Source organism: Podarcis filfolensis (assembly GCF_964270895.1).
Source record: "Podarcis filfolensis genome assembly, chromosome: Z".
Classification (NCBI taxonomy): domain Eukaryota; kingdom Metazoa; phylum Chordata; class Lepidosauria; order Squamata; family Lacertidae; genus Podarcis; species Podarcis filfolensis.
The window spans coordinates 12,367,552-12,439,640 of record NC_139617.1 but is presented as its reverse complement, the minus strand read 5'-3'; the positions used below and the strand labels follow the sequence as shown (position 1 = coordinate 12,439,640).

The 72,089-nt window shown below is 43.6% G+C and overlaps 3 long non-coding RNA genes across 4 annotated transcripts; all 3 read right to left on the bottom strand.

Annotated features, from left to right (window-relative positions):
• Nucleotides 1-33,919: 33,919 nt before the first annotated feature.
• On the bottom strand, nt 33,920-37,722 carry LOC310753984. Its single transcript, XR_014543536.1, has 3 exons — nt 36,738-37,722; nt 35,362-35,483; nt 33,920-34,387 (listed from the first exon to the last, which is right to left on the bottom strand). It is a non-coding gene; the product is annotated as an uncharacterized lncRNA (long non-coding RNA).
• A 2,326-nt stretch (nt 37,723-40,048) lies between these two features.
• LOC310753983 lies at nt 40,049-44,776 on the bottom strand. 2 transcript variants are annotated; one of them, XR_014543534.1, is made up of 2 exons: nt 44,683-44,776; nt 40,049-40,525 (listed from the first exon to the last, which is right to left on the bottom strand). It is a non-coding gene; the product is annotated as an uncharacterized lncRNA (long non-coding RNA). The 2 variants fall into 2 exon arrangements; XR_014543535.1 differs by lacking the exon at nt 44,683-44,776 and adding an exon at nt 41,471-42,367.
• On the bottom strand, nt 42,933-43,880 carry LOC310753985. The gene is made up of 2 exons (XR_014543537.1): nt 43,492-43,880; nt 42,933-43,252 (listed from the first exon to the last, which is right to left on the bottom strand). It is a non-coding gene; the product is annotated as an uncharacterized lncRNA (long non-coding RNA).
• Nucleotides 44,777-72,089: the final 27,313 nt, after the last annotated feature.

Here is a 72,089-nt window from a genome sequence, read left to right as displayed (position 1 = left end):
TTTCAAAAATGAGTTTTTTGGAACTTTAAACTAATTTATTATGGCATAAGCTTTTGCAGAACATGTTTGAAATGTTATCCTCAGCTGGCACATGGGTATACAGGAAAGAACCGGAAACCATGAGGCCAAGGGGTCGTGAAATGTAAAAGCATGTAAGAACAGGGCATGTATTTATGCAAGACTCATATATACAGTGACCATTCAAGACAGAAATAATAGCTGATAACACAATCTTCCTCTATTGCTATGCCAACTTAATACCTGCAGTTGGATAGGAGTTCTAAATGGATACCACCATACTGATGGATTTTAGTTCAATAATTTCCTGCTAGAGTAATTTCCCTTTTGAAGTTTTTTTTTTTAAGAACATATGAAGAGACTTCCAGAGCAGACCAAAAAACACAGCTAGTCTAGCATCCTGTTTCCCAGCTTACTTGCTTTTAAAAAACGTACATTTGACATGGACATCTCAATAGTAAAAGGAGCCTCCCTGTTGGTGTGTGTTCTAATCTCTCAAAGGCTTTAGAGATTTCCCAGTCTCTTAGACAGCTGCTTATTTTTTATTTTATTTCTGCAGAGGTTTACAGCTCCAGAGTTATATCCCTATCTAGTAAAGTACCCAGGAGATTCTGTAGTCCAGAATATTGTGGCAATAGATCTAGTGGGAAATTCTTAAAATATCAGAGGGGTGTGGGTGGGTGAACACACACACACACACACACACACACACACACACACACACAATGCATTAGTCATTAAGACTGCACTGTTGATTCTGACATTGACATAGCAGGTCAGTATACTGGTGCTAATTATATGTATATCAAGGTTTTTGGGCAAAGTGATTCATAATGTAAAGACACATGTATACAAGGACTATACAGTGCTTAATATGAACAGCGTTTAAATTATTCAAATCCAGGAGACTGAATCAGAGTAGGAGACGTAATTCCACCCAAACTCCATCATGTACTCATTACATAGTAATGATAGCCTAATTCTACCATAACGAATCCTTAATAATATCGTGTCATGTCTGAAAATTTAACAATTGAGTTGGAAGTTGACAAGATCCAGAAGCTTAAGGAAACACATTAAGTGAGGCTTGAATAAATAATCAGCAAAGAATACTGCTGTCTCTTCCAACCACCTTCTTCCTCCGTGAGTAACATTTGCTCTGGTGGTAGGGATGAGGGTGAGTGGCATTTTGATTCAGTTCATATTTAAAGGTGAACTTACCCAGTTTCTGAAACCATACATAAACCAAAACACAGCCGCCCTACACCATTTTAAATTTTCAGAATTCTACAATGCAGAATTACTCCAGCCAAGCAATGTATACCAAGATTTATATAAGGCAAAGTACACATAAAACACATATATTAGTGGTGGGGGACACACACAAAAAAATGCATTCTATTAGAAGAATTGCTTTGCTCAAATGTGTATAATAGGCAAAAATACAAGTATATTAGGGAAAATGTACATTAAGATGCTGATGAAATTTCAAGAGGATATTTTTTTTTTAACCATACAAACAAAGCAACAACCACCCTCCAACTGATATGGAGATATGAAGAACCTAAGACTGGAGAATTGAGAAGCTGAAATTTATAGATTGGCCCATTCCTACTGATGGTGATGATTGCTATGCAGCATACAATTCAGATTTATAAGCTTGGTGTTCTTTTTATTTATTTGGAAAGTTCATAAACCAATGGATCAAAAAAATGTTCTCCAAGAGATGTACAACTAAAATTTCACACAAGACACAGCTAAAATCTACGAACCAAATGGAAATAAATTGTCATAAAGACATCATTGTCATCGTCATTAACAAATATAGGGCACTAAATCATGCGTCTGGCTAAACCAGCTGAAACAAAAAGTTTTCCGCCAGGCGTCTCAAACAATACAGTGAGGGTGTCTACCTAGTGTTAATCTGCAGGGAGTTTCAAAGCACAGGTTTTGCCATACTTAAAGAAAGACCCCTTTAGTGATTATACCAGCCCTATAGCGCTTCCAGTCTGTCGCTATTTGGGGATGGGATTCAATCACATGCAGTGGCGTAGCGTGGGTTGTCAGCACCCGGGGCAAGGCAAGTAATTTGCGCCCCCTAACCCGTGGATTTGCGCCCCCTAACCCGTGGATTTGCGCCCCCTAACCCTAACCCCCAGATGTTGCGCCCGGTGCGGCTGGCCCCCCCGCACCCCCCACGCTACGCCACTGATCACATGCCAGCAAATTCAGGTTGTGCAATCAAAGCTGATTTGGATCCCTTGCACAAAACACCCCCTCCCCTCCCCACACCACCATAAGATTTTGTGCAGTAAGGAAACTTTAAGAGAAATACACTGAGAAGTGTGTGATAATATTTGATTGAAGCAACATTGTTTTATCTTCCCCGCAAACAAATCTGAATAAATGCTCAATAAGTAGCTGATGTTGTCTCGCCTCCCTGTCAAGTTAGAGCTAACAAATCAGGATGAATGCTTAATATTCAGGGCATCTGGGACCAATAGTACTCTGGAAGAGATCACAGTGGCTGATTCTCATGATCCTTTTTCTTCATTCCTACTCCCACTCCCCGTTCCCCTATTTTTTTGCAAACCTGAGATGATTCCTGCAAGTCATCAGCTTCTCTACATAAGTGGAAATTGCACAATAAGAATGAACAATGCAATTGTGAAATTCTAAATTTGTGCAAACGAAACAAAGTGTGCAGAACTTCCCTAGCACCAGCTATCAGCAATATCTCAATTGTCTTTGGTGCCTGTTGAAGACCTTCACTTTTCAACAAGCTTTTTAACTAGAGATCTTTGTCCCTGACCATATCTATATTGAATCTGTAAGTGTTTTATGCATGAAATGGCTTTTAATTGTTTGTATATGTGGGGGTGGTGGGTTTTTTTTAAAGGCATATTTATAATTGTTTCACATGTGGAATTGTGGGGGGGGGGGTGTTGATGCGTTTACTGTGAAATCACTTTGAAAAACCACATTGGAAGTAATTCAGAAATGGAATAAAATAAATTAATCTGTTACTGGTAACTGTTGGCACTTGGGAAATGAACCATAGTATCTGCAAATCCCTTTTTGTGTAAGCACTGCTTTTACATGATGCATATATGGCAGGTGTGTGGCAGGTAGGTGTGGCTTTGACCTAATGGCCTTGTGGGCAGAATGGAGAAACCCATAGCCAGATCTCCACCCCTGAATTCATGAGAAGACATATCAAGAGTGCACAAGCAAACAAGGACAAATACTATTTTTATAACCATCCTGCAAACAAATAAGAATGAATGCCATTAAGACTGGACACAGGGTTCAGTCATATGTTGGGATTAGTGAGTTAGTTTTCCTGGTTACAGTGGTACCTATGGTTGCGAACAGGATCCATTCCGGAGGCCTGTTCGCAACCTGAAAAAAACGCAACCCACATCTGCATCTCTGCACATGCGTGGGTTGCGATTCGCCACTTTAGTGCATGCCCGTGATGTCATTTTGTGCGTCTGTGCATGTGTGAGCGGCAAAACCTGGAAGTAACCCATTCCGGTACTTCTGGGTTGCCGCAGGACACAACCTGAAAACGCTCAACCTGAAGCAAACGTAACATGAGGTAAGACTGTATAATGTTAGCAGTTCTCTCCCAGTTCCTAGTGTTCCTTTTTCACTGAATTATCTGTTGTGTTATGAAGTTTTGGCTTTTCTGACCAATATACTGTCATGTCATGATAAATCTCATTCACACCAGTTAGTTGTGGTGTGACGCAACAACAGATGCAATTGGACCTGATGCTGTCCTTTGTGTCCATTTGCTTCTGTTCTCCCATGACTCACCCATGAAAAGAGCAAGACAGAATTGATATGCTGGAATGCTGCTCCAATTTCTGTTTTATAGTGATGAGAAATTGTAGGTCAAAGCTCTCGTGATAATCCAAGTTAACAGGGTCACATTTATTTATTTATTTATTTTTACTGGAAGCAATTATTTAAAAAATGATCACTAAACTTCTGTTACATTTCCAGAAGTGGTTTTGATTTCATACGAAATATCACACAAAATAGGGAAAGTATTAAATAAGGAAACACCGTGGAAATGGAATAAAGTGGTGTCTGAATGCAGCCTCAATCTAACCTCCACATAAAGTTTGTGCAAACAAATCAGGACAAATGCTTGATAAACAGGTCACCTGGAGGTGGAAAGTCTTGAAGAAATCTGGTCCCAGCTCCTCAGCTCTCCCTCTCTCCACTTTTGCAATGGTACATTGCTGATATGCCACATCTTAAGAGTTGGTACAGCAACTCTTAAGACAAGTTCTCAGTGCTAAAGTATTTATAGCACTTTGTTCCTTGAGCCACCCTTACTTAACTGAAGATTTCTTCTTCTTCTTTTTTCCCTTTTGTGAAGAAATTATGCAAGGTAAAAATTCTATCTTTGCTTTATGACAGTCCCATTAATTACAGACGGAGAGCTGAACCGTTATGCCGTTTAAGAAGTTTTCACAATTAAAAGTTTTATTCCTGGAGGAACTGGAAAACAAATGAAACACCACCAGCAAATTAAAGGCTTTATAGGTCAGCCATCCCATTAGGTCTCTTTAGGGATGCTGTTCGCACATAAAGCATGCCATAACCTATTTGCATAATGATTCTATCTTAACTGTGCCTTCTGCTCGGTTATGGTGTGTTGTTTATCCTTCTGTAGAGCTGATATTGTAGAAATGCAGGGACTTTGGAAGCTGCTATTTATGGCAGGCAGAAATGCTGCCATCTTCAAATACATTTAGCGCCAACAATAGAAGCAACTCAGGCAGGAAACAACAAATTAACACAGAGCAATCAGTTTGCATTGTTATTATTATTATAATTTTGCCATCACTTTTTCGACACGTTCTGTGGAAGACATCTGTTTTCCAAGCACGTGGCATTGGGGATGGGGAAGTTCAGGGCCTGAGCACCAAATGCTGCCCTTAACTCTTTTCTAATTCGCCTTTGGGAGTCTCCTATACTATACCACCTCAACCGCAGACCGTCCCCCCAGCTGCACCACTCACAGACTCTACTTGACCCTTTAGATATAGATATATTGTTTGTTTGTTTGTTTGTTTGCTTGCTTGCTTGCTTGCTTGCTTGCTTGCTTGCTAAAAGGTTTTGGCTTCCAGCTTCATCTGATAAAAATTCAGTGGTGTGGCAGCTATACTGTTTTGCAGATGGAATGCTCAGGATTCCATGCTTCATTCGCTGAAGCTAAGCGATGATGGCACTGACCTCCAAGTTGAGGCCCTATGGTATCAACGTGTTCGGTGCGTACATTCAGAAGTGCTTCCTTGCCAACAATGATGGCACGCTTGGGAGCTCTGTAGCAATTTTTAGTAAGTCTGACAGGTTGTCATTCTGAGAATTGAAATGTTTGGCAACTTCCTCCATTGTACAGTGGTACCTGGGGTTACATACGCTTCAGGTTACAGACGCTTCAGGTTACAGACTCCACTAACCCAGAAATAGTACCTCATGTTAAGAACTTTGCTTCAGGATGAGAACAGAAATTGTGCTCCGGCAGCACGGCACCAGCTGGAGGCCCCATTAGCTAAAGTGGTGCTTCAGGTTAAGAACAGTTTCAGGTTAAGTACGGACCTCCAGAACGAATTATGTTCTTAACCTGAGGTACCACTGTACTCCTTTGTAATTTTGGTTTTAAATTCTTTATATACATTTTCCTTTCTCTTTTTAACATCACACTGTGTTTCACATAAACCATTTAGGGATTTTGCATGTTACGTGGCATATAAATATTGTTTAGGGAAGTTTTTAATATTTAATGCTATATTGTTTTTAACACTTGATTGGAAGCTGCCCAGAGTGGCTGGGGAAACTCAGCCAGATGGGTGGGGTATAAATAATAAATAATAATAATAATAATAATAATAATAATAATAATAATAATTATTATTATTATTATTACTACTACCGATGGTGAGTTTGATTATTGTTCTACTTTGGGGGGGGGTGTTGTGTGCATCAAAATTGTGTGTAACTAGTTTATTTCATACTGTTTTTAATACTGGATTTTGAAAATTACTGGGACCCACCCTAGGACCTTATAGTAAAAGGTGGGCAATAAGACAAATAAATAAATAATATTTTGCATACTTCCTGAGCATTATTTCCTGGATAGAATGCTCCTGTGAACTCTGATCATACCCACTTGTTCCTAGGGACCGAGGCAGTCCCCCCCCCCAGTCAATTTTTTTGTTGAGGGAGCCCGGCCCCCTCAATGTTCAGCAATGCCCTGTGACTCATCCTAACATCATGCATGTGAAGTCAGGATGTTGTGTGATGTTGTGACTGGGCCCATGACTCTGATTCTGATAATGCCTCTTACATGGCTAGATGGAGGGCAGTGTGTGTGTGTACCTGTATAGACCAGTGTGGGTTTTAAGGGGGTACTCATGGGTACACAGTACTGGCACTTACTGTAACAACTTAATGGTGAGTACCAGCACCTATTTTTCTAGGAAAAAAGCACCGATAGAACCTAACCTATCCAACACAAATTTTGCACTGCTTAGGCCACTTTTTCTTCTGACTCTGCCCACCACAGGCCACAGAAGTTTGCAAAGAAAAGAATGTGGCCCTTAGGCTATGTACACCAGTCGAATCTACACAAAAATGCATCATAGACATAATGAAAGATAGTTACAGTGTAACACAGCCGTCTAACGGTTGCCAAGTCTGGGTGTGTTTTGTTCCAGCAAAGTGCTCAGAGCTCCAGCAAATACGGCTAGGCAACGTGGATAAGCACTTATAGGTGACGGCCTGAGGTTCCATTTTGCAAAGGATCATTGATTTTCCTTTCTCAGTGGTAGCCTAATGACGGTGGTTATCTTTAGATTCAGGTAGGTAGCCGTGTTGGTCTGACGCAGACGAAATAAATAAATAAAATTTAAAAATTGTCCAGTAGCACCTTAGAGACTAAATAAGTTTGTTCTGGGTATAAGCTTTCATCTGAACAAGTGTGTATGCACACAAAAGCTTATACTGTACCCAGAACAAACTTAGTTGGTCTCTAAGGTGCTATTGGACAATTCTTTAATTTTTATTTATTTCGTCTGTAGTTAACTTTATTAGGGTGACAGCAGAAGGGGTAAGCAAGATGCTCAGTGGGTCTTTGTGTGTGTGTATGGGGTGGCGCTGTGGGACGTGGGTGGCGCTGTGGTCTAAACCACAGAGCCTAGGGCTTGCTGATCAGAAGATTGGCAGTTCGAATCCCAGTGACGGCGTGAGCTCCCGTTGCTCGGTCCCTGCTCCTGCCAACCTAGCAGTTCGAAAGCACGTCAAAGTGCAAGTAGATAAATAGGTACCACTCTGGCGGGAAGGTAAACGGCGTTTCCGTGCGCTGCTCTGGTTCACCAGAAGCGGCTTAGTCATGCTGGCCACATGACCCGGAAGCTGTACGCCGGGTCTTTTGGCCAGTAAAGCGAGATAAACGCTGCAACCCCAGAGTCGTCCGCGACTGGACCTAACGGCCAGGGGTCCCTTTACCTTTACCTATGGGGGTGGGGTGGTAAGTATGAAAAGGAAGTGAAAAGCACACCAGCATATTGGACTCTGTAGATTTCTGGAAAGCACTGGTGAAACATGAAAACACATTACACAAGTATCCAGGAGGACAACAGTGATTTAACTGCATCCTAAAACACTTTGGGTGAAATTCTTGAGGACTGAGGTAGGACCCTAAGCAATGTGGGGGTATGCAAAGAAGTATGGGTTGTTTCATAGGGGTTGTTTCATAGCTTCACATGAATAGGGGACAGAACACAGACATCTGAAATACAAAAACATAGGAAGCTACCATTGTTTCCTCTAGCTCAGAACTGAGATGCATGTCAGTGAAATTTGTTAGGCTGGTGGATACAAGAAAAAGGATATCTGGGATAATGATTAGCATGCATTTTGAACTCACAGCTGTCCATGGAGGTGCAGGTCAATTCTGTGTCTAGGGCAACTATCTACCAGCTCCATCTGGTACGCAGGCTGAGACCCTACCTGCCCGTGGACTGTCTTGCCAGAGTGGTGCATGCTCTAGTTATCTCCTGCTTGGACTACTGCAACGTGCTCTATATGGGGCTACTTTTGAAGGTGACCCAGAAACTGCAATTAATCCAGAATGCAGCAGCCAGACTGGTGACTGAGAGCAGCCACCGAGACCATATAACACCAGTCTTGAAAGACCTACACTGGCTCCTAGTATGTTTCCGAGCACAATTCAAAGTGTTGGTGCTGACCTTTAAAGCCCTAAATGGCCTCGGCTCAGTATACCTGAAGGAGCGTCTCTACCCCCATTGTTCAGCCTTAACACTGAGGTCCAGCACCGAGGGCCTTCTGACGGTTCCCTCACTGTGATAAGCGAAGTTGCAGGGAACCAGGCAGAGGGCTTTCTCAGTAGTGGCGTCCGTCCTGTAGAATGCCCTCCCAACAGATGTCAAAGAAATAAACAACTATCTGTTGGCAACCCTGTTTACGGAAGTTTTTAATGACTGATGTTTTAATGTATTTTTAATCTTTTGTTGGATGCCTCCCAGAGTGGCTGGTGAAACCCAGCCAGATGGGCAGGGTATAAATAATAAATTATTATTATTATTATTATTATTATTATTATTATTATTATTATTATTATTAATGTTTTAGAGCTGAAGGAGAGATCTATAGCCAAAAGATGGGGGGAGGACATTCTCTAGCATTCTAAGAGGAAACATTAGGTACAAAATAAATATTTAAGTCCCTTCTGGTGAGTGGGAGACCCTTTAAAGCCTGCAATATATTAGTTATTCCCCAGTGACAAACAGTTTAACTAGAAATTTAACAACTTTAACATGTGTGTATATTAAAATAAAAATTAAAAAATGTTTTCTTGATACCAGCAGAGCTAATTATCAAAGCACTGGGAAACTAACCTGGCTAAACATATTTATCCCCCTAAAGGCATATCATTAGGTCACACAGCTTCTAATTAAAACAGTGTATTGTCATGCATACTACATTTGTTGTAGAAATCTCTTCCTCATTTTGAAAGGTGGGATGCTAGCATACAAACAAATAAAACAGCAGTACAGGTTTTATTCAACTTCTATTTATTTGAAAGGAGTGGTGGTGAGGATAGCTAACCTAAGTTGGAATTTTAGAAACTACTGGCAATTATCTCTTTCTGACCTTATTTTTCCTTTCTCCCTCCTTGCCCTTACTTTTCTCACACAGATACAGAGCCTTTTTTGTTACCGTTTCAAATCTTCTCATCTCCTCCCCCCCCCCAAGTTCAACCTTATAATATGATGATGAAGCCTTGGCCCAGTATACCTGAAGGAGCATCTCCACCCCCATCATTCAGCCCAGACACTGAGGTCCAGCTCCAAGGGCCTTCTGGCAGTTCCCTCAATGAGAGAAGTGAGGTTACAGGGAACCAGGTAGAGGGCATTCTCAGTAGTGGCGCCCACCCTGTGGAACGCCCTCCCTTCAGATGTCAAGGAAAGAAACAACTACCTGACTTTTAGAAGACATCTGAAGGCATCTCTGTTTAAGGAAGTTTTTAATGTTTGATGTTTTATTCCGTTTTTAGTGTTCTGTTGGGAGCCGCCCAGAGTGGCTGGAGAGGCCTGCCCAGATGGGCATGGTATAAATAATAAAATTAGTAGTAGTAGTAGTAAAAAAATAGCAAGCTGTGCTTGCAAGAGGAATTTGATCACTGGGAGCTGTTACTTCATCTTTAAACTCCTGCAGTTTGCTGCACTGAGACACCAGACCTCTTTGGGGGGTCAAGAGAGGCATTGAGCAGACTGACCAACATTCATAGCCTGCTCTTTGGAATTGAAAGATCCAGCTCCTCTACACAGCAGCAGCCCGCAGTAAAGTTACCCAACAAGCACTAATAAACCACAAGCAGCCGCTTCGCAGAAGAGGTAAATCGTTCAAATCCACAGTGGTCACCTGCACATTAGACCCTGGCTCCTAGTGGGGAAGGGGGCAACTGTTGAGTGGGCGTTATGTAGTTGGCCAGGTTGGTGGGTTGTGTAGGAGCTCCTTTGAACTGGAAATGCAGGGAACTGGACTTAGGGGGACCTTCTGCGTACAAAGCAAGGGCTCTATCGCTGCTCCTCCACTATTGGGGGAAGCATGACTATGAATGCCACCTGCTGGACACCACAGGAGGTGAGAGTGCTCTTGGATGTGGGTCCTGTATGCGGGCTTTCCATAGACATCTGGGTGGCCACTGTAAGAAGAAGGTGCTGGACTAGATGGGCCATTTGCAGGCTGTTCTTATGTTCCCAGAAGCTCTAATTCTCATAATCTGTCGCCTGATCCTTTTAACAGGAGATTCTGATCCGTTAATTGACCTTCTTCATGCAAAGCATGTGCTCTGGCTGTGAGCTATGGCTCCTCTCCAGACTGTGGGAATGTGGATATGTAGCATATTGGAGAGACATGCCAGCTAAAGTTTAACTGCTGTTTAAATTTTAGCTTGCAAGCAAAATCATGCTCCGATAGTTCCATTATTGGTTTTCAAAAGAGGTTTCCTGCAGACTGTTAAAAGGAAAAGCTTCTGCCATCCTGAGTTCAAAACCTTTGTTTAAATGAGAATATATGATAATCTGGGTGGCTTTTAGAAATGTATAAAACATGCTAGCACATTGAGTCATGCCAGAAGATGAGGAGACAGCATATGCTGAAATGAAACGGAGCACAGGGAAAGCTTAATTGCACTTCTGTATGGTAATGCTGCGATATTTCAAGATGTTCTTGTTTAAAATTGAAAGTACAATTGTCAATTCGGGTAGCTACATACTTTTTACATCTCTACCTCCCTTAGGACTAGGTGTTCCACAAAACAATTATTTCACTGAGTCTTTTGGTTACAATATGTACTGCAGTGGCAGTCGCTTAATTGGCCCCCATCTGTGTTGATATAACCCGGTAAGTGACTCAGATACATGTGTGAGTGAAAACCGGACAGTTTTATTGACATACAGGCATGAGTGGGGCTGGCAATGGCACTGAGTTTGGGGTGGGGATCTGCTGATAGAGGGACTTCTGATATGAAGTACAACAAACTTCCTCATGGAAGTTATCCAACTTGAGGTTCCAGAGAGGTGTAAGACCAAGTGACTGAGACCACTGAAAACTTTGAGATGGTTACTGAGCACCAAGCTACATCAGGGAGCTGTTTGCCTCTCAAGGACCCTTTAAACCACCACCACCCTTACATTAAGCTCCCTACCTAAATTGTGGCAGAGAAGAAGAAAGGCCTAATGAAACTTTGCTACCCACTGGGAGAAAAGCAAAAACCTTCCAGCCTACAGCCAATTGCAGTTGAAAGTTCCTTTCTGACCCTGTTACCCAGCAGTCACTGAAAGCCTTAGTTGGTGCTGGGAAAGTTTTCTCTCACTGAAGAAAAGTCAAAGAGGGCAATCAAGAAGGCAGCACCTTCTCACCATTATGCCCTCACCCTGCAAGATCCTGCTAGGCCATGTGAGGTGTAGAGCATGCCCCCCCCCTATATCTGGCAAGGTTTGTTGATCCTCCCCACATTTGTAGCCATGACGACCATTGCACCACCCTGCAAATCATCCAGACACTGTCAACAAGCTCAGCAGGTGCAGATGTTATGCATACTTTCTTCCCACACTGAGATTGCATCATGAAATACAGAGAACTTGCATTCAGATCTGTAAGTTTAGTTTGCTGTGAAATGTGGTGCAAACAAATTTATCGTCCATTCCTAATCTTCACCTGGTGCCAAAATCACTGGGCAAAAATGTATAATGTTTATGCTTGTGTTTGGAATGGGGAGGGAGGAATTCTGTGTAGGGATGCAGGGATCTGTGAATTTCAGTTCTCCCCAATTTTCATTTTTCCAATCTTTCCAATTCTGTTCTCCCTGTTTCTGCAGCAAGTAGCCTTTAAAAAAATCCTCATGAATGCTTCAGCATTTAATGCCAATTTCTCCTAACAAACACATTTTTGTATGCAGTTTCAACTAATGCACACATTGTTGCTGGCAATTTCTCATCATATCATGCATTTTCAATGCTATTTTCATTATTATATTAATTATAATACACACTTTCCCCTAATATAGCTACAGTATTTTTTAATAAACATTGGATAGAAAATTCTCTTGCAAAATTCAGTAGGGGGGAATTTCAAAGGATGGCTGCTCTTTCAGTTCTCATATTGCCTTGAAAAGTGCAAATTGTAATAGATTAAGCTTTAAATGCGAACTGAATCAAAATTCTTTCTCATCCTCAGTTCTGTGACCTCTGTGACAGAACTTGTTGAAGCCTTGTTCAGTTAGGATGTTGCAAGCAGTAGTTCTTGGTGACAGGTTCTCTGAGGGGAGAAAGACGCAAGCACTTTAATGTTATATTAGGTAGGGCATGGATTAGATAAATTCAGTCTGATTGGCCTGCGTGACAGTGGAATCTGACTAGCTGGATATTCCAGTTGGGAGTTAACTGTTAGTTAGGGAAAGGTGGCTGACTTTTAGTCAGCTGAGGAGCCAGAAGAGATGGGAGTTGATTTGAGAAAAAGACCACAGAAGAAAGCTGAGGAGAATGGCTAAGGCCTGAATATTAATACCCAGTGTGTTGTTAATATTTGTCTGGTAAAGATCAGAAGAGAGACAGTGCCAGAGGGTGTGTTTGTATTAATGCTTACAGCAGCTCCAGCATGTTTCCACAAATGGGTTCTGTTTAAGCCAGGTTCACATGACATTAGTCAAAATCCATTTGTATCCTGCAGCTTTTACAAAAAAAAATCTTTTTTGATTTGCTTTATCTCAAACCAGATGCCATGTGATTTGTAAACGGAAGCCGTAGTTGTGGTGTGAATGGTTTGGACAGTTTTTGTGCAGGCGCTAGAGTTCACTGTGTGGAAGGAAATGAGCAGGTGAAGGCATCCCTGTTCCCACGATGGCATCAACAGCAGCAGAAGAAACTGACTTGAAATCAACCTTGCAGCTTTTCAAGCGGATAAGGTGAACATAACCTGAGTTGGTCTCAAAGTCTGCCCTGCATAAAGATCCCACCAGAGGGAGGTTATGCAAGTGGGCTGAACTGTCCAAGGTGCCAGAATGACAACCAGAAGAGCTTTGGGGTACAGAGACATCGTACCCCCATTATCTGGACTGGGTCGTTGGAGTAATTGGTGTCAACAATGTCTCTTTAGTATTCAGAAGCTTTCATAAAGCACCATTAAGACCCTAATATAAGCATTGGTATTGCCTTATGTATTTAGCATCACTTTGATAAACCAATAATCTCTGTTTAAAGTTCATCCTGTCTCTAGTGTTGGTGTACATCTCAAACCTAAAGCTGATATACCAGCTACCAGGAGGTTTTGTAAGTGTTCAGGGAGAATTGGTGACTGTGGAAAATTTAAGGACAACAGACACCTAAACCTGTGCTTGTACAAAGTGAGACTGAGGGCACCAGATATATTTGACAAATGCCAATGTCATTGGCTCTTCAGCACCAAATCAAAGCAATTTCTTTCACTCAAGAATTGGGCTGTAGTCAAGATAAAATGGGATGGGTGACAACCACATACACTACCATTTCTTGGAGGAAAGGTGGGGAATAAACATAATAGTAACTAAAAACACAAGAAGAGCCTGCTGAATCAGGCCAAAGGTCATCATCCTGTTTTCACAGAGGCCAACCAGATGACTATGGGAAGCCTGAAAGCAACAGCACTCTCCCACCTGTGATTCCAAGCAATTGCCATTCAGAGTCATATTGCCTTCAACAGTGGAGGTAAAACATAGATATTGTGGTTAAAGGTAAAGGTAAAGGGACCCCTGACAATTAGGTCCAGTCGTGGCCGACTCTGGGGTTGCGGCGCTCATCTCGCTTTATAGGCCAAGGGAGCCGGTGTACATCTTCCAGGTCATGTGGCCAGCATGACGAAGCCGCTTCTGGTGAACCAGAGCAGCGCACGGAAACGCCGTTTACCTTCCCGCCAGAGTGGTACCTATTTATCTACTTGCACTTGACGTGCTTTCGAACTGCTAGGTTGGCAGGAGCAGGGATCGAGCAACCGGAACTCACCCCGTCGCGGGGATTCGAACCGCCAACCTTCTGATCGGCAAGTCCTAGGCTCTGTGGTTTAACCCACAGAGCCACCCGCATCCTATAGATATTGTGGTTAGTAGCCATTAAAATATGATAGGAACAATCTCCATTTTGGAGGCTCTGAGAAACAAAAGCAGGATATCCTGCTTGAGGGCTGGAACTCATGCTAAAACCCATCCAGCTTGCAACATTTTTAGTCTTGAAACCTGGCCTGAGAATGCAATAGCATGCCATGCCACTTTGAAACACTGATACTGCATAGATTGCTGCATGGTAAAATTTGGTAGAATTTTGCTCTGCCGTTCCACCAGAAGGACTGTGTTGCCTCATTTGCATAAAAATGAAGAATATTACATCCCATATTCTCATTAATGCAGGAATGATGCCAGCGGAGGCTAGAGAGTCCCAGCTGCAATGCTCTAACTAGGTCTGAGCAGATGTTGTTCAGATCAAGATAGACTACCGTGGGGTACACCTCTGCCAACTGTACAGTCCTTTGTACCTTTATGCTGGAGATGAATATACTTGTGGCTTGCATAGTACAAGCCTCAAGAGGACAGTTTGACAGAGCCTGCCAAATCTTAATATTGATGTTTAAATCGGGAGACTTGCCAAAACTGCAAGCTTCTAAGTACGCAGAAGGCACAGCTGCCCAGTCTTCCAGGCTCACTGGCTCAAGTCTCCCTGACCAAGCTTTGATCAGGAAGGAATGGATTTGACCTGGGATGGGGAAACTTGTGTCTCCCTCATCAGCCACAGCCACCAAGGGTGTCAAGGATGATGGAAGTTGTAGTCCAGAGACACACCCGGGTAGTTACAGGTGTGTTTCCTCCCCCAGGTTAAATCACTGGCCTGAAATTGGTGGGTCAAGACCCCAAAGTAGGCCATGCCCTCAATGTAAGGTGGATTGCAGCTGCGACATCATCACCAGTATGCTTTCTTCCCCCATATAATATATGGCCCACTTTGTTTTGGCTAGTCATCACTATTCTAGGCTTACCTTAGAAATAGAGGGAGCCATCCAGTGGTTGTCAGTGGATGTAACAGGACTTCCTTTCCCTTCCTTTCCTCCTCTACCCCACACCCTCTGCACCCTTCTAATCTGCCCAGAGGCATGCAGACAACTCATTCTGTAGGGAGCATAGATAACGAACAGTGGAGACTGGCCCTATCAACCACAGTGTCCACTCAGTCTGCACCCCATCTGCCTGTCATTGGCTCTGGACTCACTGTTGGCCTCCCTGCCTTCTGCCCTTCCAGTTCCAACACTGAGTGGATAGGAATCTGCCTTGTAGCAAGTCAGGTTATTTATCCATTGTCTATTCTGGGTTCTCTAGAAGTCTTGGTCAGAAGTCTTTCCCATCATCTGCTACCTCATCCTTTAGGGCAGGGGTGGGGAACACTGTCCATGCTGACTGGGACGTATGGGAACTGTAGTCCAAACCACCTGGATAGACGCAGTTTCCACGCTACTGCTTTAGAATAATGCTGCTAGAGGTTTAAAGTGGGACCTCCCAGCTCTACTGCTGGTCTATGGTTCCATCATCACAGGACATTTTAAAACTTGATTTAACCAAGCAGGAGCAGATTTTAAAGATGGTTTGCTGAATGTGTAGATCCTAAGTTTTTGACTTGGAGACAAATTTCACATTTAGATTAGATTGGACTGGAAAGTGGCTACCTAAGGTCATCTTCTGTTCCATTGGCCTCAATCCAGTTATGCAAAATTAATTGCTTATAATTGATAGATTTTCTTTACTAAAGTAACTAATGGCACTAATGGTCAATAGTTACTGGCCATGAAGCGGGGGGGGGGGGGGTGGAGAGCCATTGTTGATGTTCTCATGATCCAGTCCCCCTTTCTGCAGTAGACCCACCAATCCTCAAGCTCAGCTATAGACCATGTCAGTCAGTCTACCTATATTGGTAAAGTGGATTCTGATAATTTCAGTCTTGCATCTTTTAAGGCTGTACCATCACAAAGGATCACAAAGGAAGAAAGGAGTGGATTCGGGTGATGCATTTCCTCTGAGACTAATTCCCTTTCTCTTTCATACTGTTTCCCCCATGGTATGCTGCTTGCACTCACCCTTCTCTAGGATGCTTTGAATGCATTCTACAGATTCAAAGCTGACCATTCAGATATTGTATGCAAGTTTTTGATGTGTTAAATATACCATACTTTTCCGTGTATAAAACTAGGTTTTGTTCTTTAAAAACCATGTTAAAAAATGGGGGTTGTCTTATACATGGGTAGTGCATAGGGTGGTTGCTGCAGCTGTTAGCTGCTATTGTGCGTGTTATTGGTCGCTGCGTCAGTGGGTAGTATTGATTGGCTGACGCTGTGGCAATTGGGTGGGCGATTGGCAGCTTCTTCTGGCGAGGGAACAGATGAGAGGTGGATTTTCTGATGTGTGTGGGTGAGTGATCTTTGGCAATCCCCCCCCCCCAAAAAAGCTCAACAACTCTGTGCCACCTCCCCCCATTTTTAAAAATCTGAGTCCCCCAAAATAGGGGGCGTCTTATACATGGGGGCATCTTATCCACGAAAAAGTACAGTAATAAGTGTGGCTCGCACCTCTAGCAAGCATGCAGGAGTTTAAATTTGGGGCTGGGAACCTCAGACCTGAAGAACAAATGTGTCCCTCTAGGTGTCTCTGTCAGGCACTCAGGACTCTGTCTTGGCCACACAGTCTCTCCAAGCCACATCTCTTACTGGCTCTGATATGCACCCTTTTTTTTCATTAATTTGCCTGACTGCAATGTGTTCTTGAAGCATAATAATGACTCTTGCTTGGCAGCTGGGATGTGTATGTATAAATCTCTGTTTTGTGTGTGGCTAGAATGTAGCTGGGATGCGGGTGGTGCTGTGGTCTAAACCACTGAGCCTCTTGGGCTTGCCGATCAAACGGTTGGCGGTTCGAATCCCCAGGACAGGGTGAGTTCCGGTTGCTCGGTCCCAGCTCCTGCCAACCTAGCAGTTTAAAAGCACGTCAGAGTGCAAGTAGATAAATAGGTACCGCTCCGGCGGGAAGGTAAACGGTGTTTCCGTGCAATGCTCTGGGTCACCAGAAGCAGCTTAGTCATGACCTGGAAAAAATGCCTGTGGAGCGAACAAACGCCAGCTCCCTCGGCCTGTAAAGTGAGATGAGTGCCATAACCCCAGAGTCATTCGCAACTGGACTTAACTGCCAGGGTCCCTTTACCTTTACCTAGAATGTAGCTACATCATAAAGGTAAGAGTTACATGCATTGTTCCCCTACATTTGCCTCTGGGTACACCCACTTTTGCCTTTGGCCCTGATTACCACTGGTACATGGTCCCCAGTAGCCCCCCCCCCAGTAATGTGTCCCTTGGGCTGAAAAAGATGCCCTGTCACTAGTTTAAATGCTAAAACTTTAAAATAGCAAATTTAAAGACTATCATCTTTTAGGTCCTGCATTTTCAATGCTGGGCAATATTCCATATAAAGGTTTATTGGTGCTGTGCTTGTTTAAGAAAGGACTGTACCAACTCAGTGGCATACATACAAATTTTCCTAAAGGAACAACCATAGTGAAACTGCTTGGGGTTTGGTTTTGTTTTTAATCCAGTGGAAATATTTATCAGAGTTGTGATCTGTTTCACTGCAATTGGGGCATATTGATAAGAAGAAAAAGAAATATGGAAGAACTACAGATATTTGGGGCAAAAATTGGTCATGCAACCTCATTCTAATTTTCCACAGCTCTTCAATGCAGCAAACTACTGAATTTATCTCAACTCAGCCAATTTTATGCATCCACGCTAGAAACACAGAGCACCCAGGATTCCCAACGCTGCAAGTGGAAACATCAAAGGGTTGAAGAAGACCTTAGAAAATTCTAAGTAGACTTCATTATAGTTTGTCACAGCTTTGCACATTTTGTTAAGTTCAGTTTAAGAAAACAGAGACACTTTCTTCCTTTTAAGTGCAGGAATGAAGCCCTGTCTCAGAACAAATTCGCAGAGGTGCATGGCTCTGTTTAAGCGAAAAATCAGAGTAGATAAAATATGCATTGAGGGAGAGGGAGAGGGAGAAGAACAAAAATCAATAAGGTCTTAAAAATTCCATTAGCCTTGGAGGCACCAGCGACTCCTAAAACATGCCAACAAATTAAGTGTTTTATTTGACAATTTGCTCAATTATTTCATAAATAAGTATGTACTTACTCGGCCTTATAATTGACAGTGCAGCAGGCGGCCGCTAGAAAGTTGGGTGTTGCAAGATCGAGGTTCTCATTAACTCGGCAAGTGGAGAAAGGAGAAGTAGTAATGTAATAGGTTGGATGCATTATGTATGGAGCAAAGAGCTGGCTCGACTTTTCTTAGCACCTTCCTCGAACATACACACATACCATATATATATATATATATATATATATATATATATATATGGTAATGATTTCAAGATGGTAGCATAACAGGTGGCCAAAATAAACCAAGTAGTCCTGAAACTTGTTTAAGACTTTCTTAAACTAGTGGCTTGCTCTTTATAGCCATTTCTGCAGAGCTTTCAGATTATGTATTTCCTTTTCACAATTTTAGAGTCTATTTGAAGCAGGATAAGAAGAACTCTCCAACGTACAACTCTCTGCCACACAAAGAGGGGGTTGTTTATTTTGTCATGAGGTCAACAAAGAGGATAAGACTATCGATGGTTATCAACTTTGATAGTTATGTTCTCCTCCACTGTCAGAGGCTGTCTTGCTTCTGAATACCAGTTGGTAGAAACTGCAGGAGGGGAAACAGTTCTTGTGCTCAAGTCTCTTTGATGGGCTTCCCATTGGCATCTGATTGGCCACTATGAGAACAGGATTCTAGACTAGATCCACCACTGGCCTGATCCAACAGGCTCTTCTTATGTTCTTAACAGGGATTTTAAAAAGTGAATCTCTTTTTAAAATTGCATCTATATGACTAAGTATAGGGTGATTTGGGGGAGAGACTACTGTTCAAGGTCAGAGACTTCTTCTAGGTCAGCAAATAGTCTCAAGGAGAAGAAATCTGGGGTTTCAGTTGCAAAATTCAATTTGAGAGGCAGCTGAACTGAAAAAGCACCATCCCCACTTAGGATGGAGGAGAAAATAGATTCAATTCACATTTAAAGGCAAATCTTCCTATGGTTGTTTATAATTTTTAGACTATGCAGAGCAGGCCAACTGAAATCATTGTGCATTACTTAGAGCCATTAACTTTAGTGGGTCTACTCTGAGTATAATTTAGATGGATGTAAGCCCAAATTCATACTTCTGCAAATAATATGCAAACTGAAACATAGCCATGATTAAAATGAGCATTTCTCTGAATTCTGTAATGTAATTCTCTTGCTGAGTAATGGGTACAAAAATGCACATACTCAGGTACAGCAAATAATAATAATAGACTTCCGGTTAGCGCCAGCGCTTAATGGCGGATCTCACCCGGAGCTCCGGGAGAGATCTGCTTCGTGGGTTCGGGTCCTGTCAGCTACGGCGAAGCGGGGACCCTCAAAAATCACAGGCGCGTTGCCTGTGAACCAGAGACTCGGCGGGCACCTTTGCGCCCCCCCTGACGCTGTGAAATAGCCTTTTTAAAGGCTGCGGAGCAGCGGAGGGGTTTTGGAGCGGTGCTGAGAGTCGTCCTCACCCAGCCTGCGAAGCGAAGCCGCGTCGCCATTAGCGGAGAGCGCTGATTTCTTCCGGTGAAATTGGATTAAAAGAACAACTACCCGTGAGTAGGATTGACCGCTAAAATATAATTGGACACTAAAAGTAAAGAAATTGGGCACCGAGACGGACAAGCACTAAAAAGGAAGTCTGCTTTCCGTTCTGTAGCAAGATCAAAGCGAAAGACACTCTAGCTGTAACTGCTTGAGAGGAAATTTGTGGGAATTAAGAAATCCACCACCAAAGCAAAGAACTCCCTCCCCGAAGGCAGGAGGGGGGGGGGAAGAAGATTTTAAAGTGTTTCCCTGCCAATTTAAAAGAACTGAGTTAAGTACCGCTGCTCTTATACCTGGGATCGGACTGCCGGAGAAAAGGAACCGGCTAAGGACTGTTGCTATAAGAAGGCTAAAAAGTATCTTTAATTGACTTTGGCTACTCCCAACTTGAAACATTTATTTTGTTGCATTGTAAAGTTACTTACAGGACATTATTGATTGGGATCCCCTAGAAAGAGAAAAGAATAATTGGAAGGGACTAGGAAAACTTTTGTTTATTTTTTGAAGAGTGTGGGACTATTTTGAGAAGTAAAGAATTGACTCTACGCCCTCTAGAGGACTTACAAATTGTTTCAGCAACAAGTGGAGTTTAAAATCTGAGAACTTTTGTTTGATAGCTCAAGAGTGTGGGAATGACCTTGACTAAAAGACTTTGTTATGGCAGATGGTAAAGAGAAAGGGGAATCACAAGAAACAACCTTGAGATATGGCAGACAATACAAAATTGACCCTTCCATGCAAAGAAGGGCTTCTGTAATAGGAGCCTCTGGAACTACAGTTGTCGCAAAGTCAAAAGTGAAAGCAATGTCCACAGAAGAATCATTTGCTAAGGTACTGGAGAAGATAAATGACTCTTTGGAGGAACTAAAAAAGCAAGGCGCAGAGACTAAACTACAAGTTGCTGAAACTAAAGTACAAGTTGCTGAAACAAACAAAAAAATTGAAGAAATCTCTGGGAAAATTGACTTAAATACAAAAAGTATAACTGACCTTGGGAACAAAGTGAACTCAAATGCAGAAGCAATTGGGAAATTATTGGAAGATTCATTTACAACACGAAAGATAGCCGAGGAAGCTAAGGAAATTGCAACTGCTGCAGAGGAAATATTTCCACCAGTTTACAAGAAACTGGATGAGTATGAGCTGGCACTCTCCATGCAGGATATGCAACGTAAGGAGAGGAATTTAAGGATTAGACTTGTGCCGGAAAAGGAAGGAGATAACCTGGTGGACTATTTGACAAAAGAATTTTCTGATTTTTGGAAGCAGGAGTTGGAGAAAGAAGATTTCAAGATAGAAAGTGCATTTAGATTGGGAACAAGGCAGAAGAAGAATCGACCCAGAGATTGTCTTATAACTCTAAGATCAAAGGAGGAGCGAGATAAAATATTGAACCTGCATTACCAAACAACCCTTCGAATTGAAGACTTTCATATTGAGATCTTCAAAGACATTCCTAAGAGTATTTTGGACGCAAGAGGACACTACAAGGACCTGGTGATATTGCTGAAAAGGAACTACATACCATTCAGGTAGGAGTTTCCCCAAGGCTTGTCTTTTAAATACAAGGGGAAGAAGAGAAGAATAAAGACTGTGAGTGATAAAGACAAGTTCCTGGGAGAACACGAAGAAGACCTACAGAAAGAGACATTTCCAGGACAAGGGCATCCGTCACTGGACACGGACACGGCACCAACGACAGACGAGGAACAAAAACAGGGAGCTGTAGGAGGAAGGAGTAAATAATCCCATCATGGCTCTGCAACTTCTAACCTGGAATTGTAACGGTTTGAACATTCCCAGAAAGAGAAAAAATATATTTCACGCCTTAAAGAAAGACCAATTGGACTTGATTTGTCTACAAGAGACTCATGTGACAAGAGCACATAGAAAATTATTAATAAACAAAAGATTGGGACAGGAATTGATATCTTCAGACAGAGTAAAAAAGAGAGGAGTGGTGATCTATGCAAAAGAAAAGTTGCAACCGAAACAAATTTTTAAAGATGATCAAGGAAGATATTTGGCAATTGAAATTCAATCCCAAGGAGAGAAGTACTTGATAGTGGGAATCTATGCACCAAATGAAGGGAAAGCTGAATTTTTTAAGAAGTTGCATGAAATTTTGATGGACCATATGGATTACAACTTAATTTTGATGGGATATATGAATGGAGTAGTTTCAACAAATATGGACAAAGCACAAAGACAGGTAATAACAAAAGATGGAAGACTACCAAAGACTTTTTTTGAAATGACTGACAATATGGACTTGATTGACATTTGGAGAACAAAACACCCATTAGAAAGAGAGGGAACCTTCTTTTCTGAAGCCAAAATGACATGGACAAGGATTGACCAAATTTGGGTGACTAGCAGTATGGCGCCGAACATAAAGAAAGTAGAAATCTGCCCAAAAACTTTCTCCGACCACAATACAAAAATGCACATACTCAGGTACAGCAAATAATAATAATAATACTTACACTGGTGAAAATAACATACTAAAATGTGTTATATTAGGGGAAATTGCTGTCAAATATGTGCATATTTTGCAAACTTACATTCAAAATTGTGTGCATTAGGAGAAATATGTACTAAGACTGACAGATTTCCCATGAGAACCTTTGTCCCATTCAAAAAATATAATAATAATAATAATAATAATAATAATAATAATAATAATAATTTATTATTTCTACCCCACCCATGTGGCTGGGTTTCCCCAGCAAACTGATGTGGAAAAAACAGAAAATTAAACTTAAGTTTAGGAAAAGGGAAACCTCAAGAAACTGATATGGACAGATTTGCCCATCCCCCCCCAAAAAAAATATTGCTGGCCACACTTTTAGCAGGTGAAAATGGAAGCACTATTTCAAAATTTTCAGAATGAAGGAAGGTAAACAGGACTTAATGGTAATGTTTCCACTGGCCACCAGCTAGTGCCTGCCACATTTATTTTCACTAACCCCAGGGAACACACAATAGATCGGTCTATTCCCAGTGTACATCAGCTTTGCATATGTTTGTTCATAAATCTTTTATGTCCCATTTTCATATTGTAAATAATCCCCACAAAAGAAGTATGTAAATATGCATTTAAATTTAATTTGCATTTTGGAACATTTGTTGCACAAAACAATAATTTGTAAACATATTTTATCTAAATGTGCACACATTTTAAAACACATTATTGCTGTAGCGTTGGAGCTGAAAATTGTACTACAAAATTCAGAAAAAAATATGAAATTTGAAGGATGAGTATGTTCTGATCTTCACATTAGTTTGACAGGCAACTATGCTCCAGAATTCAAAAGATCAAATTCCTGTTTTTGGGGGACAGGAGGCGGGCAGGTGTGGAGGATTCCCTGGTCCTGAATGGGGTAACTGTGCCCCTGAAGGACCAGGTGCGCAGCCTGGGAGTCATTTTGGACTCACAGCTGTCCATGGAGGCACAGGTCAAATCTGTGTCCAGGGCAGCTGTTTACCAGCTCCATCTGGTACGTAGGCTGAGACCCGATCTGCCTGCGGACTGTCTCGCCAGAGTGGTGCATGCTCTGGTTATCTCCCGCTTGGACTACTGCAATGCACTCTACGTGGGGCTACCTTTGAAGGTGACTCGGAAACTACAACTAATCCAGAATGCGGCAGCTAGACTGGTGACTGGGGGCGGCCGCCGAGACCATATAACACCGGTCTTGAAAGACCTACATTGGCTCCCAGTACGTTTCCGAGTACAATTCAAAGTGTTGGTGCTGACCTTTAAAGCCCTAAACGGCCTCGGTCCAGTATACCTGAAGGAGCGTCTCCACCCCCATCATTCTGCCCGGACGCTGAGGTCCAGCGCCGAGGGCCTTCTGGCGGTTCCCTCATTGCGAGAAGCAAAGCTACAGGGAACCAGGCAGAGGGCCTTCTCGGTAGTGGCGCCTGCCCTGTGGAACGCCCTTCCAGCAGATGTCAAAGTGATAAACAACTACCTGACATTCAGAAGACATCTTAAGGCAGCCCTGTTCAGGGAAGATTTTAACGTGTGATATTTTATTGTATTTTTTGTTTTTATGGAAGCCGCCCAGACTGGCTGGGGAGGCCCAGCCAGATGGGCGGGGTATAAATAAATTATTATTATTATTATTATTATTATTATTATTATTATTATTATTACTGAAGCATCCATATTTGGGAATAATGTTCCAGTCTGACAGCGAAAGGAAGGAGCATAATGGAGAGGTCAGCATGTTGCAAATGCTGTGGTAGGAGTGCAGGATTGGTTCTGCTGGTGCATTTACAGTGCACTGACCCAACCTTTACTGCATCCCTTCCCCTTTCCATCCCAGTATGTTGCAGTGAGTAAAAGGTAAGAAGGTAAAGGACCCCTGGATGGTTAAGTTCAGTCAAATTTGACTATGGGGTGTGACACTCATATCTGCTTTCAGGCCAAGGAAGCTGGTGTTTGTCTGCAGACAGCTTTTCCAGGTCATGTGACCAATATGACTAAACCGCTTCTGCCACAACAGAATGCTGTCACAGAAGCCAGAGTGCACGGAAACGCTCATCATGCTGTCTACTGCTGGTGGTGATGGTGTGGAGTCAACATTCAACTGAAGGGGAAGAAAAGGGACCTGCAGAAGGAAAATCTATCATGCATCCCTTTCCTGTTTTGCTGCTGCTATTTCTTTTTGTGATACTTTCATTCCTTCCATCCCAGATGCCTAGGCTTTTTTCCAGTCAAAAATCCTCCTTGCTGTGAATCCAATCCAAAGGAGCAGGCGCACTTACAGGAGCATTGGGGTAGCACATACAGTACAGGTGGTCTTCCATGATGGTCTTGGCTTGGCTCTCTTCTGTTTTAAATGATAAGCTAATCCACAGTGGCATGCTGTCAGTGTCTTCTGTATCACTGCCAACATGAGAATCAGCAGCATGCTGCTGGAGATCTTTACATAAGATGGCCCAGATGTCTCATTCTTTGGCAAGACAGAGCAGAGTCCTCTAAAGGAAGCAGTCTATGTTTCACAATAATGAATGCTTCTTGCCACTCGAAAACAGAATTGGCATTTTTCTTTCTTTTTTTAGAGTTATGGAGCGGGAGAGCATAAATTCTACAGTATCCTTCCTGGACTCTTAGCCAGGATGGAGTTGGGGGCTTCTGGGATCAATAATTAATTGTGCTGGTGAAGGCTTCCTGGCTCAGAAAAGATCTTCAGAAGCTTCTAAAAGTCCACCTGAAAGGTGGAACGTAAGAAGAGCCTGCTGGATCACGACAAAGGCCCATCTTGTCCAGCATCCAGTTCTCACAGTGGCCAACTGAATCCCACAAGCAAAACCTGAACATATCAGTGCTCTCCCCACCTGCAGTTCCCAGCAATTGGTATTCAAAGTCATACCATGTTTGACAGCAAAGGTAGAACGTAGCCATCCTGACTAGTAGCCACCAATAGCCTTATCCTCAGTGAATTTGCCCAGTCCTTTTTAAGGCAACCCAGTTTTAGTGACCATCACTACCTCTTGTTTTACAATCCCCAGAATTCTTCTGCAATTCAAATGCAGCATGAAAATAATTGTCAGGTTGTCTGGCTGACAAATAATTTCCACAGCCCAGCAAGAACTCTCTCCTAGCCAATCAAAGGCTTTGACAGCCAGTGATTCATGGGTTGGCTGTTAGCATACGGGATTTTTCACTTTTAAAAGCTCCTACAAGCCTCCTGATTCAGCCCTGTGCCACTCTATTAGAAGGATAGGGTGAGAATCAAGTTGTGCAGGAGGAGAAACCATGGCTGAGGAAGAGGATGGCAGCTTTATGGAAGGATGCTTCATAAGGGATTGACTCCCTTCCCCCAACCTCACTTTTTGCCCCTGCAGTGATACCCCCATACACCATCAGATTGACGGCAGGTGCTGCAGGATGCTGGATAGTAATCTCTTTTTCCCCCAGTCCTTAGATTCTTTTTTTCGGGGTGGAGGAATGCCTGAATTTGCTTTTTTTTTTTCGGATGGTGGTAGAGAATTTAGGGAGTTTCTGTGTTATTCCAAGGTGAATTCACCTATTTGTTGCAAGAAGAAATTCTTTGCCTGTGTAATTCTGGCTTCCCTCAGCCACCTTCTTTTGTTTCTAGAGTGCTGGTTTTCAAACATGTGCAGAGGAGCCCTGGAGTTCCTCAGTGCAAAGAACAGTAGTGGAAAATAAACTTCCTAGCACATATTGTGTTAGAAATAAAACACTGCGGTGCCCAGGAGTAGACACTTCTTTGGCTCTGAACTTCCCTGGCCCAGCTGAGCCTATAGCCTGGTTTTGCCAGAAGAAATTAAAAGTGTCATTTGTCAGTAACATTGCACATAAAACCTTTTGACGGTGGTTATGTTCATAACAGAGGAGTTACGAAGTCAAATGTAATCCTTCTAAGCCTTTTACTTTGATAAATAATACAGATTTGCCTAGAGGGTGGGGCTCTGTTATTGTTGTGCCCTTCTATTTTAGAGAAAGATTTATCTCTTCACTGAAATTATTGTACCATTATCCTTATTGATAGAGCAGTAAGAGGTTATGTTTTGCAGCTCCTAGTTTTGTCTATCTCTAGGTAAAGGTAAAGGGACCCCTGACCATTAGGTCCAGTCGTGACCAACTCTGGGGTTGCGGCGCTCATCTCGCTTTATTGGCCAAGGGAGCCGGCGTACAGCTTCCGGGTCATGTGGCCAGCATGACTAAGCCGCTTCTGGTGAACCAGAGCAGTGCATGGAAACGCCGTTTACCTTCTCGGTGGAGCGGTACCTATTTATCTACTTGCACTTTGACGTGCTTTCAAACTGCTAGGTTGGCAGGAGCAGGGACCGAGCAACGGGAGCTCACCCCGTCGCGGGGATTCAAACCGCCGACCTTCTGATCGGCAAGTCCTAGGCTCTGTGGTTTAACCCACAGCGCCACCCATGTCCCTTTTCTCTATCTCTACTGTATCCAAAATCTGATCTGTTCTCCTGTGAGGCTTATCCTGCACCAAGAGCACCTCCACATGGAGACGTAAAAGTTTAATTTCTCACAGAACCTTAGTAAGACAGGAAGTGGTAGGTGAGGAGAAACAGGAAGCAGAAGCTGTATCTTTCCCATCAATTGATGAAAAGCTGCTTTCAGAGAGAGAACCATAGTGTCTCATGATGCAGACAGACCAGGTCCTACAGTGCTCTTCCTGTGATCTTTTTAGTTTGCATGATACAGCCTGTAATTTTTTGGCATTTTCTTCATGTCAAGGACTTGGCAATTTGAGGACTTGTAGTTGGGCACCTCATTAGCCTTTAGCTTCAGTTCTAGCAGAGGGTTTTGGAGGCTCCTCTGAATAAAGCTCCTTCTGTTAAAGCACCTGGGTCAGGTGCCTATCCTGACCCAGAAACATTACAGGGATGGGGTACCTTTCCCAGCTCAAGAGCTATATTCCGATATTGTCAACCTTCTGAATACCACACACTAGTGGTGGGTGGCGCCAGAAGTAAAAGTGGGTGGGATAATTAATATAAATTTGCATGTATACTGGTTAGTTTCTGCACACATTCACACACACCTTTCTATCCAGGCAAGCAAGAGGCAGTAGCTTCAACAAACGTTTTTTTTCAAATAAGCTGCTTGTTAGTTATTACAGACACTGGCTACACCAAGGCACTGTATTGAATCTCTTCTCTGCCCTGCCTAATCAAAGTTGTCTAGATATGTCCTTGGTATCCTTTCCTTTTACATTCCTTTGGGTAAATACCAGAAGTCAAAAAGAATCAAACAATCTTTTCTAATTAGTACAACAAGTAGATTGGCATTGTGGCTGGTTATATCTCCTGCAACTGGGGGAATAAACCAAATATGTCAATCTGGCAAATTATTTTGAAAAAAAGAAGAAGATGTAAACAACCTTCACCATCTGTGAGATTAAATGTCCACACAAAAATAATGTTTGGATAATTAATGCTTAGTTTTCCAAAGTCACTTGAGAAACAAATCTGTCCGTACAGAATTATAGTCCTGTCAACGTTTTTGTTAAGTGTTGAAACATCAAGAGCACTACTACATGTTATTAAGTTAGCAATCCACCTGATTATCAGGCTAAATGAAATGATTAATGGCTACACCCCAGTACATTTCTTGGCAGTCCTCTTCTGTGATCGTAACATCCTGCTTTTATAGAATCCCTGAGTTGGATTGCATGTTGCATTGCCTTTGCTTAACCTTGCTGCCTAAGCATTTTCTCTACCTTCCAACTGAAAATGAAAATGCAGCCTTTAAAACGTTAACTTTAAACAGCAGAATGTGCAATGATTTTAATTAGTTTCTCCCAACTGTGAGGTGTGATAAAGCTAAAGTGTTTAATTTACTACTATTGGTGTAACTGCTCCATCGTCTTCTAGAACATAAATATCCATTCATATATGCAATGGGCCACACAGTTGCTTGCCACATTATCTCTCACTATCCTTACTCAGGTCACCAATTCACACATGATTTCCTATGAGCCCTCAAATTTAGAGAAGGACTTGGGGCCCCTATCTTCTCTACTGTTGTCACCCAGCTGGTAATGGTACCTGCAAAGTTAGCCTATTCCAGTTGTCATGACTAGACCTAATCTGCTTCCTGACATGGAGTCCTCAAAGGGCAAACTGGACAGCCCAAAAGTTGAGGACCTTGAAGAGCAGTCACAGTCTCCTGAAACCAGTGGTAATAGTCCCCTTGAGGAGCCTTCAGGACAGGACTGCTGAAGAACTCTTGGAGCTCTCCTTGAGAATGCCCAGTCTTCAGGAACACCAGCACCAAAAGATCTGGGTCCAGGTCAAAATGCGAGAACATAGGATGTTTCTAAAGGCACAGAGTTCACATGTGGCACCCATGCAAGGGGCCTTCTAATGAGTAAGGATTCTCCTTATGCAGAATAAATTTCTGAGATGTCTTCACTTTAAGCAGCTGTGCTTAGGCTGTGATATAGGAGGCCAGAGGTCTTCATAAAGAGCCTCATGGTTGCTGGAAGAAGGCCAGGTCTGAGTTGCTGTGTGATTGAGTTTTTGATGTGATCCAATTTCCTGCGCTTGAGGGTAGTTCATTTGGATGACACTGTGCCTCTAATCCTTCTGTCCTTGGTGAATGTTTTGTTAAAGGGCTTACATCTCTGGGAATCAGGACCTTAGCTCCTAGGTCACCTATGCTTGTTGCAGACCATTTAAAAAAAAAAAAAAACTGTGCCAAGTTCAGCTTGCTGTCTTCTGAAGCTTTCAGAGTGAACTCGTTTGGGTGGAGGTTACATACCTGACTTTAGCTGACGTTTTAAGATCCAGTCCTTCAATGAAAGTAAGGACCTGATTTTAATAGATCGTATTTTAAGAGTTGATATGTTTTTATCCAGCATCCATGCACTCCCAATCTCCTAGGTACAGGTGTAAACTTCAGCCTATTTTTATTGGACACACCTCCAACAGTGGGCATGAATTTTAAGTTTGTATTAATTACAGCCTGGCTTGGTTTAACATTTAACTGAAACAAATATGCAATGTGATGGGGGAAGAGTGCAGTAAAGGGATTACAAACTATGAAACACCCAGCTGGGGTGGCCCAATGTGTTTCACCACCTGAGGTGAAATGCCCCACTGCTGTTCCCACAATGGGAGAGGGCATTCTCCATATTGCAGAGACTCCCCCCCCCCGCCCCACATACAACAGTGGCAAGAGGGAGATTCTTTCCAGATCCCTCCTACCCAGATCTGGTGCTGAGGCTTTGCATTAGCTTCTCCCTTCAAGAGAAGGTGCTGCAAAGACCTGGCTCACCGCCACCTGGGGGGAAAGCTGGGTGCTGTAACACCTCCCCTCTCGCTGACTGAGTAGTAGGGAAGGTGTTCCACAGAGCTTTGCCACTGGTCCCTCTCTGCCCCTAAAAGCCAGAGAGACTGGCAGCAAAGATGGGTTGTGCCACCTCGGGGGGGGGGGGTCACTTGAAGCAGCCTTCTCATCCAACTTCATGGGCAGGCCAGCTCTGACTCTTGCCCAACCCATCCTTTCACAATATCAAACCTGTACATAAATCTGCATGCTTTTTTTTTTTTAGTGATATCCTCTGAAATTGATCAGATATCCATTTGCTATCCCATTCTGCTGCTTTCTAGAGTCGGAGATTCACAACGACAGATAAATAGATGATATCGATAGATAATAGATATAGATAGATAGATGATAGATAGATAGATATAGATAGATAGATGATAGATAGATAGATAGATAGATAGATAGATAGATAGATATAGATAGATAGATAGATATAGATGATAGATAGATGATAGATAGATAGATAGATAGATAGATAGATATAGATAGATAGATGATAGATAAACAGCTCACAGCTGTTTTATGTTTTAAGATTCCCAAAAGTTGTTAAACCATTGTACTTTTTAAAAAACAAAAACCCTCCCTACTGTGTTGCTTTAGTTTGTGGAAGAGCTGTGTTTATTTTTGCTGTCAGGGATCTTCATGAAAATAGCAATGGCTTGTTTCGTTTGTTTTCTCCCCTCCTCCTTTCTCAATCAGAGGTGAGAGGAAAAGTGCCTCATCGAAGTACTATGCCGCTTCAATCATGATTCAGTTCAATTAAGAGGATCAAGCAAAAAATACAAAGTTAATTCTAAGCCCATTTTTGAGCACACACAACCTCTCGAGGTAAGCACAGCAAAATAGATAGTGGTGTCACTACCGAGTTCCATAAATATAAAATTTATGACTGAGTGTCAAATGTTATGCATAGCTCACTGAAGCAAATTAAGATAAATGCAGTTCAATTGTGCTGGCTTTCGACTCCGGCTCCACTGTCAGAGTGTTGTCTCTGTTTTGTTATGATAAAGAATTACAGTGCTTGGGCAACTTCCACCCCACCCAACTCTCCCTTCTTCCACAGCTTGGCAGATTTTTCATGGGCATTCCAATGCTGCCTTTTTCTCCCATTATAATTTATGCGCATAAGTAGCATATATAATCTATGAAAGATAGATTGGAGGGTGTAAGGGCATATACATCAATTTCTCCTGTTTGCTTGAGTTGTCATTAAACATGCCTATTGTGGGTTGAAATTTGGTATTATTGCTTTCTTTTCTTTTCTGCACCAGTCTTAAATAAAGGCAGAACAGCTAAATGTGTTATAAACACAGAACAGAAAGGGCAAGTAACTCTCTTTTAGAATCTCTTCCTCAAACACCCCCACCCACTTAAGAGTCACACAAGGCAGAGAGTGGGGGTCGGCCTGTTCCCCCACACTCCCAGCTGTATTCTCATCACCAATATAAGATGCACCCCAGAGGCAAAAATACACTGACTTAAGAATTTTCATTTCTACAGATCCCCCTGCCCCCCCCAAAAAAAAAATGGGGGGGAAGAGACAAGCCCTGAAGAATGATATCTCTATAACTTACATTAATAAAATTGGGAGCTGAAGTCCAACAGCATCTGGAGGGTCACATATGTACCTCCTCAATCAATCAGCAATGCACTTTCATCCTATCTTACCTCCAAGGAGCTCAGGGTCACAGGCATGGGTTACTCTTCTATTATTCTCCCAAAAACTCAGAAGTGTCAGGATGAGGTATTGACTAGGTTATCCAGTGGGGGCTTCATGACTGTATGAGGAATTGAACCTTGGTTTCCCGAGTCCCAGGACTCAGTTATATCGGCAAAGAAAAAGTGTTTTATGTGTGTTGAATATGCACTGTGACACTGTGACACCAGATGGCGCTGTGGAGTTCCATTTTTGCTAACCTGATTTCTCATACAAAGTTTGCAACACATTTAACAAATGCTTCTTTGATGTATCTAGATCCAGCCCTGGTCTGACTCTCTGATAGATCTATATCCAGTTGCGGATCCGGAGAGGTTTAGATTCTAACCACCAAGCTGTTCTAGCTCCCAATCAAACTATAGCCGCATGCCACAATGTGCATGGAGCTCAAGCAATGGATGGAGAAAGCAAGTGTGTCTGTACAGCAAATGTGGTGGAAATGTGACACACAAGCCCATTGATACCCTTCTACAACCTTTTTGCTAGGTTCACACATGCATCACTGAAGGACTCCAATGTCAAGTGACAACATGTGGTCTGAATGGGCTGCCACCGGTATAACACCACAGGAAGAACACTTGCAATACAATGTTTTTCAATGGAGCCAGATCGCACAGGCAGCTGTAATCATTTGTGTGGAGAATCAGGTGATAAGTGTATGCTTGTGTGAATCAGACCTGTTTACGGTATCTGCAGTGTGTTATATGTCAGGCTACCTTTGGAAGCAGCCTGGAAACTTCAGTTGGTCCAAAATGGGTTACCGATATGGGATTGGCCAAGGCACTCATAGCACATCAGTATTTTGCCATTGACCTCCTGTCCATTTCTATAGGTGATTCAAATTGCTGTAATCAACCTTTAAAACCACAAACAGATTGGGTTCAGGTTATCTAAAGGGCTGTGTCCATCATATTCCTCTATAGATTTCAAGGTCATCTTCTGAAGCCTATCTCTAGGTGTCCCCATGAAACAATGGTGGGTGTCTCGTGGGGATAGGGACTTTTCAGTGGTGGCCCATGGAATGCCCCCACAGAGAAGCTTACCTGGTGCCTACATTATAGCCTTTTCAGTACCAGGTGAAGACAATTTGTGGTCTAAAATATTTTTGGTACTTTAAGATGTTTGGTACAAATGCCATTCATGGTTGCTGGTTTTCTAAATGACCAATCATTCCTGGATCAGATTTTGCAATAGAAAAATGATTAAGTTTCTATTTCCCCTTCTACCCAGATTGCAAAGGGAAACTGTTCCAGATCCTCGGACTGATTACACCTTTGAAGAATTTTTTGTGTGATTTATATACATATATATACATCCCTTCATCATAGCCCTTTTCCAATAATCAGCCAGTGGCGAAACTAATCCATGCATAATTATAATGCAGCCCCTACCTCCTCATTTATTTTTAATCTCTCAACAATATGTCCAATCAACAGTTCACATTCATAACATCTAATTATGCAAGGACATTATTAGATTAGCAGCAGATTAAGGGCATTATCAATTCATTTATTTTTAAATAAGCGCATGATGAGGTTTTTTCTTGTGCCTTGCAGCAATGAACATAATGATAATAAAGTTGGTATTAGGACAGCATTCTACAGTTTTCCCCCTTGTGTCATTTGGCTAAAATGACACTGAGATGCATTGATTCTGCTACACATACATACGCACATACATATATACAACATTCAATTATCACGTGGGAGGGAGAGAGAGACCAGTGGGGAAAGAGACATAGCTCAGTGATAAAGCAACTGCTTTTCACACAGAAGGTCCCAGTACAATCCCAGGCATCTCCAGGTAGGGCTGAGAGTATGCCCTGTCTGAAATCCTGGTGAGCCATTGCCAGGCACTGTGGACAATACTGAGACTTGCAAGGTGGTGGTGGGAGCTTATGATGCAACTTGCTTGCTTGTTTTAAAGTTGCTTTCATGGCAGGAGGATCCTCCTGTTAAAGTGGCTGCAGGAAACCTTTGGCTCACCAGTTATTGCTGAACCACAACTCTCATCATCCCTGGACACCGGCCATACTTCCAAGGGCTGATGTGAGTGGTGGTTCAGCAACATCTGGCCAGCCAAATGTTCCCCATTCCTGCTTCAAGGCAAATGTATATTTGTTTTCAATGACAGCTGTTGACATCCATTCGCATGGCCCTAAAAATGACCTAGATTCTTAGATAAGCAAATGGGTGAGTAGTCCGCTCCCCTTCCCTGGGGGGCAGTGTTGCGGACTGGCATCTGGGACCCCCCAGTGACCCAGCTGGATGGTGGAGGAATGCCATCCACGTCATGGGGACTCCCAGCCATGTCATGCACCCAGCTGTCCAATCAGCACAGCTGGGGGCGTGGCCGCAAGCAGTTTCAACTGTGGCATGTTGGGGGGGGGGCAACCTCCTTTCACCTCAAACCCAGAGCCACTCAGTGAAGTTGAATGCTGGGAGATTCAAGGAACACAGGAAGAAAGTACTTGATGCTGCCTATTAGTTTAAACCATAGAATTGGCTATAACAAGTTGTAGTGATGGTTGTGAACGTGGATGCCTTTAATGTAGGGTTGAACAAATTAAAGACTATTGCCAGTAACATAATTCCTACAGTATTTATAGCAATATATTGTTTCCAGTATCGGAGACTGTGTGCTGCATGCCTCAGGAAACCAGGTTCTGCGGATCACAGATAGGGCTGGGTGCTGTCGCCATCAAATCCTGTTTTGGGGGCTTTCCATAGACATCTGGTTGAGTGGTGTGGAAACAGAATGCTGGACTAGAAAGGACTTTGGTCCGATCCCGCAAAACTCTTATGATTGTTATCTGAGGCTTTAATCTCACAAATAACACATGAAATAGCAATGTTCCTACACATGTGCACACCCACACTTCTGCATAGAAAACTGGTGTGTGTGTGTGTGTGTGTGTGTGTTCCTATTTTACTAGGCTTGATTTCTTTTTCCTCACAACCAGACCGTTCTTTCTCTTCTCCCCCTGGAAAAGAATGAGATGTTGAACAAGGAAACATTCCAGATGGGCATTAAGTAAGGTAGACTGCTCCCAACACACCAGACACCAATTTTCTTATTCCAATAACACCTTGAAATTAAAACTTGTTAAAGCACTTGTTACTTTTTACTGCTTAAAAGGAATGAAATTACTGCAATGCTCTTGAATATGCAAAAACATTTTGGTCCCCGGCAGCTGAAGATAATGTTCTCCCAGGAGGTTTTCCAGAAGAGTTTCAAGAAAGGGTTTGATATGAGAGTGTTCTATCACTCCCATCTTTTTATAGCAGCACAGTGTGTGTTTATTTTATTTATTTATTTTGCAAAACTTGGGAGCCAGCAATACTTTTTTTCACAAGACCCCTCCCAATGTTTTTTCTTCTCCTGGTGTTGTTAATGATACATTTGTATGCATATTAGATGCTCATGCACCGCTTTCCCTATATAAACAGAGGTCAATAGCTTTCCAGACAGTAAGGTAAACGTGGCCGACTCTGGGGTTGCGGCGCTCATCTCGCTTTATGGCCGAGGGAGCCGGCGTACAGCCTCCGGGTCATGTGGCCAGCAAGACTGAGCCACTTCTGGCGAACCAGAGCAGCGCACAGAAACGCCGTTTATCTTCCCGTCGGAGCGGTACCTATTTATCTACTTGCACTTTGACGTGCTTTCAAACTGCTAGGTGGGCAGGAGCAGGGACCAAGCAGCAGGAGCTCACCCCGTCGCGGGGATTTGAACCACCGACCTTCTGATCGGCAAGTCCTATGCTCTGTGGTTTAACCCACAGCGCCACCCACGTCCACGTTCCAGACAGTAAATGCTGCCAAATGTGTTTGGTTTGCAGACACCTATTCTATGAGAGGGACAGTTGAATTCACTGAGAGATAAGCATACTGCGAAACATTCTTACATGTGTGTTTTTTTAAACTCACCCATCCATGAACTGTTAGTCACTTTACTTACCTGCCCTTTTTCAAAAGCCAATGAAGAACACAACATTCAGAAGAGTTTCAGTAGGCTGCCACTCAAGCAGCATCTTGTTGTGAAAGCAACTCCAAGAAGTAGTCCAGTCACTATATTCTTTTCTGAAACAATGAAGGGTACCCAGTCCTGTTGAATTCCATTTAATTGAATTGGTGCTGTCCAATACATATTTATATGTATTTATAAGGCTGAATGCCTGCTTTCACTGATTCATGTTGCTAACATGCAAACAATTGAACGAAAGGTCAACAGCTATATTTAAAGCAGCAATCTCGCTTAAGAAGTCACAGGTACTCTTTGAAAAAGAAGGGAGGAAATAATCATCTTGTCGAACAGTGACTGAAATTATGTAGTTGATTAAGTATTGATTATTTAATTTCTACACCACTGAATGCATTAAAAATATATCTGATGCAGCAACAACAGAAAACTGAAATAAAATATTACAAAAATACACAGTTACATATAAAAAGTTGAATAAAAAGTTATATTCATTTCCCTTGGAACACACCTTCCCTCAGCCTCCAGATTCTCACCCAGGGTCCAAACAAACTCTCAGCTCACTCACAAAAGTATAACAATGAGAACAGTTCCTGGAAACGGTGGACATCACTCTGGCCTCTCTGTTAGAGTTGCATTTGATGGACAGGTTCTGACGTGGATGCTACTCCCTCAGGCTGCCCAAAGCTGTGTCCCATTCAGCTTCAATCTCCACACTCCAAACCTCAGCAGGTTAGCTGAGTTTCCCATGAGGTCCACCGGATGGGGAAAGGACTCCCTTCTACTCACACCCTCTATTCTATCCTCCTCCTCCAGCTGCTTGAAACATACAGCTAATTTTGGGTGGAATCAAATGGATTCTTAACTACTAAGTGACAAAGAGTCAAGGCAGTGACAAGGAAAGGTTTAAAGGTCTAGGTATGTTTAGGCTGGAGACCAGAAGAGAAGGAAACATGACAGGACTCTTCAGATGCCCAATGTCAGGGGTCAGGGAACTGGACCCCCTTCCCACGGTAGGCTGCCAGGAACAGATAGACAAGGAAAGCTCTTACCAAGTTATTTTATTTAATATTCACAGAGAGAGGCTAAGAAATGCTGCATCTTGGAGTAATGGCTTTGCTCTGAGTAAACTCCACCCCCCTTCTCTCTTCAATCGTCAACAGCACCACTCACCTTACAGTGGCCACTTAGGGCCATTTGCCTACAAGCCCTCTGCTCTCCTACTTTTAAGGCTCGCCAGGTGATGGGAGATGGTGGTTCTGGAATGCTTTCTAGTAATAATGTGTCAGCCAGCTGCTCTGACTCTGCTTCCCCCCTTCTTCCCCCATTATGTCCCAACTCTGATCTTCATCTACCTCTGAGCTGTGACGTTCCTCAAACCACTGCTGTAAATCTATATGGTCTTCCTCGTCTCTGGAAGGTTCAGGAGGGGGAAGCAGTCTCTACCATTCCTCCTCTGTCCAGTCCCTGAAACCTAAAGAGCTGTTGCATAGAAAAGGGCAAATGCTTCTTGTCTGTTCCGCATGAGGACAAAATAATATCTAATGCAGTTAAATTACAAGAAGGCAGATTATATTTAAATGTTAGAATAACCTTCCGGATAGTAAGAGTAGTTTGGCAGTGGGACTAATTACCTTGAGCAGTGGTTCTCAAAGGGTGTGGTGCACCACACGGGCATGGCAGAATAGGATGGGGTGACAGGAAGAGTCAAGGACAATTAATATTTTATTTTGGGAATGACTCATGTTCTTATGTAGTTGCATTGTTTTATACTTCCTGGATGTTCCACGATTGTATTATAAGGTGGTTGTGTCCCATGTTATTAATCAAGCACTGCTGGGAATTGCTTCTTTTTGTTTTCAAATCCAATGTATTTCTTATCAATAAAAGATTTGGCAAGCAAATTTTTATTCTGAAAGAATAAAAGTAGTTTGAGACCCACTGATCTAGTGGCATTCTATACATCCAGGTCCCGCAATCCGAATGCTGGTTATATGAAACTTCCCTTCTCCAAACATGAATAATTTGTAGCCTAACCTCACTACACAAACATCTGATCCAAACTCCAACAGCAGTGGTGCTTCATCCCACTGGCTGTGCTGCCTAGAGTCCAGGAGTCCTTTACCTTTACCTTTACCTTTACCTTTTATGTTTGTAGGCGTAGTAGATCTGTAACAAACACACGAAGCAGCTCAGCATATCTCCCACCTTGTGTCCTTCCATTGGTCAGGCTCTTTTACTGGTGAGCACTAAGATTATCGCACCACCAATTGAAGAAGCACTGAGAATGAGACTGGACAACCAGTGGGATGCTGGTGTCTCCAGCCCAACTTGTTCCTCTCTGCTGTTGAAAGTACAGTACTCGCTGCAACCTATTCATTTATTGTATTTTTAATATTATGTTGGAAGCCACCCAGAGTGAACAGAAGCACAACTGGTACAGATTGGAAGCACCTGTAAAAAACCAAAATTTCTGCACATAGGAAGCTGCCTTGCCCTGAGCTAGACAACTGATACATCTTGCTCAGTATTGTCTACACTGGCTGGCAGCTGCTCTCCAGGAGTTCAAACAGGAAACACTTCCAACACTACCTAGAGATGTTAATAATTGAACCTGGAACCTTTCGCATGCAAGACAGATGCTCTTCCACTGAGCATAGCCCCTCCCCTGCATACAAGTGTTTGCACACATGCTCGTTAGGCTTTATCCATCAGAGTTCTTGTTTACCTTTCTGGAGTAATTAAGCCAGTTCTGAAGAAATAATATTCTCTCATTGCTATGGTTCTGCCCTAATGTGATTCATTTTCTGTCTTCAGCCAAGAGCTCTCCTATGCCAAATCTCCAAAAAGTCCATTTTGTCTCCAAGACTGTGGCTTCAGATTACTTGAAGAACTTCTCTGGGAGTCATCTAATGCATTATGCAAAAGAAGCAAACACCGTTTCCCCCTCAAACAACACCTGTTTTAATGTGTGGACTTTTTGAATGGGTAGAAAACTTTAGAATATCCGTTTTAAATAAATGACTGTGCTCAGATCACCCACTCCCCCCCCTCTTCATTTACTATTCTAAAACCACAAGATCTCAACTATCTGAAATGAGCTGCTGCTTAGGCCAATTGGATACAACTTATTGGTTTGCTTTTGCTGTCAAATATACATAAAATATAAATCATAGCATCAATTTACTTAGGTTGCAACAGGCAAAAGAGTCATAAAATACAACTCAATCTAATCTAGTTGAAGTCAAATATGGGGGTGGGGGGTGCGAGAGTCAAGAAGAACCCAAAAGTTATAGTAAGCACAAGAATAACTTTGCATCTTTAAGAAAAGATTGTCTCACGTTTTAAGAAAATATTATATTATACTGCAAAATGATATTTCATACCCAACACAGCAGATTACTGAAGTAGAAAAATATTGACAAAATGGAAGGGGGGGGATAGCCAGTATTTGGTGTTGTTGTTCTAAAAGCAGGGATGAGCGATTTGTGGCCCTCCAAAGATTGTTGGATTCAGTGTTTTTCTTCTAGGAAAAAGGTGCCAGTTCTGCATATCCTTGAATACCCCAGGGGAAAAGCACTGTTTGGATTCCCATCACTGGCCTCAGCCAGAATGCTGTCATAAACATGCCCCACCCACAAGACAAGGTGAGGAGACTGCCTCAGGCAGCAGGATTCATAGGGATCATAGATCTGGCCTCCAAGGAAGGCATCATCTGCAACTGCTGTGGTGGCAGCAACAGCTGCAGTGTGCTCCTTGGAGGTCAAATCTGGCTCCGCCTCTGCAGCTCCCCAGCCCCTGTTGCTACCTCTATTGTGGCCTCTTGACACATAGGAGATACAGATGCTATCCTGATGTAGATGGTCAATCACCCTTCTTCCCTAGCAAGAGGGATGCCATTTTGTGTTTTGCCTCAGGTGTCAAAGAGTCCTAGGCTAGCCCTAGTCACGAACTTGCATGCCATTAAGAGAAATTCTGTTCCAAGGTTCTGTATACAGCAATAGATAAAAACTGTGTGGGCCTTGATGCAGGAGTAGAAATGGGTTGTGCAATTGATCTACCACGGTGGATATCATGTTTGAATTCTACTCATCCTCCAAAGATCTCCGGGTAGCATGTATGGCAGGGATAGCCAACAAGGTGCCCACCAAATATTGTTGGATTCCAACTCCCATCTGTCCCAGCCAGCATGACCAATGGTCTGGGGTGATAACAGTTAGCATCCAAAATATTTGCTGGGCACTCTGTTGACTATGTTTGCTGTTGTGCTAATTTATATAACCGTTAACGCCAGTATAGGCTTCTAAGTGATTTAGAATATAAAACCAGTCACACAAATGTTAAAATATAAACATCCGTAATTAAAATACACACTAAAAACAATCCCATTAAGACATTTAAAGCTTATATCTGAGCTAGATTCAATACGCCCTGGTTTCATAAGCTCTTCACAACAATTAACGGCTTCTCTTTATATGTATTAAAAAAGAAACCTCCAACCCAAGAAATTTCATTATATTTTAAAATATTAATCTGAAGCACAACTCTTGCTATGTAAAGGAAAATGAGTGCAGGGGGTGAAAAGGAAATGTTCTTTGGATACAGGGGCTAAAGTCGTGACAGTTGTGTAAATGATTACATTAAGCAAAAAGACTTTAAATAATAATATTGCTCAGTCAAAATTTATTCAAGCTATTGCTGCTCTGCACAGTTGGAGAATAATGAAAAGGTCTGGGTGCAAATCAGAAATCCTCAGATTTTTTCGCATAAAAGAAGAATAATTTATTTTAACATCTCTTCTAGGCAACTAATATTTTGAGAGCTTTTAACTCCTTGTGGGTGGTTTTTCATTTAGTCTTGTTCGTTTTGCATCACCCATAAAAAGAGGACTTTGGCTCCTCTTCAGCCTCCTTTTTTGCCTAGTAATTCCATGCACTATCCATTCATATAATCCATTCATTTTTAAATTGGTCTATTTCATACCATTTGTCAGTTATAACAGCTTCAGCGGCAAAAACGTGTATTTTGGGTGCTTCATAGCAGGTGTAGCAGCTCACACTTTATGCTGGACCCAATGAAACCACCAGCCCCCCAGAGATGTAGGGCTGCATTCTGATCTTGCCAAGCTGAACCACCAAAGAATCTGTAATGAATTCCACACTGGTTATTGGCAATGGGGGATGAATTCTATTCAGTTTGCATTCAAAAAGGAATCTGTATAATTCACACATTCTGAAATAATATTTAAAGCAACAGCCATCCTTCAAAGTGTGAACATCTTTGAATTTTGCAATACAGTTCTTCAGCCATGTACCAAAATGCATATACTTGGGTAAAGCATGCAAAAAGTGCATATATTCATGTGGGAGGGATTACATTATATTATGGGGATTTGCGTTGCAAAAAATGTGTTATACAGAATTGCATTCGAATAATATTAGATATTAAACAATTTGCATACTAATGTAGAAATGGGGATAATTGAACTTAAGTTTGGGAAAATGAAAAATTTGGAGCAACAGAAATTAACTTATTCACCCACCCCTAGTCAATAGTATCAGTACACTTCGAATGACTAGGAGGCTTCTTTCGCTCCTGCTTAGCCGGTCATTGAAATCACTAGCAGTGGATCCCTCCTTAGGAAACAGCTAAGTGAAACAAGCATAGGAAGAGCTATGAGAGAGGGAAAGAGGCAGGATGATGCCTGTCTTGTTCGCTCGGCTTCTCTCTCTCAGAAGCCACACCTGGTGGCAGAAAAAGTCTTAAGTCTAAGGTCTAATGGAGGGGGAGATAGTAGGGAGGGAAGCTGCTGGGCAGATGGGGGAGGGAGAGAGACCCTCCCCAAATGAAGAGAGGTGGGTGTGCAGCTGAGGTCCCCCCCCCATTGCGAGCATTCCGAATGATCATCTTAATAGATGGTCCTCGTTGTGGGCAGGACCTCAACCCAGTCCCCCCACCCTGGCGTGGATGGAGCTATTACCCTCACGCCAGGGTGGCACCATGATTACCCAGGGCTATTGCCCAATCAATCTGAATAGGTGATTGTGGGGGAAAGTATAAAAGTGGCAGCACGACATGTGCCAAGCACCTGCTTCGTGCTGCCGAACACAGAGCTCTGTCTGGATTGTTTCCGTGGAGCCTTTTACGGTTTGCCGTGGCCTTTCCATTTTGCATCGTCTTGAGCTGCCTTGAGTTGCTCGTTCCTTCCGAATACGGCTTCTGTCAGGCCTGACACCTCTCCCGTTAATTCGCAGGTCCCTGGTGTGGTGTTTGTGACTTGGTCGGGGCCGTCACTTCTCCCGGTGATTCTGTGGCTCCCTTTTTCGGCTTTGCTTACGTTGCGCCTTCAATACAAGGTTTTAGGGTGCAGAGGTAAATTTTGTGGGGGCTAAATTTTTGCACCCCAAATTCGCCATCAGATCACATAGCATGTCCATGGCTACAGCCTGCACCCAAAAAAATCATGCATCCACTGTTTTGTGGGGCCGCAATGGCGCAAAAACGTGGTTACAAAGCACGGATCCACATGGATTCTCCAAACTCACCATCAAATCACATTGGTGGCCACAGCATGAACCACAAAAATCATACATCCACTGTTTCGTTCAGAATATTTTTTTTTTCTTGTTTTCCTCCTCTAAAAACTAGGTGCGTCTTATGGAGTGAAAAATACGGTAATTGACACCTTTATTATTGGTAGCAGGGTCATTTAATTTCTACTTCATCAGTCTTGTTGGCTGGTTTTACTTTTTTGTTACTTATTGGCTCTATTTGGTGGTTCACAATATTTAGTGTCCACTGCTGTGTCAATTCGGCATAAAAGAAAGAAATTAATTGTTTGCTTGTTGTTTCTTAGGGTCCAGCGGCATGCCTCCCAAGAAGAAAATGCCAGCCAAAGGTGCTTCTGCTGCAAAGAAGCACTCAATTAAAGGTATGGACACCCAGACAACTCAAAGTTTATGAGCTTCCACATCCACAGGGCACACTGGGGTCCCTAATGGCCAGTATGGCCCATGACCCTGGCGCTTTGTCGTGTTTTGTCTCATGTTTTGGGATTTATTAATAAACAAATAATGACTGAGCCCCCCCCTTGTGACATGCGTGGCATGTGGACTCCATGGCACCCTAAGATACCCTCCTTAGCACCAACCAAGGCCCCCTGACCCTCCCATTTTTAAAAAGTTTCTCCGAAAATCTGTTAGTTTTTACAGTGCTGCAAGACTGCTTGTTTTGGCAGTTGAGGGATTGGTATTATTTATTTTGCCCTTTGTGAGAGACACTCTGGATCATTTTAAATAAAATGATCTGGAAAAAATGGGTCAATTTGGAAACTTTTTTTATTATACACACTTGCAAGTGGGGTAACCCAAGATCAGGCACATCTTCATCAGGAAAAACACATCTTATAAAGTTGCTTCACTGGCCAGAAGTTCCTCCTTCCATGCCCACATGAAGGGGCATACCAGTTTACAGAAGTAATGCGTCCGCCTCATTAACATTTTACCATTCCACTTCCCATGTTAATCAGAATACAACACAACACAACACAATACAATACAAATACCTTTATTGGCATTTCAAGTTAAGACATTTCAAAATGGCATGAGAAACAAAGTCTTTCTTCTTCCTGTTTCCTGTTTCCGAGAGATTTGAATGGGGAAATCCTTTCGATTCTTCATGAATAAGAGGCAGTGGGGTGAGGGAGGCCACGGCCACATCCACACCATTTAAAGCGCTATGAAGCCGCTTTAAACACTCATGGCTTCTTCCCCCAAAGAATCTGGGAGCTATAGTTGGAAAAGGGTACCGAGAGTTGTTAGGAGACCCCCTGTTCCCTGCCAAGAAGGGAACCCTAACCCTACCCCTACCCCTGATGCTAACACTAACTCTAACCCTAATGAAAACAAAAAAAAAATTTCCTTCCAGTAGCACCTTAAAGACCAACTAAGTTAGTTCTTGGTATGAGCTTTCGTGTGCATGCACACTTCTTCAGATACACAGTGTGCACACGAAAGCTCATTCCAAGAACTAACTTAGTTGGTCTTTAAGGTGCTACTGGAAGGGAAATTTTTTTTTTTTCTTTTGACTATGGCAGACCAACACGGCTACCTATCTGTAACTCTAACCCTAATGCTAACCCTTAACCCTTAACTAGAGCTACAATTCCCAGAGTTCCCTGGTAAGAAGGGAACCCTAACCCAACCCTAACTCTAACCCTAATCCTAAACCACCCTAACAACCCTCCGTCCCCTTAACCACCTACAGTTCCCAGAATCCCTGAGGGGAAGCCATTCCTGTTTAAAGCGTCTTCATAGCACTTTCAATGGACAGTGCGCCTAATGTGGCCTAATGTTTCCTCCCTCATTTTCTTCTCTCTCTCCACTGCCCCATCACTTGCAATGCAGCAGATGTCCGCCTGCAGTCTCTCTTCAAGGCTCCTTCTCTCAGGTATGGTCACAGCCTTGTCCATTGCACACTGCCAGGATTTCATGTTCATTTCTCCAATGTAAATAGGGATGTCCTGCAGTTCTCAGATGCTAACTTTCTCTCTGCATGTCATTCCTTGAACAGCTTCCTGTGCCAAGATAAGGCTTGCTTTCATTGCTCTGTTCATTTGTGCATTTGACTAGTGTTGTGTGGAGGGAAATGCAACCACTGGGCTGAAAAATGTCCCCCTCCTGCCCCTTTGGGTTTCCGGTGTGGCCTTCACAGATATTGGCACAACTGTGTGTGTGGGGGGGGGTGTTTTGGCTGCTGAGCTGCGCTCACCATTGTGAGGGCTGAGGGGGTGATGGTGATGCCTCCCCAGCTGCTGCCATTGTCTGTGGGTTGACTGTGATGTGACAAAAACATTTGGCTGCTGAGCGGGTATAAATGTGGGCCAAGGCGCAAGCCTCAGCAGTTGCCCTCCCCAGAGAGAAATGGGCAGCTCAGTGGCACTCAGCCCAGGTGGTCTCCTGTCCCGTGGCAGCAAGCTGGCAAGCGGAAGGAGGCAATCACCTGGTGCTGGGATGCTGTGGAGCAAGGAGAAGGCAAGTACAAAGTTTACTTGCTGGTGGGATCGCTACTTGAAGGCGACTGATATTCAGCTCTGAAGCTGCTTAATGTCTGGCAGTGGACCTGGCGAGGCTGCAGCTGGTAGATGGTTGTCGGAAGAGTTTACATTCAGGCCATTGGATGCCGTGAGGCTACGCTGGCTGAGATGGATGCAAACTGGTTTGGAAGCCTTGTTTGTCAACAGGCAGCCAAACAGAGGAGGAATCTGGGGGGACGCTGTCAGATGGGGGCCATCCCACCCACCTGTTTGCCTTTGCCTTACAGGGATGTCTGGAGCCGGTGAGGTTTTCCCCAAGTCCAGCCTTCAAAGTCATGGAGAGAACCGCAGGACGTCCCTATTTACATTGGAGAAATGAACGTGAACCAACTTTATAAAATGAGTTTTTTCCTGATGCAGATGTACCTGATCTTGGTTTACCCCACTTGCTAGTGTGTATAATAAAAAGGTTTCCTAATTGACCCATTTTGTCCAGATCACTTTATTTAAAGGATTCAGAGACCTTAAAGGAACTAGTTTTATTTCTCACGAAGGGAAGAATAAATAAATAATACCAATTGCCAAAACAAACGGTCTTGCAGCACTGTACAAACTAACAGATTTTGGGAAAACCTTTTTAAAATGGAAGGGTCAGGGCCTTGGTGGGTGCTAAGGAGGGTTTCTGAGGGTGCCATTGAGTCCACATGCCACACGTGTCACAAGGGAGGGGGCTCCTCTATCATTTGTTTATTTATAAATGCTCCCCCCCTTTGGGGCCTAGTTTCCCCAGCCCTGTCTATGGATGGTCTCCTGTGATGTCACAAACAGATATAGCAGCTGAGGGGAAAGAGGCAGTTTCTTATTCTAGAATTTCAAACACAGGAGGGCAGGAGGGGGACATTTTTCAGCCCAGGGGCTGCATTTCCTTCCACACAACACTAGTCAAATGCACAAATGAACAGAGCAATAAAAGCAAGCTTTATCTTGGCACAGGAAGCTGTTCAAGGAATGACTTGCAGAGAGAAAGTTAGCATCTCAGGAAAAAAAACCTTTTCATCAATCAATCAACCAACCAACCAACCAATCAATCAATCATTTATTGTATTTGACTAAAAGCCATTACAAATCCAGTTACAAAAGTACCAAACCCAGTGACCCAAACTATAGCTCCCAGATTCTTTGGGGGAAGAAGCCAGGTGGATGCCATGTGAACTCAGCGATGTGTCAAGTGATGGCGACATACTACCTCCAGGTTCAGAGGCGGCATATTTCTGTATATCAGTTCCTGAGAATCACGAGGGCTGTTGTGGTCAGATTCTGCTTTCAGTTTTTGCAAAGGCATCTGTGAGAATGGGATGCTGAACCTGGGCCACTGGCCTGATCCAGGCAGCTTTCTTATGTTACAAAGGAAGACTTCCAAGAGAATACTTTTAATGTAGCACTCCAAGAAATGCTGCAAGTTTCAGAAAGTCAAATAATGCATTCCAAAATCAGAAATTTTGAAACCATTTCAGGCCTGTGTCATTTTACTTTCCCCCTGCATCTCTTATCTGAACTATGTACTTGCAGTTTCTTTGAGTATGTTTTTTTTCCAATTTATTTTTATTTGGTAGCCATTTCTCCCTTTCTGAGGAAGGAACAAAAACATTCGTAGTTCTCAGTGTCCCTGACTTAAGAGTCTGACTCCTCTGCCCTGCCTACCAAGCACTCACTGGCTGGTGTGTCTTTCCACTGTAGGGAGATCAGAAGAGGACCGCTACATTGGCAGAAGCCTAAGCAGCCACGAGCTTGCTATTCAGACACAAGGATATTGTTTCAGTCATTTATTCTTATTTTTAATTACTTGGCACCACAGGCAGCTCTCTCCAAAAATGGCAAAGGCTACAATCCCACCTACATGGGAGGAAGTCCCACTGAATTCAGTAGGACTTACTTCCAAGTAGGCATGGGTGCAACAGTGCTGCAAGGCTATCTCCTTCCTTCTCCTGCAACATAAAAGATGGGCATGTACCCCAATAAATTCTCTTTATGCTGAAGATCAGCAAAACTATGCAAATCCTGCTATTTTCCAACCCAAGCTACACCTGAAATATGGTTTCCCTGCTCTCTAGTAAATGCATTTCAGAAAAATAGAACATGAGCGTGCTTATTTTTAACTGAGGATTTCACATCAGGCAAAGCTGCATTGTGTCTTTGTATCTGTGCTTCATACATAGCTTTTTTATTTTTTAGGCAGTGGCATACGGCTACAAGCCACAAATATTTATGATAAATTATTTCAAGTCTGCCTTCACATTGAGTTCATGCAGCTGCCCATGTCAGGAAATTCTTGCGCCACATAAAGAAAACAGTGTTGAGATTTCAAGCTTAGGTTTTATTAGGTCCCAACAAGCTCTGTTGCAAAACATGATTTGGTGTATGCTTTTCTTACAAAGATGTACTCCTTGCTGTCTGCCTCTTGTCACGTTTCTCTGCCTGGCTGGGACAAAAAGAGCAACCCAGAGCCTTGGAACAAGCTGGGACCCAATGACCAATACAAGGTATGGTATGAAATACTTAACTAGGGTTATGATGCTGGTTATCCTAAAGGCCAGGGATGGGAAGCCTGGTGTCCAGCAGAGATTGTTGGGACTCCAACTTCCACCAGCCCCATCCCTAACGTCTATGGATGAAGGGCAAATAATAATAATAATAATAATAATAATGGCCATTTGGTGGGAAGAATAATAAGCTTCAGCTTTGGAAGGCTCGGGGTATGTGATCACAGCATTTTGGGGTTGGGCTAGATGACCCTCGGGTCCCTTCTATAATTCTTCACTCTCCTCTTCAGTTCAATCTTCTAAACTCTGACTGAATAAGCATGATAGATCCCTGATTCTGCCATTGACTCGTGATTCTTCCTGAAAAATGTCTTTTAAGCCCATTAAAGCTGAATGATTAGAGATCCTTTCCTTCCATTGAAGCAAAGGGGTATAATTTCTGTGTATGCGAGGCAGAAGAATCGTAATATTATCTGCCTGTTTGGGGCTCCTAGGCACTTAGTAAGTTTCTTGCAGTTCAGCTCTGAAAAAACTTCCTTGTGTCTTGCTCTCAGTCCCAGCAGCTAATTTTCGGGGGGGGGGGCAGGTGTAGTTGAGTAAGGATAAACAATGAAAAAGAGGTGTTTGGTCTTGCATAATGTCACCGTTTGGGTACAGCTTGAGCTATTAAAAGGTTTAAGGGCTTGTTCTGTGTGTTCAAAAGCTTTCAATGCAATCCAGAGAAGAATTAAGCCTTGCTTGAGTCCACTGAAATAAAAACCTAAAACAGAGCACTTCAGATGGGTGGGATATAAATATTATGATTATGATTATTCTAGGCTTTCACAAAATGTTCTTTCACCAAACGACTGAGACCTAAAGGAAAACAAAAACTTTGTTTAGGCTTCAATGTTTAAATAATGACCTCGCACTTTCTGTTTGTCTGCCATGACAATCGGCTGTGCCAATTAGACTGGAGCCCTTCCATGCTGGTAATTGAGGATAATATGGGAGTAATTATCCTCTCAACCCTCCCAGGGTTGGGGGGGCACTCCACCCACAGATCGTCCAATACCTTCTGCCCATCCAGAAGGAAGAGGGGGCAGGGGGTGCTGGGTGTAAGCCGCATGGTTGTGACAACTCTCCAAAGCCGGTGCCATGAACAAAGGACACCTGTTTTTTAAGATAAAAATTTGGAGTTAACTAACAGGCATGCTCTGAACCAGTGGAGATAAAATAACTTGCTAATTTAATCAGCCACTGAGAAGGATTTGATCTGGCGAAAGACTTTTGTCGGGACCAAAACACAATGGCTTGAAATGCTTAAGTGGATGCTATCTTAATTACGAAATGGACTGTGTGAAATTTTGACTATGATTCTGGCAGTGATTATTAAAGGAAAGATGAAAGGAATCCCTGATGGAGCTATCATTTCAGTGTGGAGGCATCATCTCATTAACAGCTGGAAGAAGGCCAAGACAGAGTTTTGGATATCTGCCCGAGATTAATAGTGGACTATGACGCAGGTGGCGCTGTGGTCTAAACCACAGAGCCTAGGGCTTGCCGATCAGAAGGTTGGCGGTTCAAATCCCCACGACGGGGTGAGCTCCCGTTGCTTGGTCCTAGCTCCTGCCAACCTAGCAGTTCGAAAGCACGCCAAAAAGTGCAAGTAGATAAATAGGTATTGCTTCAGCGGGAAGGTAAATGGTGTTTCTGTGCACTGCTCTAGTTTCAGTGTTCATTTGCACCAGAAGTGGCTTAATCATGCTGGCCACATGACCCAGAAAAACTGCCTGCAGATAAATGCCAGCTCCCTCAGCCTGTGAAGCGAGATGAGCACCGCAACCCCCGAGTCATCTGTGAATGGACTTAACTGTCAGGGGTCCTTTACCTTTTTTTTTATGATGCAGTTAAAATACCTCTGTGTGTAGAAAATGAAACTAAAGATCACCGAGGAGCAGAAACAACAGTACAAAGTACTGACCCACTGGCTGAATTAATTGATGGATTAATTGTATAGCCCCAGGGGGAGGTGAGCCTTTTTTATTCTCCTTTGATATATATGTATTTGCAGTTTTACCTGGTAAACCTCCCCCGAAAGGTAACAGTTTGAAATACGCAAGTGGGTTTGAAAGAACACTGCTGCTATCTCCTCAGTGGAAGGAAGGAAAAAATTATGGACTGGAGCTACTTTGTTTTTGCAGAGGTAACAGCATTTGGAATTCCCGCGACAGGGCGAGCTCCCGGTGCTCGGTCCTTGCTCCTGCTAACCTAGCAGTTCGAAAGCACGTCAAAGTGCAAGTAGGTAAATAGGTACCGCTCTGGCGGGAAGGTAAACACCGTTTCCGTGCGCTGCTCTGGTTCGCCAGAAACGGCTTAGTCATGCTGGCCACATGACCCGGAAGCTGTACGCCGGCTCCCTCGGCCAATAAAGCGAGATGAACACCGCAACCCCAGTCGGCCATGACTGGATCTAATGGTCAGGGGTCCCTTTACCTTTTTACCAGCATATTGGGAGATGGTGCGAGACTAGGGAGGGGAATTCTGGATGGCTGCCTGGAGCTAATGGTGTCTTTTTGTCTGGGACTGTGGGGTATTATGGCTCCTATTGAAAATGGAATTGCTGGAATGTGAACAACAGGGAGGAAAATATTTCACACAGAACTATGAAGACGAAAGTTTGAACAGACCAGTGGTTGTAAAAATAAATGAAAATTAAGTGAAGGATTAAAATCGGAATGGTTTATTGACTAATTAAGAAATGCAATGTGATATTAGATTATTAGAACTCCATGAAATTCAGAGCTTGGGAAGCCACCCAAAGATATATAATTTGGCATTTATATTTGGGTTTTTTTGGTTGTATTGTAATCTGATATGTTTTAATGTGGTTCTTTTTGGATTATTAAAATGGAAAACTTAATAAATATTATATACAAAAATAAATAAATAAAATAAATAAATAAATACTCAATGACCTGCCTTTCAGATAAGTGGAAATGAAGCAGCTGGTTGCCGTGGTGAAATTATGATGACACTGTAGTCTCAGTCAGTGCTGAAGTCCTAAGTCAGATTCAAGGGGGGATTTCCTCCCAAGGCCAAGCCTACCAGCTAACAGTGACCTTAAGTTTTCCAGTAAGACATGAAATGGTGCACACGCTACATCTTGTTTGTGCGCTTATCAGGCATGTCCAAAGTCCATTTTGGGGGCCTAATCCAGCCCACCGGTCAGTTTAATCCGGCCCCTGTGGCAGTTTATTTCCTGGGGTAAAATCCTAAAAAAACAAACCCTCAACAAATTCAACCCTAAAAAAAGATTAACCACTTGGGTTGGCTGTTTCGGTGGCCCTCACGGCCCTTCACTTCATCAAATCTGGCCCTCTTTGAAAAAAGATTGGACAGGGTTACAGTCAAAGAGTTCAAGAGAAGCAGAGAAGCGGGTGCTGGGTGTCTGGAGTTTCATTCTCTCCCATGCTGCAGAGTGTGTGTGACTACTGGATCACATACTCTGTGTGTTGACATTCCATTCTTTGGAAGCGAGGGAACAGAAGGAACTGTGCGCCACTTCCGTCTTCTTTGTTCTGTGTTCTGTTCTGCTGTTCTCTCTCGGAGGGCCCACCCCCCATGGTGCTTCCGTTGGAAAAGGGGTGTGGTTTAAGCAGCCCGGTTGCCCCACCCTTTCCCATTGTGCCCTGTCCCTTTCCCTGCAAGGGTTCGGGTGAGTGCAAAATGCCTACTATAAACACATGCAGAAAGACAAACGTATTTTACCACCCTACTTCCCATGTGAATCACAACACTATACAACACAATACAATAAAAAATACCTTTATTGGCATTTCAAGTTAAGACCTTCCAAAATGGCTTGAGATACAAAGTCTTTCTTCTTTCTGTTTCCTGTTTCCAAGAGTTTTGAATTGGGAGATCCTTTTGATTCTTCATTAATAAGAGGCAGTGGGGTGAGGGAGGTCACGGCCACATCCACACCATTTAACGCGCTATGAAGCCGCTTTAAACACTCACGGCTTAAACAACCCCCAAAGACTCTGGGAGCTATAGTTGGAAAAGGGTGCCAAGAGTTGTTAGGGGAGTCCCTGTTCCCTGCCAAGAAGGGAACCCTACCTCTACCCCTACCCCTACCCCTCACGCTAACCCTAACTCTAGCCCTAACGCTAACCCTTAAGCCTTAACTAGAGCTACAATTCCCAGAGTTCCCTGGCAAGAAGGGAACCCTAACCCTGCCCCCTAACTAGAGCTACAATTCCCAGAGTTCCCTGGCAAAAAGGGAACCCTAACCCTAACCCTGCCCCCTAACTAGAGCTACAATTCCCAGAGTTCCCTGGCAAAAAGGGAACCCTAACCCTAACCCTGCCCCCTAACTAGAGCTACATTCCCAGAGTTCCCTGCCAAGGGAACCCCAACCCTACCCCTGCCCCTGACGCTAACCCTAACTCTGACCCTTAACCCTTAACTAGAGCTACAATTCCCAGAGTTCCCTGGCAAGAAGGGAACCCTACCCCTACCCTACCCCTAATCCTACCCCTAATCCTAATCCTAATACTAATACCGTATTTTCCGTCCCATAGGACGCTCCATCCCATAGGACGCACCTAGTTTTTTTGGGTGGGGAAATAAAGGAAAAATTTTTTTCCTTTATTTCCCCCCCAAAACCAGGTCAGGGAAACCAAACCAGGGCGGGGAACAGCGGTATGGCGGCGCTGCGCCTCCCCGCTGTCCCCCGAGATTGTGGGGCTGGCTGATGTCTGCCCGAAGCGTGGGGCGCTCTGCTTCAGCGCGCCCCACGCTCCGTGCAGCAGGCTGCTATCCGCAGCCTAGGGAGCCCTGCGGGAACTCCCGCGGGCTCCCCAGGCTTGCTGATAGCTTCCTGAAGCCTGGAGAGCGAGAGGGGTCAGTGCACACCGACCCCTCTCGCTCTCCAAGCTTCAGCGAAAGCCTGTATTCGCCCAATAGGACGCACACAGATTTCCCCTTCATTTTTGGAGGGGAAAAAGTGTGTCCTATAGGGCGAAAAATACGGTACTTAACCACCGTAACAAGTCTCCGTCCCCTTAACCACCTACAGTTCCCAGAATCCCTGAGGGGAAGCCATGCCTGTTTAAAGTGACTTCATAGCAGTTCCAGTGGTGCACCTAATGTGGCCTAATGTTCCCTCCCTCATTTTCTTCTCTCTCCCCACTGCCCCATCACTTGCAATGCAGCAGATGTCTGCCTGCAATCTCCCTTCAAAGCTCCTTCTCTCAAGTAAGGCCAAGGCCTTGTCCACTCCTCACTGCCAGTATTTCACGTTCACTTCTCCGATGTAAATAGGGATGTCCTGTGGTTCTCTTGATGACTTTTAAGATGGGACTTGGGGAAAACCTCACCGGCTCCAGACATCCCTGTAAGGCAAAGGCAAACAGGTGAGTGGGATGGCCAACACCTGACAGCGTCCCCCCAGATTCCTCCTCTGTTTGGCTGCCTGTTAACAAACAAGGCTTCCAAACCAGTTTGCACCCATCTCAGCCAGCGTAGCCTCGCAACATCCACTGGCCTGAATGCAAATTCTTCCAACAACCATCCACCAGCTGCAACCTCATCAAGTCCATTGCCAGACATCAACCAGCTTCAGAGCTGAGTGTCAGTCACCTTCAAGTAGCGATCCCACCAGCAAGTAATCTTTGTACTTGCCTTCTCCTTGCTCCACAGCATGCCAGCACCGGGTGATTGCCTCCTTCCGCTTGCCAGCTTGCCGCCACGGGGCAGGAGATCACTTGGGCTGAGTGCCACCGAGCTGCCAATTTCCGCTAGCCAGCTTGCCACCACGGGGCAGGAGACCACCAGGGCCACAGCATCCCAGCACCGGGCAATTGCCTCCTTCCACTTGCCAGCTTGCCGCCACGGGACAGGAGACCACCTGGGCTGAGTGCCACCGAGCTGCCCATTTCTCTCTGGGGAAAGTTAAGACCTTCCAAAATGGCTTGAGATACAAAGTCTTTCTTCTTTCTGTTTCCTGTTTCCAAGAGATTTGAATTGGGAAATCCTTTCGATTCTTCATTAATAAGAGGCAGTGGGGTGAGGGAGGCCACGGCCACATCCACACCATTTAACGCGCTATGAAGCCGCTTTAAACACTCATGGCTTAAACACCCCCAAAGACTCTGGGAGCTATAGTTGGAAAAGGGTGCCAAGAGTTGTTAGGGGAGTCCCTGTTCCCTGCCAAGAAGGGAACCCTACCTCTACCCCTACCCCCACCCCTACCCCTCACGCTAACCCTAACTCTAGCCCTAACGCTAACCCTTAAGCCTTAACTAGAGCTACAATTCCCAGAGTTCCCTGGCAAGAAGGGAACCCTAACCCTGCCCCCTAACTAGAGCTACATTCCCAGAGTTCCCTGGCAAAAAGGGAACCCTAACCCTAACCCTGCCCACTAACTAGAGCTACATTCCCAGAGTTCCCTGCCAAGGGAACCCCAACGCTACCCCTGCCCCTGACGCTAACCCTAACTCTAACCCTTTACCCTTAACTAGAGCTACAATTCCCAGAGTTCCCTGGCAAGAAGGGAACCCTACCCCTACCCTACCCCTAATCCTAATACTAATACCGTATTTTTCGTCCCATAGGACGCTCCATCCCATAGGACGCACCTAGTTTTTTTGGGTGGGGAAATAAAGGAAAAATTTTTTTCCTTTATTTCCCCCCCAAAACCAGGTCAGGGAAACCAAACCAGGGCGGGGAACAGCGGTATGGCGGCGCTGCGCCTCCCCGCTGTCCCCCGAGATTGTGGGGCTGGCTGATGTCTGCCCGAAGCGTGGGGCGCTCTGCTTCAGCGCGCCCCGCGCTCCGTGCAGCAGGCTGCTATCCGCAGCCTAGGGAGCCCTGCGGGAACTCCCGCGGGCTCCCCAGGCTTGCTGATAGCTTCCTGAAGCCTGGAGAGCGAGAGGGGTCAGTGCACACCGACCCCTCTCGCTCTCCAAGCTTCAGCGAAAGCCTGTATTCGCCCAATAGGACGCACACAGATTTCCCCTTCATTTTTGGAGGGGAAAAAGTGTGTCCTATAGGGCGAAAAATACGGTACTTAACCACCGTAACAAGTCTCCGTCCCCTTAACCACCTACAGTTCCCAGAATCCCTGAGGGGAAGCCATGCCTGTTTAAAGTGACTTCATAGCAGTTCCAGTGGTGCACCTAATGTGGCCTAATGTTCCCTCCCTCATTTTCTTCTCTCTCCCCACTGCCCCATCACTTGCAATGCAGCAGATGTCTGCCTGCAGTCTCCCTTCAAAGCTCCTTCTCTCAAGTATGGCCAAGGCCTTGTCCACTCCTCACTGCCAGTATTTCACGTTCACTTCTCCGATGTAAATAGGGATGTCCTGTGGTTCTCTTGATGACTTTTAAGACGGGACTTGGGGAAAACCTCACCGGCTCCAGACATCCCTGTAAGGCAAAGGCAAACAGGTGAGTGGGATGGCCAACACCCGACAGCGTCCCCCCAGATTCCTCCTCTGTTTGGCTGCCTGTTAACAAACAAGGCTTCCAAACCAGTTTGCACCCATCTCAGCCAGCGTAGCCTCGCAACATCCACTAGCCTGAATGCAAATTCTTCCAACAACCATCCACCAGCTGCAACCTCATCAACTCCACTGCCAGACATCAACCAGCTTCAGAGCTGAGTGTCAGTCACCTTCAAGTAGCGATCCCACCAGCAAGTAATCTTTGTACTTGCCTTCTCCTTGCTCCACAGCATGCCAGCACCGGGTGATTGCCTCCTTCCGCTTGCCAGCTTGCCACCACGGGGCAGGAGACCACCAGGGCCACAGCATCCCAGCACCGGGCAATTGTCTCCTTCCGCTTGCCAGCTTGCCGCCACGGGACATGAGACCACCTGGGCTGAGTGCCACCGAGCTGCCCATTTCTCTCTGGGGAGGGCAACTGCTGAGGCTTGCACCTTGGCCCACATTTATACCCGCTCAGCAGCCAAATGTTTTTGTCACATCACAATCAACCCACGGACAATGGCAGCAGCTGGGGAGGCATCACCATCACTCCCTCAGCCCTCACAATGGTGAGCACAGCTCAGCAGCCAAAACACACACACACACAAGTTGTGCCAATATCTGTGAAGGCCACACCGGAAACCCAAAGGGGCAGGAGGGGGACATTTTTCAGCCCAGTGGTTACATTTCCCTCCACACAACACTAGTCCAATACACAAATGAACAGAGCAATGAAAGCAAGCCTTATCCTTGCACAGGAAGCTGTTCAAGGAATGACATGCAGAGAGAAAGTTAGCATCTCAGGAAAAAAACACTTTTTCATCAGTCAATCAATCAATCAATCATTTATTGTATTTGACTAAAACTCATTATAAATCCAGTTACAAACGCACCAAACCCAATGACCCAAACTATGGCTCCCAGATTCTGGGGGGGGGGGGGGGAGCCAGGTGGATGCCATGTGAACTCAGCGATGTGTCAAGTGATGGCGACATACTACCTCCATGTTCAGAGGCAGCATATTTCTGTAAATAAGTTCCTGAGAATCACGAGGGCTGTTGTGGTCAGATTCTGCTTGCAGTTTTTGCACAGGCATCTGTGAGAACGAGAAGCTGAGTTTGGGCCACTAGCCCAATGTCTTAACTTGAAATGCCAATAAAGGTATTTGTATTGTATTGTATTCTGATTAACATGGGAAGTGGAATGGTAAAATGTTAATGAGGCGGACTCGATACTTCTGTAAACTGGTATGCCCTTTCTTGTGGGCGTGGAAGGAGGGACTTGCGGCCGGACAAGATGTGTTTTTCCTAATGAAGATGTGCCTGATCTTGTGTTACCCCACTTGCAAGTGTGTATAATAAAAAGGTTTCCTAATTGACCCATTTTGTCCAGATCACTTTATTTAAAAGGATCCAGAGACCTGAAGTCAAAGGAACCAGTTTATGTCTCACAAAGGGCAAAATAAATAAATAATACCAATCCCTCAACTTCCAAAACAAGCGGTCTTGCAGTACTGTAAAAACTAACAGATTTTCGGGGAAACTTTTTAAAAATGGGAGTCAGGAGGCCTTGGTGGGTGCTAAGGAGGGTATCTTAGGGTGCCATGGAGTCCACATGCCACACGTGTCACAAGGGAGGGGGCTCCTCTATCATCATTTGTTTATTTATAAATGCTCCCCCCCCTTGAGGCCTAGTTTCCCCAGTCCTCTCTATGGATGGTCTCCTGTGATGTCACAAACAGACATAGCAGCTGAGGAGAAAAAGGCAGTTTCGTATTCTGGAATTTCAAACACAGGAGGGCAGGAGGGGGACATTTTTCAGCCCAGGGGCTGCATTTTCCTCCACACACTAGTTCAACATACAAATGAACAGAACAATGAAAGAAAGCCTTATCTTTGCACAGGAAGCTGTTCAAGGAATGACATGCAGAGAGAAAGCACCAAACCCAATTAAACCTATTAAGAAATAGCTTATCGAACCCCCTGAAATGCAGGGAACTCAGCTGAAATTTAGGAAACGTTCGTATTTCTGCATGTGTTTATAGTATCCATAATGCTATTCAGAATACTCAAAAGGGGGGGCCCTCAACTGCACACCCACCTCCCTTCATATTTTGGGGGGTGGGTCTCTTTCCCTCTCCCACCTGCCCAGCAGCTTCCCTGCCTGCTGTCTCCCCTCCATCATCCCACTGGCATTGCATCCTCCCCCAGCCCCCCCCCCCAGCTTGCTGCACCCCAAGGCGTTTTGCACTCACCTGAACCCTTGTGGGAACGTGGCAAGGTACAATGGGAAGGGGCGGGGTGACTGGGCTACTTAAACAACGCCCCTTTTCCAACAGTAGCAGCATGGGGGGGGGGCTCCGAGAGAGAACAGAACAGAACACAGAACAAAGAAGACGGAAGTGGCACACAGTTCCTTCAGTTCCCTCACTTCCAAAGAATGGAATGTCAACACACAAAGCATGTGATCCAGTAGTCTCATACACTCTGCAGCACGGGAGAGAATGAAACTCCGGACATCCATCACCCCCTTCTCTGCTTCTCTTGAACTCTTTGACATTAACCCTTCAGTGGTGTCCAAACTTTTTTCAAAGAGGGCCAGATTTGATGAAGTGAAGGGCCATGAGGGCCGACCAAAGTTGTTAACTTTTCTTTAGGATTGAAGTTGTTGAGGCTTTTTAGGAATTTACGCCAGGAAATAAACTGCCATGGCGGCCGGATTAAACCGGCCGGCTGGCTAGATTAGGCCCCCGAAACGGACTTTGGACATGCCTGGTCTAAGTACTGTAGGGGAGGGGTCAAATGGGGCAGTTCTTGCATAGCCCCAGGGGCAGGGACCAATCTTTCACCTCTTCATTACCTCCCCTCCTTTCACTCCCCTCCATTCTGTACATATGTGCCAACTCCTTTGGGCTGAGATGTCTTCCACCCTCTCAATATTATTTAGCAGTGGGCTTAGCCTTCCCAATATTGAAGGGGCAGAGGAGGCCAAGCGAGTGTTGAGCCACATGTGGTGCAACATCAATGGCAGGCTCCTCCTGAGTGTGAGAGAGGAGGAGCCACATAGATGACGCGACACTGGGTCCCCCAGTCTTGGGCTGAAGCCAGTGCCTCCTACAAGAGATTATGTTGCATTGGACAAAGAAACAAGCCATGGCGTGATAGACTGAGTATAACACCAAAATTACTCAATAGGCTAGTAGGATGGACACTTGGCACCGCAAATGTCGCCTCCTAGGCACTGCACACTTGACCTCATAGGTGCCCCCACCAGGTCTAGGTTCTACCAGCCTCCATTGGCTGGAGTTATTAGGCACGGATGGGCGAGGGAATGTCAGCTACGAGCTAAATAGATGCCATAGTCTTAGCCTTCAAAAATGTTTTAAATGTAAAATATCTCTTTGTTCTCGTCAAAAGAATGCTTTTAATATGATAATAGTGACACCACTGCTCAATTTGCCTCTTTCCTGTTGAAAATTCCAACAGATCTGAATGCATCCTTTTTATTATACCTGTTAAAATGATTTATTGTAAGGAAATGAAATGTTAATGATTGGTATAAAGATGCAATTTTATGCAGGCATACAATAGTGCAATGTAGATATCTTCAAATGTCAACCAAGGAGTAGGGAACGGGAATAGATAGACATATGATAGATAATTGTTTGTTTCCCCCCTCCCCATTATTGTGAGCTGACAGAGTTTGTTTCTTTTGTTAAAAAAAAGTTTTACTGTTGAAATGTTATTTTTTTACAACTTTAAGGTGATGACTGATTAACACAAGCCTAAAATTGGTGCTGATTTTGTTTGTAAAGTTCAAACTTTGTTTGGCTGACTTTTGAAGTATGATGTTGCATCCCAGGTTGAGGTACCTGAAAAACCTAGGTCTTCAAAGCCAATTGCAATGTAGCCAATGACAAAGTGTAGCACAGGCAGACTTGAGACTGGTTTTATTCTATTAAAACTTCCCCCCCAAAGGAGCCCAGGGTGGGAAACAACAAATACAACATCTAAAAAAATATTTTTAAACAATTCCAATACAGATGCAAGCTAGGAGAGAGCCCTACATAAAGGCTTGTTGGAGGAGGAAGGTCTTCAGTGGACGCCAGAAATACAAGCAGATATTTCTCCCATTTAATGGGAGGGAGTGCCAAAGCGTTGGAGCTGTGGCACAAAAAACCTGGTTTCTATACTGTGCAGACTGGACTTCCTGATAAGATAGTACCTCCAGGAAGCCCCTCTACTGCACAGCATGGTGATCAATTGGGTATATAAAGAGTAAGACAATCTTTTAGGTATCCTGGTCTCAAACAGAAGAGGGCTCTGCCCACCAGTGCCAGCACCTTGAACTTAGCTCAGTAGTAAGAATCTAAAAAAGAATATATCTCTGAAAACATTCTGAGTCTGGGAATTCATTTTCAGTAACGAAACTGAACAGAGCTTACAGTGCTTCCACACAGAATTCTGTTCCTGATTAGCTTTCTTCAAACAGCCCAATTTAGGTTGGGAAACTCATTTGGTTGTTGCTATTATTAAACAATTGGAAATTGGAAACCCTTGCTGATGTACTCTGAATCATGTACAGATCCACAAGAAAATCCCAATCCATTTTCTAAGTGGCGTAGCGTGGGTTGTCAGCACCCGGGGCAAGGCAAGTAATTTGCGCCCCCTAACCCGTGGATTTGCCCTAACCCCAGATGTTGCGCCCGCTGCGGCTGGCCCCCCCTGCACCCCCCACGCTACGCCACTGCATTTTCTGCCAGCCCTTGATCATAGGGACAGGACAGAATCATAAAGCAGAGAGACCAGCTGAGGCTAGTGTCAGAATTGCACTCCAGGCAGAGAAGAGAGGTTCAGGGGTGAAAGCAGGCAGCAGGGCTAATGAGGATTGTTTAAAGAAGAATGAGTGCTGAGCAGATGAGAAAAGAAAGCCAAAAAACCCCTAGCATTTTACCACCTCACCAGCCTACAGTGTGCGCTCTTTGCCAGAACTACCCAGTAACAAAAGCTTGACATTTGCTATTTCTGTGCAAATCATACAAAATGTGCACACTGATAAAATTGTTATCCCTGTTTGCCAAAGCCATATACAATACTTTCCCCGCCACACACTCACAATCTTTTTTTAAAAAAAGGGTGAAGATCTACTGTATATTTTGGAAAGTTATTTGTTCACTATGCATTTGGACACCTCGTAAGAGATTGCAACCAAATTTTGCACCATGGCTCCTGGGTTAAAGGAGCAGGTTTACATCTGCTAGGATACAACTGGATATCATTTTGAATCAAGATGGTAGACTGAACCTTTCAAAACTGCACTGATGTTTTGGTTTCTTAGAATTTCTAGACAATGCCAGGTATAAAGCCTCTTAGCACTGAAAAGTATGGAATTAAAAATATTCCTTTCTCTCTGTGTTGTTTTCCCCTGGCAGTACTGACTTCTCACAGTTCCCCCTTGTTTTTTAACTGGAGCATAAAAGGATGCTGGTTAGAGTGCCATTCTTGTGAAGCATATTGTATCAGTTGGCATCTGGAGAGGGAAAAATTAGCGAGAACATTGTTGGTATAGGCTCTGCTCTTGAAGTAGTACTGGAGAGCCCTCGTTCCTGAGGCGAGTCTTGTGCGAAGTTCATGGTCAGTGCTTCCAAGAAGCAAATTAAACTCTATAGAGTACAAACATTGTTTTGTAAAGTTGGGGAGAGATGCCTCTCAGTCGCTTGCATTTGTTGGACGGGGAGTACAAAGTGGTCATTAACCAAGGGAATGGATTAAACTACATAGGTAGAAAATACAGATGGAAAACTAACACTGCCAAAAAATTACCGTATTTTTCGCTCTGTAACACGCACCCGACCATAACACGCATGTAGTTTTTAGAGGAGGAAAATCCGTAGGCATGCCACCCATAGGCAATTCCTCCATAACACGCACAGACATTGCCCCTTACTTTCTAGGAGGAAAAAAGTGAGTGTTATGGTGCAAAAAATACGGTATCTCATTTTGCGCCCCCCCCCCTTTGACCATTCCCTATCAGTTAATGAGAAAAGAAATTGCATTAGAAAAATATCAAGAGGGAGGGAGACAAAATCAGCGAGATTCTCTTAGATGGGACACAGAGTTTTTATTGTGTATCCTTTCTTTTAGGATGCTTGAGTGGTGTTTTTGAACTTTGTAGGAAAAGACGGATTAAAAATATAATGAACTACAGTGGAGAACATGTGTAGAGAGTTGGAGATGGAAGGGAGATGTCACTACATCTCCACCTGCTACTCCCCACTTTTCTTTGCCAGAAAGGTGAAACTTAACTAAGTAGTGTTAACACTAGACAGCACCTGCTATTGACCAGAGATATGAGCGTTTGAATCCTTGCTCAACCATGAAGGTTGCTGGGTTGCTGTGGGCCAGGTGCATTTCCCATCATCCCCAAGCACTAGCTTTCTGTCTGGGTCTGATGGGAGCTGGAGCCCAGCAGCAACTGGCAGGCACCCTGTTTAACCCTGGTATACATTTTGCTCTGAGATGGAGAAGGAGGAGGGGGAAGTGCGAAATCTGAATGCAACAACCAAGTTAGTTGCATAATTAAATATCCAATTTCCTCTGTTCTGGCACCCACTATCCTTTCTCTGTTGCAGATTATGACACCATCAAAATAACCTTGGATTTTAATTATGATGTACAGAATTCATGACAGAATTAGATTTTTTTTTAGTGCCAAAGGCTGAAAAAAGGTTCCTTCCAACATGTGAAGACTTTGTAGCATTATGTCTAATGGGGTGTGTGTGTGTGTGTGTGTGTGTGGATGTGTGCTTAGGAGGGAACTCATAGCTGATCATGTGAGCAGGAAATCAAGAAGAATCGTTTAATTTAATCTGCTTATGTTTTCCTCCAGCACTGGACACAGCTGAAAGCCTATATCCCTTTCGGTTTATCCTCCTATGTATGTTGTCACACGAGGATCCAGAACTTTACTAGTAGGTTATGTGCTGTGATTTATTTATGTAGTCACTTCGAATAGTGAGAGGCTGAAAGCTGTCTATTTCAATGTTTATTGCACCCCTCAGCATCAAATTCCTAACAATAAATATACTAAATTGCTACTGGAGGTGGAGGGTGGATACACAGGGTAAATACTATGGCACATCAAGGATATATAAATGAGGGATGGGGAGAAATTGGATTTGGTTCGTTTCTAAAGACAAATCTATCAAATTTGCATGTTCTGAAGCAACCTGAGAATAATAGAGAATCCCTCTATTTCCTAATACGAGCACAATTTTTTTTTTTGTAGTGTTTCCTCACCCACCCCAAAGAGGTGTGTCACAGTCCAGTGCTCCAGCCAGCCTTGTAGTGTTGTCCATGCCTCTAAAGTTGTGGTCATATAAGAGATGGGGATGCCCTCCTCTGATTTACTTATAGGATGTCCACATCTACATATTGCCAAGTAATATGTAGTGCATCACCAAGAATCCAGGATGAGAGTGCTGGCAGTTGTATGAAAGGTGCAAATCTAGAAGTAATTGCTATAATAAAAAATAAAAATGCAAACATTCCACCATAGTGCTCAGCTGACCTGTGTCGGGTCACCTGAGTCTGAGTCTAGTCTGCTGTCTAGGAGCTAATGGTGGGCAGACAATTTCAAGAATCTCCTCGGACAGGACATCTAAAAGCAATTCCAATACAGATGCAGTCTGCGGAAGATCTCAACTTTAAAAGGTTTGTTGAAAGAGGAATGTCTATAGTAGGAGCTAAAAACACAAGAAACACAGTGCATAGGAGCGAACTCTTAGGGGACGATACGCAGGCTAAAGGCTGTGGCACATCAAGGATATATATATGAGGGATGGGGAGAAATTGGATTTGGTTCGTTTCTAAAGACAAATCTATCAAACACACCCAATATATGAGGAGGCTGCTGCCCCCAAGTTGATGAGCATTGCCATTCAAATGATCTGTATGTGCCATGACCTGTGATCAATTATGTGGAGTAGGGCTTACCTCCCCCTTTTATTCAAGTTGGCAGGGAATTCCCAAGGGTAGGGTGCCCCAGTGCTAAAAATCAAAATCCTATGTTGTGCAGACTGGCCCTCCTGATAAAATGCCTTGCCTGCAGAATGCAATGACCAATTGCGTATGTAGGGGATAATTTTTCAGGTAACCTTACCCATGGTAGGATTTACTTTCAACCAGGATTTTAGATCTGATTCAGTCATGGATGTGGTATGTTCCTGATGAAAGCATTAACCATGGTTAACATCACTGTGAAGAGAAATAGGGAACTCTATGCAGGAGACAAGAGAGAATGGGGAGAGGGAGCATGCAATCCCTTTCACGTACGAGTGAAAGCTACAAATCTGACACACACTCCCTTTTTATTTTTACTTTCGAGGGGAGCAGAGTATAGTTGTGTTTGTTTTTTAAAGACTTCACTCAATATAGAAAGGATTGTTTCCCTAAGTCTTTAAAAGTGTCCAAGCTGTGTTTGCCAGCACTTGCTTGCTGCAGCTAAATCCTCTTGCATTATGAGGTTTATACAACGCCATATCACCACCTTGCTCTAAACAGCTGAAGATTGCATTATAATATACAGCATCCAATCATATATAGGTGAATGTGAGTAGTAAAACCCAGGCCTCATAAACCGTCTCTGTCTTGGCACCTGTGCTGCATGTTAATATCATCTCTTCACTTCCCTCTATCATTAAATCTGACAGACCAAATTTTATTCCCGTTTGCCAGGGTGTTAGGATGACTGCCCGCTAAATATGAACCTTAAGCGAAGATGACTTCACCTTGGTACTGTACTTTCTTTGCTTCAATTAACTTTAGCACTTTACCCTGCTTCAATTAACTTGGTGGTGTCTGGCTTCATATTAACACCAGCTCTTCGGTTGAAGGCAAGAAACTTAGATTGGTGGTGGCGGGTGCACAATGGGACAAAAATGAGTTCAGAAAAATGTCTTTGATGACTGAAGTGTCCAATTAAATGATAATTAAGCTATATTTGGGGTAAGGATCTCATTTTAAAATCCCTACATGAAAGTACACACTTGGTGGCTAGGTTTCTGCATCCTTTCTGCCCACAGAAATGCATATAGCCCCCATCTACTCCATTTATTTAAAGCAATATCATACCAGTTTAAACAGCCGTGACTTCCCCAAAGGATCTTGGGAAGCGTAGTTTGTTATAGGGTACTGAGAGTTGCTAGGAAACCCCCATTTCCCTCACAGAGCTACAATGTTCAGAGTAGTTTAACAATCAAACTCTCTGCCGAGACAACTCTATTAATTGTAGCTCTCTGAAGGCAATAGGAGTCATCTATTTGTTTGTTTATTTATTTATTCATTCATTAATTTGTTTATGTATTTGATCCCTTCATGTGAGGATTGCAGGGTGGTTTACAATATAAAAAGCACAAAAATGCATAACCCCTCCCCCTACAAACAATTTAAAAGGCCATAGATGGCTTAATTAGCCTAAGGCCTGGGAGAAGAGGAATGTTTTTGCCCGGTGTTTTGTAATGGAGGTGCCAGGCAACCCTCCCTGGGGAGAGCATTCCACAACCAGAAAAGACCCGTTCTCCAGACTTCTCCTAGAGGAGGCACACAAAGAAGAGCCTCGGATAATAATAATAATAATAATAATAATAATAATAATAATAATAATAATAAATTTATTTACCAGTATATCCCGCCCTCCCCAGCCGGTCTCAGAGCAGCTAACAACAATAAAATAATACAGCATTCTAAACTCAATTCATTATACAATCAGTTCAAATAAAATTAATGGCAGCCATTGGGCTAGAGTTCTGTGAGGATTACCAAAGGAGGGGGTCAGGCTGTGCCTTGGCCAAAGGCCTGGTGGAACAGCTCTGTTTTGCAGGCCCTGCAGAAAGATGTCAAGTCCCGCAGGGCCCTGGTCTCTTGTGACAGAGCGTTCCACCAGATCGGAGCCACAGCTGAAAAAGCCCTGGCTCTGGTTGAGGCCAGCCTAACCTGTGGCCCAGGACCTCCAAGATGTTTTTGTTTGAAGACTGCAAGGTCCTCAGTGGGACATACCAGGAGAGGCGGTCCCGTAGGTACGAGGGTCCTAGGCCATACAGAGCTTTAAAGGTTAAATCCAGCACCTTAAACCTGATTCTGTACCCCACCGGGAGCCAGTGCAGCTGGTATAGCACTGGGTGAATGTGATCCCACGATGAGGACCCCGTAAGGAGTCTCGCCGCGGCATTCTGCACCTGCTGGAGTTTCTGGGTCAGTCTCAGGGGCAGCCCCACGTAGAGCAAGTTACAATAATCCAGTCTGGAGGTGACCGTCATGTGGATCACAGTGGCTAGGTCAGGGGGAGAGAGGTAAGGAGCCAACTGCTTAGCTTGGCGGAGATGAAAAAATGCCGCCTTTGTTATAACTGCAATCTGCACTTCCATGGAAAGGGATGATGATCACAAGGTCCAGGTCTGTTCATATTGGGAGAGGCAGTCTTTGACAACTTAGCAACTATCAGCACAGTCTAAAAGAACTTAATGAAGTTAAGTTATGGTTTAGTTTCTTTAGGTTGTTTGGTGAATAAAAATAATGCCCTTTATGATTGAGTATGAATATGTATTCAGTAAATGTTTGCCTTAAAAACAAAACAAAACAAAATCAAATCCCTGGGTGCACATCATAATAAAATGCACTACACACACCTAAGTCCTGTTTATTTTGTAAAACATTCATGTTTCTGGGCTAGCTCTACCAGAATGACAACTGTGAGTCCTACAACAGCTGGTCCTTGTTTCTCTGCCAGGCCTATTTTTACCTAACCTATGAGAATGGGGCCCTGACGGAATACAGCTACATGTATGTTGCTAAATGTACCTAGAGATCATTTAACTCTGAGTCCTGCAAGATCTGGTCCCTGCCTGGATAATTTTCACTTGGAAGTGCCAGCCCTACCATTAGGCAGAATGATGCAATTGCCCATGGCAAAAGGAAAGAGCAGCAGTAGGCCCTATCTGTTCATCCTAAACCCCCAGGCATTCCCCTCTGTTGCTGCACAGCACCCCCTGGGCCTCCTAATCTGGCCCACTTCTGAGATGTAGTAGAGGATGCTATCAAACGACGAGTGCTAAAATAGGACTCAACTATTAGTTGACTCTTTTGTGTGTGAAATGAAGAGAGAGTTCTATTTTGCCCTTTGCTTCAGACAACAGAAAGGCTTGGGCTAGCCCTGACACCTAGCATAGGAGAATAGGGCCCTGACTCAAAACCTACAAAGAGCACCCTTGATGCTGAAGGTGCTTCAAATGCTTTTTAATAGGGAAACATTAATATGAATGGTATTTGTAAGCATGTAAAAGGGGACTGGAGAATGTATAGCCCTTGGTGTTTTGCTAATCTGGAATCTCTATCATCTCTGATGACATACCATGCCTCCTGGGGCTGATGAGATTTGGAGTTCAACAATATCTGGAGAGCCACAGCAATATATTTACGAAATGTGTTCACTGTATGTTTGCTGTACATAGATATCCCTCTATTTGCTGCTCTATTTAGAGCTGCATCATCTGGAAAAGCAGCATAGAAATAATAATAATAATAATAATAATAATAATAATAATAATAATAACAACAACAACAACAACAACAACAATATTTTATTATTATTTCTACCCCGCCCATTCCCCAGCCACTCTGGGCAGCTTCCAATAGAAGGTTAAAAATACATTAAAACATCAGTCGTTAAAAACTTCCCTAAACAAGGCAGAACTCCCCTAGCAGAAATAGAGGGCCTCAGAGGGAACAGGTACTTTCAGCAACAGAATATCCTTTGCATTCCAGAAGAGTTTATACCCTGGAAACATAGAAGGATTCAGACACGTGTCAAAAGCAAGCATACTAATACATCATGGATATATTTCCCTTTTCAAAATGAGCATTTTTGAAAACTTTTCTGAGAGCCAAGTGATATTAAATGTGTATTTGAATCCTACTTAAAAAAAAAAAAAAGCAAATAGCATCAGCAAGGGAAGACGTGAATGCTGTCAGTGGTGGAGCCCTTTGCAAGAAAACAAAAAACCAAATAGAAGCTTCAGCAAAGCGATTTCCCTGCAGGCCACAGCACAGGAAAGAAAGGGTTACAGTCATCCCTCCATGCCTGCTGTGATCCTGTTAATTAACACACGCAGCTGATGAAATTTGCATTTCTTAAAAAAAAACAACACCTGTGTGTTAGATGCAAAGAGGGCATTTAACAACAGGTATGGTGTGGCCCTGTGTCTGCTGCAAGTAGTGCACTGTGTGAGTGCCACTTGAAATCATTCCAGCTTTCCATATCTTTCCATTGGCCCTTCATTATCTTGTGAAATATGATAACTTATTTAGGTTCTAGGAACTCATTATCTTTAGCCAGCAACTGTAGTACCCTGGGAAAAAAAAGAGAGAGGGAGAAAGAAATATTTGATTTAGTCTCCGTGTTTCCTTTCAAATCTCACATTGAGTATGCTGTGTTTCCTTCTGAAAATCTGAAAATGAATTTCTCCAGCTTGTCTCAGAGAAATATGAGATGTTTCATGGGGAGGGAACCTGTTAGGCATGTCCTACTATCAGAGGTGAGGGAACTTCAATTTCAATGGTAATTAGCTCTTAAAGACTTGCTGCTGAATGTTCAGATCACAGGGATGGAACAGTTCAGCTTTTGCTTGAGTACGGGGCAGTGGGGCAGCTGTATTGTTAATTGGCCATCTTAGCCTGCGGTAAGATGCAACAACACTCACAGAATGTTTCCCCAAACATTGTTGATCATGAGCAATTATCAGCTGAGGTCTACTCAATGTAAACCCACTGAAATTAGTGGACCTAGCTTAGTTGTGTTTGTTACTTTCAGTGGGTCTACTCTGAGAAAAACGTAGTTGAATATCACCCCTTATATCTCATTCGTCCCCCTTCCCAGGGAAAGAATATTGAAGAATATCAGTGAGTGATGTGATGTCATCATGCTGTGACTGCACCTGCCCTCCAAGGCAATAACCAATACTGTGGATCAGGGAGGGTTGAAGCATAATTACATCATATGGCACTTTCACCCCATGGAATTCAAGGAATTCATATAAGGAAAGGAGTAGGATCACAGTTTTGGTTCCCAACCTAGACAAGCTCAATTTGTGCAGGTCCTGCAAAGCTGCCATTCTCATTGTGGAAGCTGGAACACTACTTTTTCAGGATTTAGGTGGAGAGGTTCAGAGTCCCATACCATTGTACATGAAATTGAGTCTGTGTAGACCATGAATGGGAGGTCCTTTTTTCATTGTCTCATAGCTAAACTGCCAGGGACTGAAAACAAGCACACATATGAATATATTTGGGAGGGGAAATGAACCAATTTGCCTTTAAAGCCAAACTTCCTTAATTTTCACTTTCCAAAACAATATGTCAACTAAAACAAACGCACCCTTCAAAATTGAACCTTTTCTGAATTATGCAATGCATTACTTCTCCAGCCAGCTAATGTGGATGAAAAGACTTATGCTGGGATGAAAGTATGCATTATGAGAATAATGTACAAAACTGCTTTATATTAGCGAAAACCTTTAGGGAAAAATGCGTAGGAAATGGAGAAATTCATACCCAAATGCTGGTTAGTTTCCATAATTTTTTATTTTATTTTTTTTAAAAAAACCTGTTGTGAAAATGTAGAGAACTGAACTCAAATCAGGGATGGCTAACAGGTAGATCGTGATCCACTGGTAGATTGCGAGGACTCTGTGGTAGATTGCGGTAGATCACTGTCCTCCTGTCCCAAAAGCTCAACAAGCTTGACTTCCCAAAAAAGCTCAAAACTTTGGTAGATCACTGTCAGTTTTTCTTATATTGGGAGAAGATCTCAGTCTCTTGAAAGTTGGGCATGCCTGATATACATCTACAGACATTACACTCTTGTATATCACAGACTTTCAACATAATTATGCATAGGGAACATGGAAAGGGGCTGCTCCCATTAGAATCCAGTCTCTTTTCCCTCTTTTTCACTGTGTGCAGCAAATGATCTCTAATTTTAACGAAGTGGTGGGATAATCTTACTTGGAGAGGTAACATTTTTAAAGCAACTCAAAGTCCAGGAGGAGGCTGAACGGTTTTGGATTTTTAAGGGTTTCCAAGATCTGCTACTGAGATAGTGCACTTTTAAATCGTTTTCCAAAGAAACAACAGCACTGCAACTCATGGCCATTCAGCAAAATGGATCATTATAAATATCATGAGTCAGTATCATCAAACATGAAACAGAAACTTCATCTGGGGAATTGAATCAAGTAAAAAAGAAAAACCCTACTCTGGTTTCACTTAATGCTTTCCCTAGTGAAAGGTGATGAAAACAACTGATGTTCTTCCAGCGCAAACACCAGTTCTTCTTGCCAACTGCTATGTAAGAGAATGTTTGCAGTTTTCCAGACTAATCCTAGGCACAACTATGGCAGCTGGAGCATCAATAAATGAACACAATTCAAGAACACCATTTGGGCAGCGTGAGGGACAAGGAAACAAAATGTAAGAGGAAAACTATTGCCAGGAATTCCAGTCCTTTAATGAGGAATTTAGGACTTGTCCACACTTCTCCTTGCCCAAGGAGTGCCAACTCTATGTCTTCGGCCCCCTAACATCTGTTGGAAGAGTGACTGGGGCCCATCTATGTTGAGGGGGTGGAGGAGGCCAAGCGCAAAGCTGAGTGTGGTATGGCTCCTGAGTGTTAGAGAGGAGGAACCACCTGTGGTGTGCTAGACTCCATGCTTAGCCTCCTCCAGAAGATGAGACATCGTGTGCAAGACGTCACACAAATGTGATGCGTGCATGACATCACACATGTGTGTGACGCATGCCAGGGCCCCTCAATCTTGGGTGCAAGTCAGCGCCTCTCCCCTGCCCTGTGCCTAGAAATCATGGGTCCAAGCAGTTTTCCATTTTCTCCACTACATTCCCCAGGAGAAACAGCTCTCTACTGCGGAATCAGAGCAAATGTTCATCCATGGAAAACCCAATTGACATTTGCTCTTATTCAGTTGTAAAGAGCAGGTTTTTCCTGGGGGGAAGTGGCGGGACAAGCAGAAGTGTTAACAAGCCCTCAGATATGTGTCCTAGCCAACAGCATTCCTTGGGGCTGAATGCTCAGGCTTCAGGATCAGTAGTTGATCTGCAGGAGGTTTGGAGCTTCTGAACTAGTCAAACCTAGTACAAATGCTGGGAATCTTCCCTATTGCTATGCCTGATAATTTGGTAACTTCTGGGTTTTGGCACGTCTAGAAGCTGCAGCCCAACTTGAACCTCCAGTTGAAACTGACCTTAGGGAACCTGAGCTGGAGCATGTGCACAGCCAGCTGAGATTAAGGTAGGGATGCAGAACTTGTGGTTGTCCCAAATGTTGTTGGACTCCAGCTTTCACCAGCCCTCTATATATATATACTTCAAAGGATGGGATCAAGTTGTTGTTGTTGTTTGTACTCATAGATCACTACCATGTTATTCTCTTCCAGTAATATGCAAAACAACAACAAAACCTGCTTCTAGACACTGCACAATATGCTTTCAATTTCTCCTCGAAGTTCCATGGAATTTGTATCTTTACCTCATTTACTGATATAAGTAGCAATCAGGATTAAAAATCCTCTGGTCTGACTGTTAGTGCAGAACTACCCATTACAAAGGACGCAAGGATGCCACTGGAAAAAGGAGTATTATATCAAGGCACTTCTCTACCACCCCACACACACCACAAACTTTAAAGGAGGGAGTTTGTTTCCAAAGATGTTGCTGTACATAATTGCCTCAGTTCTATGATAATCCTTCTATTCTTTGTTCTTGAAACTCTTCCCAAGAGCAAATGTCTTTGGGACCAGGGTGTTGAGTTCATGCCTTTGGTGTGCTGTTGGGCAGCTTATGTGGTGCCCAGCAGATTTTGTTAGACTTCAACCCCCATAATCCCTGACCATTGACCAGGCATCCCCAAACTCAGCCCTCCAGCTGTTTTGGGACTACAGCTCCCATCATCCCTAGCTAACAGGACCAGTGGTCAGGGATGATGGGAATTGTAGTCCCAAAACATCTGGGGGGCCAAGTTTGGGGATGCCTGCCATTGACTATACAGGTCAAGGCTGATGGTACATTGGATTCCAGTAACATATTCAGGGCACCATGCTGGTTAAGCTTTTACTAGAAGGCCCTTAGTCTGATCCAGACAAGCAGTTCTTACGTTCTCCTTATAAATCTTTTGAACCCCATTCATGTGCAAGAAAAGTTTTATTTGGACTAGCTTCTCCCTCGCTCGCGTTCTCTTTCTAAGCCTGACAAACTGTTCAACCTAAATGCTCGTTTTTATCTAATGCAACAGCATTATGAAGGATTTCAGGCATTTATCACATAATCTGCGTCCAACTTTCTAGTACATGCAAATTGGATGGTGTCATCTGGAGCAATTGTCAAGTTCAATGACTTTTTCATTAAGTGCAAAGGACCTTAACATGTTAACCTTCTTTTGCTCTGGGCCAATGATCTCCCTTGTAAAAGATTCCATTGTGGGCAGAGGTGCTTTATCAATGCTAACATGTCTAACTCATGAGCTATCAACCTTTTAAAAACTGAAATGACTGCTCAGGCTTTGAAACTTGAGTTTTACCTGCATGGCTGCTGGGCTATGAAGGGCTTTCGTTCTTAGTTAATAAGCTTCAGGGGGGTCAAGATATTCGGCCCAGAAGCCTGTAGACTGGTCCTAAATCCTGCTGCGGCAGCCGTGGAGCTTTGCCTTCTCAAAATCCAGATTATCTGACCTTGTACATAGATGTATTCCTCATGGACAGACTGAGGCTTTGTCACCAGTACCCCAAATCTCTTTTTCTGTCTCTCTTCTCAGACTTACCAAAGGCTGACCCATTAGGATGACTTGGGTACTGACCCACCAACCTTAGCTAGCTGTCCACCAGTCTGTCTCCTCATCCTCCATTGTTTTTTTATATTATCATTGCCCACCCTGCATCAGCAGTTCCCAGGGTGGTTTACAACAATTTACAGTTCTGAAGTTAAAGTAGAGTACAATCACAGGAAATGGGTGGGCCCTAAAACACACATCTTGGGTGCCAAAGACCAGGGTGAAGATGTGTATTCAGCATTTACCAAAACCCACATATTGAGGATGCCTGATACAACTCTTTAGGGAGAGAATTCCACAATTTAGGGGCTGTCTCAAATAATGCCCTGTTCCAAGCTAGCACCGTTCAAACTTTCAAGGGAGCTGAAACTACTAAGAGGGCCCCCACTGCTGATGTTAACATCCTGGAGGGTCTGGAGGGTAAGAAGTGGTCTTTCAGATATTTGGGACCAAAGTCATTTAGGGCTTACAATGAGTCCAGGGAGTGCCTCTGCCTGCTAGCTTCCTCCTAATTAATCCCAGTTTTGTCCCTTTGCAGGGGACGAGACAAGAATTAATTGACACTGTCTGTTATTGGCTCTGACTCCATCTACTGTTGAGCTCTTCTGTCCTACTGGTCCCAATGGGCACCAGTAGGGCTGGTCAAGGGATGCAGGTGGCAATGTGGTCTAAACCACTAAGCCTAGGGCTTGCTGACTGGAAGGTCGGCGGTTCAAATCCCTGTGACGGGGTGAGCTCCCATTGCTCGGTCCCTGCTCCTGCCAACCTAGCA